Genomic DNA, 72,089 nt, shown 5'->3' on the forward strand with positions numbered 1-72,089 from the left:
GGAAACGAGTAAAAGCTATAGCCATTAAATATTATGGGACAATACTCGAAATTCGAAAATAGAAACTATAATTATATTTATATTGTTATTATTTATTCTATGTATACTTAAAGCTATGGCCAAGAATTATTATGAATTTTTTTAGAAGTTGGCTTATTTTATACATTTTATCGTATTATTTTTAATCACAAGAGGGGTTTTTGGGGTTAGTATTGACGAATAAGAGAGTAATCATATAATGAAAAGCATTATGTCAGAGTAAGACTAACTTGCCATTACTAGTAGCGAATAAGAGTTAATTGTCATTGTTAGTGACGAATAAGAATCAATTGCCATTGGTAGCGTCGAATAAAAGTTAAATTGTTATTGCTAGCGGCAAATAAATGGATTACAATTATGCTCTCTCCTACACCCCTCCCTAACGTGTTCCCATATTTCGCCAATACTAACGCCGAAAGCACCTTCTTGTGATTAAAAATAGGGATTTTTACATACCTAACACCCTTTTGATCAAATATTTGAAATAAACACCACTTTTAGAAAAAAAAAATCAAACTATTATAGAAAGACGCACTAATAGTTTAACAAATTAATTTTTATAAAAGAATATTTTTTTAATTTTGATTCTCTGTAATAATAGAATACATTTAAAAATAAGTTACCAAATAAATAAAGTTGTAAATTAATACATCCAATGATTTTTCCTCTTGGCAAACATGTACTCATAACGAAATTTTAACCGGATATGATTGATTGGTTGATCAACAAAATACCCATGAACCACATCTTAATCAACCGTTTTTCTCCATCAACTTAGGACGAATTCAAGACAAACATCCATAATATCTTTTTCCATAATTTCGTTGGCCATGTTGGATGTGAATGGGCTTACAGACATAACGTTGAAAATATCAAAGAATGTGATCAAATTAATTGATTATGAAAGAGCAAATCATGCTTGATCAATATGTTGGAGTGATTGCATCCACACAATTAGTTTGCATATAATTTATATTTAATATTATGCTTAAATATTAGTATTGTATTGTATTAATATCTCTCATTGTAATTGAGCAATCAGTGGTTTCATAATATATTCAAAACGTTAATATGGTATTAGAGTTCATATCCCCAACAAGAAAACTTTTAATCCTATTAGCTTGCAAACCGCCGTCCATCACCCCTAAATTTTCCGATCATCCCTATATTTTTTTTCCGGACACTATGATCCCAACATCTCTATCGAAATCCCTTAAAAAAGAAAAAAAAACACCTCTACTTACATCACCATTGTAGTGGGTAATTCAAACACAACTACTTCTCCATCTATATCAAATAGGTTTTGCAAAACCTATTATCCTATCACCGCTGCAACCATCATTTCTCCGGCTAACTCTACCTTTTATATTCTATCTTTTGTTTTATTCACCCTCCAAACAAAAAAAAACACATAAAATATATCTTATTTTGTTTCATCTCCATTTACATTTTCAACTTCATAAACTTCTTCTATTTCTTAAATACCATAATCACACACTTTTAATCAAGGTTGGACTTATCATGTGGGCGTCCATTTTGCGGGAGCATATCAAAGAATGTAATCAAATCAATTGATTATAAAAAAGCAAATCATGCTTGATCAATATTTTGGAGTGATTGTCTCAATATAATTAGCTTGCATATAATTTTTAATTAATAGTATCCATAAATATTAGTCATTGTAGGGTTAGGTTATAATAGGAAGTATAGTTTTTGTAAAAAGGATAAGAAGTGATTTTGTTCATTGATTTTGAACATGAAGGGTTGAGATTAGTTTAGGGGGAAATCAAGTGTGAACATAAGGGGAAGGGTATAAAAGGAATAACACATTTGTTGACTTAAGCTTTCCACATAAGACACATGTCAAATTCTCTCATCATTTTTAAACGTCCATAACTTTTTTATACAATGTTTTCATTGAAAAACAAATTTACCATAATAACGAGTGTCTTTTTATCTTTTATATGAGTACCATATTGTAATATAAAAATTAAAAAAAAATAGTGGGTTTTTTTACAAATTGTGTTTTACAAAATTGTGTTATACAATAGTATTTTTCATTTTGTTTTTTTTTTTCATTGTGTTTTTTCCATTGTGTCATACAATTGTGTTTTTATCATTGTGTTTTTTTTTTCATTATGTTTTTTTCCATTGTATTTTTCATAGCGTTTTCCATTTTGTTTTTTTGGACTTTTCTGGCAAGGTGGCGGCGGCGGGCGGTGGAGTGGTGGTGGTTGTAGGAGATGAGTGAAGATGCAATTGGGTTTTATGTAAGTGGGTTTTTGAAATTAATTTAAGTGGGTTTTGAGATTAAAGTAAGTGGGTTTTGAGATTAAAGTGTTAGACTAAAATACCCTTCTTCTTAGCCTTATTAGGAAAATCAAACTTCTTATTTGAACATAACCTAGTCATTGTATTATATTTTTTTATCTTCCATTGTAACTAAACAATCAGTGATTTTATAATATATTTAAAACGTTAATAGAAAATGCTCCCACTGAAAGGAAACTACAAATGAACTACTGTTTTAAGTAAGTTATGCAAATTTTAACGATAAATCTATTTGATGTTTGATATTTGATATTTTTCTCCAACAATTTGAAAATTATGAAAACTTATTATTTAATGTTTTGAAATGATATATTATTGAAGTGGATGCTGTGACGCTGTCCATAACGTTGGCAATACTTTATGATCTATTTCAGTAATGTAACTATTTAGCACATGATGCGATTTTAATATAATTTGGTTGACTAAAAATGTTTTACTTCACAAACAAGAAACTTCTTGGGATTATTATTCTGTAAACAACCATATTAGGAAAGTGAGTAGTCTTATAATACCGTCATTTAAAAAAAAGCAAAGTAATTAACGGTTAGAAAATGGAGAGGCTCATGTTACTGACTGTAATTTTCATGTTCACACTAAGGTCAAGCCATTGTCAATGCTCAAATGCAAGCACAGGCTTCCGAACAAACCTTAAAATTCTTTTCGATTTTGAAAGAGAATATAACTTTTTTAAAACTTTCATTTGATATGATTTCAATCTTTAAAAGGATGAATCATGGATTGATTAAATATGTTAATTATTTGAATCAATGAAGAATAAGTTTCGATTTATTAGTTCAAATAAATAGACCGGGTCGTATATATACAAAGTAAAAACCAATTCATTCACATGTCACGACAATGTGTTTAATATACGGGCGGAGTTTAGTTTAGACTAGGTGTAGTGGTGGGGGGTTGGGCACCGACTGCCAACTCAGCAGCCCAAGGCGCCAACCCCGCTACGCCGCCACCAACCAAGGACGCGCAGGGTTCTCTCTGTGCCAAGGCCTTAAACGAAAGGAGAGGGAGGAGAGTGAAGAGGAAGGCCACTTGCAAATCAACCAAATCACAACTTTTAGTTAAAAACCATTACACTCATGTTAACTAATGGATATTGACAATTTAACATGGCCTTTTAACATAACCAGTTAATCACTACACATAACCTTAACTCATATAGTAATTTTAACATAATTCATCTAGTAAAGCAAGTACGACACTTAAGCATGTGAAAACACTATGAATTGGCATGACTTGTTTTCTAAAAAATTAGAGTACAACTCAAATCAATCCATTTTAAATAAATCAAAATTATCACCTCTAGTATAAGAAATTGAAATCTTTTGAACAAGCCAAATTGAGCCATCTTTTTTGTAACCCATATCCTACTGAGATCTCCAATACTTGCCCTTTTCAAGCCCATTTTTGCAATTACGATAGTCTTGTAAAGCCTGCTCAATCTCGGCTTTCGTGTTCATCACGAAAGGCCCGTACTGAACCACTGGCTCGTTAATGGGCTGCCCTCCAATCAACACGAACCTCAATGGTTCCGGCCCATTGTTCCATACACTCAAACCATCCCCATGACTCAACACCAAAACATGGTGAGCCGATATTGGTGATGAACTCGTTGACCCGAACACACCTTCGCCTTCTAGCACATACACAAACGAGTTCCAAGATTCTGGGACACGTTGGTGCATTTGGGCTCCCGGGCTAAGAGTGAAATCAAGAAACATTGTGGGAGTTCGAGTGTAAACCGAGGAGTTGACCCCCATTGACTCTCCAGCAATGATGTTGACCTTGACTCCATTTTTTTCAACCCTTTTTATGTCCTCACTTAACAATTCTTGGTAATTCGGTTCGACCCTGCATTTAACAAACGGTTAGATTGTTAGTCGACGTTGTAGATGAATTTAGATTGACTAAGCGGGTTGTCTTTTTGGGTTAAACCTAGAAATCTGTCACACAAATAAACTTGAACACGACAAGTGTATTCGCAGGCTGACACAAGCACGACCTATTTACCTTGAAAAAAGTATTATTTAATTCTTTTACATAATTCAAAACTCTAAATTTGCATTTCCTTTTTCTAAATTTTTAGCCACCTATGTTTAAACTATGCTTGTTTATTTTTAAATTTCTAATTTTTGACATCAAAAGCACCCGTAAGTTATTACATAAAACATATTTTAATATGACAAAAAAAATAAATAAATAATTGGGTTAACGGGTCAACCAGGTTGACACAAACACAACTCGTTAAGCTAAAAATGTTGGCAGGTCTGTTTAGACTAAACCGAAACCCGCAAATTTTATGTAAGGTTCGTGTAACGTCAGAAATATACACTCACGGATAAAATGTTGTGTATTTATTAATTTTTTTGTAGAATGTGAAATGAAGTGTTCTTACATTTTGTCTTTGGAGGAAAGATTGACCCAGAGTTGCAACCCCTTTTGGGCTCCTGGGCCTGCAGGCATCTCTGAATGAATGATTCCTCTTCCTGCTGTCATCCACTGGACCATAAACATACCAATTTTAACACATTTTTATTATTATATATAGACTTAGGCTATTTTTATTGATTTAACACATTTATATATTGACTTTGGTTATTTTTATTAAAAATAAATTAGATCATTATTGAAATAGCATAGTTTTTGAAATTATATTTCATTAAAATATAATAGATAGATTATTATTGTAATAGCATAATGTTTGGGCAAAATGCAAATTCTTTGAGCAACTACCTGGACGTCACCAGCTCGGATGGTACCCTTATGCCCAGCAAAATCTTGATGGGTAACAGCTCCCTGAAAGAATACAAATAATTCATGTAAATCACTTTCGAAAAACACAAAATGTGACAAAATATATAAAATAAATAGTTAACAAATAATGGGTACCTCTAGCATGTATGTAACAGTCTCAAATCCTGAACAAAATATACAATTATTTGGTTATAATAAACATACAGTTAAGAGTTAAATAAAAAAATGCCATAAAGTAATGAATTGAATGCAGATTAAGAACAAAAGGATGATACCTCTATGGGGATGGTCGGGGAATCCGGCTGGTGGAGAAACTACACGACAAAATTTAAAATGTTAATAAAAATGCCAATTTTTTTAACAAAACAAAACTATCAAAATCTTTATTCATTACCCTCCAATCTAGAGAATATGTCAATGTCAAATTATTAAAACCACTTTAAGTTTGAGTATTTGCGATTTTTTTTTAAATAATATATTTTTTTAAAACCAAGAGATATAAATAGAATATATATAAATCTCTGTTACGAATTAGTCATAAGTTTTTTAAAAATTTAAATGAAGTGTGACTGTGTGAGGTACATCATGCAAAAACAAAATGAAAAGAAAAGCTTATTAAATAATAACCAAGTTTTATATTTGTTTCGCTTAAATCAACTTGAATAACAATAATAAAAACATAATATGAGTTTCGTATATAAATCATAAGTCACTTAATTTCAAAAGATAATATTTATAACATTGCATAATGATAGAGCCGTAATAAACATTAAAATCGTTAAAACAATATTGAAACTTAATTATTATTTAACAACTTGATTTTATATATAAAAAGAAAATTAACTATCAAGATAAAATCGCCATCACTTTGATGGGGACATAGGGTGGTAGGGGAGTTTTCCCTACCCAGGTCAGGGTTCAATTGAAAGGAAGAAAAACAACATTAAAAGTGTTATCAGAAAAAAAAAAAAAAAAAGAAAAATGATGGCCCATCTACGGCTAACCGTCGCCGTATTTATTAAAAAAAATTTGGCTCTCAAACTAGGGTTACCTAATTTACCGTTATACATGTGAACAGATCTGACAATTACATGGGCACCTAATAAAAAAATACACGATGTCTACTTAATGAATAAAATAACAAATGAAGTGTAACTACAAAAATCATAAAGATGTTGGCTTTGACTCTCACAACCTAAATTAAAAATCAAGTTTTTTTATTTTTCTACAAAACATCAAGCACAAATAATATCCTAATAGAATATTTGAAAGTTTATCTGAAGTACCGGAAAATTCATCTAACATAAGGAAAGGGTCCAGAGACTTCAATTCCGGCCTGCAACACAACCCACAAATTAATCAGCAACCGAATAATGCGAGCAAATCTAGCAATAAGCGATGATCACCTTCCGATGCTTCTTTCGAACAACTGCGCCATCGCCTTCGCTCTGGCTCTTGGCCAACACCTTCTTTGTCACCAATCTCGGTTTACTGAATCCCACGGCTTCCGATGCGGTCGACATGACAAATTTGCTGTTACGTAACACCGCGAGTTGTGGTTTGATAATGAGTTGTAATAGCAGATCTCAAAAATATCATGCGTTACGTTTTTCAGACTTAAATTGTGGGAATGATACGGGAGGTATGTCATATTTATAGGGTGTTTTAATTTGATGCCAATTAGGTGTCTGCCCACTGTGACCATCATCTAGATACTTTCCACATTGATGTTGATTCTTTTCACATCGAAAGCTTACGTCATTGTGATGTGTGGATATCGTGAGCAACGTGACTTTATAAAGTACATAATGTTTTTTTAACGGTGGCTTACAAAGTGCATGTTTGACTCTGTATTTTATTAGTTTGTCCTTGTGGCCTTTTTTTTAAACGGCCAACAGAGACTATATATATATATATATATATGTAAAATATATAATGAAAACCTATTTGAGTTGTGAAAACCCTATGTAACATTGGTTTTTTTGTTACATTTAATATATGTTGTTACATTTAATACAAAACATCGAAAATATAAAAAAAATGTTTTGCTATTTTTTTACTAATTTTTATATATGTTTTCAGGAAAAAGAAAATGTTTATATTTTTTATTAACTTTAATTGTGGACCAAAAGATTTAATCTTTAATTAAAAACATGTGGTTGAGAATGAGTTTCTAAAGTTTTCACAACTCAAGTGGGTTTTTATTCTAACCTAACCCTATATATATATAGGGGAAAGTTAACGTACAAATGAAATTAACGTGTTAAACACGTAATTACTCTATGATGTGATTACATAATTACTCTACTTGTATATATAATTACTCTACTTGATTCTCACATTTAGCACGTTAATTTCATTTGTGTGAGTGTGTGTATATATATATATATATATAAAGATACAAAGGTCTAAAAAAGACCAATATTAGAGCATTCCCAATCCATCCCCTAAAATTATGTGAGGAGGGTTTGTAAATTATAGGGTGAGGTTGTGAGTAGTTGTGAGTGTAAATTATAGAATGGAGAGGGAAAATGTAGTGATTTTTTGTAAATTTGGAGAAAAGGTAATGATTTTTTTGTAAATTATAGGGTGGAGAGAGAAAACTGTAATAAAAAGGTATAAAAAAATATTATTTAATTGAATAGGAGAGAGAAATATAATGTTTTTTAGTGTAATTATATGATATATATGGATAGGGAACGGGATGAGAATTTTCTTACACCTGAGAATAACACCTAAAAACACCACCTTATAAATATTCAAATATCAAAACGTCTCCAATTCTCCCAAGTTAGTGCCCTTCTTTTAGACCGGTTTTTTATCCATAGAAACGCTAGTGACTTGATGTCTTCAACAACCTCCCCCAGTATGGCCGGTCTCCCTACCACCTCATTTCTAGCCTTCTAAATTACCCACAATGTGGTGAGGTAAACCCCTTGGAACATCTTCTTTTTGTCACTATTGAAGCCCGAATACTTGTGCATCTCCAAGATATCTCGAACACTAAACTCATAGCAATTTGGTATATTACACGAAAGTGCAATTATTTGCCACACATCTTGTGCAAAACCGCAAGAAGTAAAAACATGCTCCACCGTTTCATCCACCTCCCCGCACAACGGACATAACACTGACCCACGTACAATATTCCTTTTTGCCAATTCAACTAACGAGGCCACACGTTCCAACCCCACCCGCCACGCGAGGACACATACCTTCTTTGGAACCCAATTGTTCCAATTGGAGTCCCAAGCCGTGTCCGGATAGCAGAATTCCCCCACGCATTTTTTAATCCTATTAATCGAAAAGTTGTTTGATCTGTCTAGGCCCCATATTAATCTGTCACTCCCGTCCCCAACGGTCGCCCGCTACAAAGGATCAGAAGCTGCCTAAACTCCTTAATTTTATCAGTCGAAACCAATTGCCTATCCAACTCCAAACCCCACGCAATTCCTTTTCATAAATTATCAATCTATCACCCAATTTGCACCCTTTCATGCGTTCAAGCTTAAACAATAAAGGAAACCGATCTTTGAGCGGGGACTCCCCGATCCAATTATTAACCCAAAACATTGCTTCTGGCCCACTAACGATCACCCACTTCATGTTGGACCATAAGTTAATACCCAACAAATCAAAGGAAATTGAAACATTACATATATTCCTCCACGCGCCTGCAATTGCCATTTTGACCGGAATGAAATTCCACGATCTCGCTATGAGGTGAATCGCCCACACCACTTTACGCCACAACCCATTTTTCTCTTGTTTAAATCTCCACCACCATTTTGCGAGCATAGCCAAGTTCGCGACCGAAAGCGAACCCAAACCAAGCCTGCCTTTCCCAACTGGGGCAATAACTTTGTCCCATACTACCCAATTTATTTTTGCTTTGTCTTCTGTTCCACACCAAAAAAACACTCTTCTTATACGCTCCAGCTTCTTCAATACCCCTTCCGGTGCACAAAATAACGAAAAATAATAAGTCGGAAGCGAATTTAACACCGATTTTATAACTGTTAGCCGAACCCAAACAAAAGGTTTTCCGCCTTCCATCTAGATAGTCATTTTTTAAATAGCTCAATTATCGGGTCCCAAGATTTAACAAGGTACATGTTCCCTCCAACATATAAACCAAGATGCCAGAATGGTAATCGCCCACCCTACATTGTAGGATTTTGGCCATCCCCGACAATTCCCCATCGTCCACCTTTGTTTGAAAAACCCGACATTTGCTTAGGTTTACTTTTAGGCCCGACACTGCATGAAAAAACCCTCAAAATTCTTCTTAAGTTTACCGCATTGGCCGTGTTCCACTCGCCCAAAAACACCGCATCATCCGCATACACAAAATGAGACAAAATTGGACCATTATGCCCCACCCTTATCCCGCGAAATAACCCCTTCGACCCTGCCTCTTTTAACATACCCGATAACCCCTCCATAGCTATTAGGAACAATAACGGTGACAACGGATCCCCTTGACGGATCCCTCTGGTGCATTGGAATTCGCGAGTCGGAGACCCGTTAACAAGAACCGAAGCTCGAGCCGAAATTATAATGGCATTTACCCACCTCCTCCACCGAGTTGGGAACCCCATCTGGATCATAATCGAGTCCAAGTATCCCCAATTAACCGAGTCATAAGCTTTATCAATATCCACTTGTTGAACAACATACCCTTCATCCCCGATTTGTTTAACCAAGCCACAACTTCATTTAAAATTAGTGGACCGTCTAGCATACTCCGATTTGCCAAAAACGCAGATTGTTCCACGGATATAAGCCCTCCGATTACTGATTTTAGCCTCCCGACCAAGACTTTTGACACCACTTTGTTAATAAACCCAATTAAACTTATCGGTCTAAAGTCCGCTAGGTCCACTGGATCTTTTTTCTTTGGGATTAGGCAATAAATGATGACATGCATCCCCAATTGAACGAGGAGCCCTTGAAGAATTCATCAAAAATTCTTATAAAGTCATATTGTAGATAGCCTCAGCACCTTTTTATAAATTTAAAATTATACCCGTCCGGGCCCTATCCCCCTCACAATCCCAAACCGCATTCTCTTTATTTCCTCTAACGAAAACAGTCGCGTCAACCCCTCCATGTCTCCCTCCCGAATTCTGGCTAAGTTCGGACGAATTATTTTGGGTCTATGCAATACCGGGTCAACAAATTTTCCAGCAAAGAACTCAAAAATAGCCTCTTTCAATAACAACGGGTGTGACCCATTCCCCATTTAATAATAACCCATGCATGCGGTTTCCACTTATATTAGAGTTGAAGACACTGTGGAAGAAACTTGAGTTTTTGTCCCCCTCCATTGCCCACTTGACTCGGGATTTTTGTTGGAGATCCCGAAGTTTAACCATGTTAAAACCTTCCACCACATTTTTACATTCTAGCTTGTATTCCACCTCTAAATCAGAAAGATTCCGCCTTTCTGCATCCGACTATTTCAATAATTTATATAACTTATTGGTAGGTAATATTTTATACTGAGAATATGGCTAAAGAAGTAACTTTCGGTCCCAAATGAACAACAGATTTGTATCCTAATCAGAATGCTCTATAATGTAAACGACATAAGTGATAATTACGAGTAAACGGAGTTACTTCTATGTTAAAGTGGGATGGTCCTTTACAATGAAAATGAAATTAAGTTCGTAATATTAATTTTCATATTGGTGATATGGATTGCTCTCTCTCGTGAGTTCTGGTTTGGATTCTTAGCAACGAAATCGCCATATTTATAATTAATACTTAAAACTTCATATAACTTTAAAATAGTTGTATTAGTCTAGATTGTATTTGTTGATGCGATAAGCAGGTAAAATATATTTGTAGTGAGCAAATTTTGTGGGTTAGGACTTAGGTATTGGGATGGTGACCGGCATGTATTTTATTTAGTTTTTATCGTATCAACTATTATTATGAATGTTAAGAGATAAAACACACAATACTTAGAAAGACTCTCGTATGTGAGAGGTTGTAGTGGAAAAGAGGAACCAAGATTGAAGGAAATGAGAATACTAAGTAAGCTAAAAATAAGCCCTTTAAACAATTCCCAACGTTTAAACAACATCTCACGATAGACAACAAAGCAATGCATATTGGTCAACACATTTATCTTGTGAAAGTAGCTGGTCTAGTGATATCAAGGAGTTAGATAAGGCTTTCTGTTATGAACTGGAACCAAGCCCAAATTAACCCAGTAAATATGGCCTAACAAATTAAAAAGTCTGGTGATAGAAAAGAACCGGACGAGAGCCAAAAGGGAATTAACGAAAATGATATGAGCATGTCTCCTCCTCCCACCATCTAACTAGGTAATCTAATTCTCCCATCCCTTCTTCTATGTTATTTGATTGGCTTTAGTGTGTAATTGTTCCATTAAATCAATATAATCACAGTTTCTTACTTCCTAATTTCATTATTATCGTTGTGTCAAAATGAGGCCAACATTTTCCCTTTCTAAAGAGTGGGAGTTTAATAAAAAAATGTTGTCTTCCAAAAAGAAATAGTTTTCTGCCAATTGCGAATTCAAGATGTGTTGATGGATTTTTCCAAAAGAAGCTCTCAAGACTTTGTGAAGTTCCCTAACTTTCACTGAATTCTTCCTTGATGTATCCTACACTAAGATTTGTGATCATGAATACTATGTGTGGCTACTGGCTTTGAAATCACAATATATTATTGACAATTCAACTCTGGCCTCCCATAAATTATTAATAAACCAATTAATGGAACTAGAAGACACACGTTGGATAAAATTATTAGAGCGTCTTTAGTAAGGATGACGACACGGAAACCCCCCACGCCCGTTGTGATCCTTGCAGGCCTAAGCCCAAGCAGGCAGCCCAGGTCAAGGAGCCTAACATGCTGAACGAATACGTGGATTATATGTAGGATGTAGATTTAGAAGGGAATAATATTGGGTCAGTAACTGGGACTCTAAATACTTACTGGGTTCATAAGTTCTGGGCTACCTGATGACGGGTTTCAGTAGAATTAAATTATTATTTTTTTTATGTTTCAAGAAATCATGGCATATGAATTTTTACAAATCGGCTAATTTCTCGATAAACTGATACTAAAGAATCGATCCAAAATATAACTAAAAGATTAATTAAAAGGATTGATCTTCAATAATTTGGTTGATAAATGATGGACATAGTGGTAAACCTTGCACATTGTCTTGATTTATCAATTCGCTCTCTCAGGAATTATTGTTTCATACTTCAAACTTCAAAGAAACTTATGTTACAACTTCAGCTATTATATAGCCATCATCCCCGGTTACTTTAGAAAAAAACTACACTATTTTTTAAATAGCCAACTAACCCACCCTTTTTACACTGTGTTTTTTAAATATATTTTAAGGATTAAATAGCTCAGTGAGCTCACACTTGCACGTCTTTTGTTCGCTTCTTAGTGAAGTTATTTGTTAGTTGCATATGAAAACTCCATCCAGTTCGTTCACATACATGTTCTCTTCATGCGCATCCCTCCTTTTGCTTATTAATATTTGCTCCAACAGATATGAACTTGAAGCATACATTCGCTAGCTCTATGGCTACTACGCACAACGTCATAACACCACAAATAATTCATTTTGACCGAAGGACTTCACGCACATGTGGAGTTCATAGCTTCTAGCCTTAAAGAAAAGAATATTCAATGTCAAGTATTAAAAATAATACTTTAAAAGACATAAGTTAGTACATGCTGGTTCTCATCTTTTTATGTGTGATATACACATATAATTTAAGTTATAATTTATATTGGATTTGGATAATGTATTTAAATGTTGATAGTACGTCTACGCAACTAGCTTTCATTACAGTGTTACAAATTGATGTGACCCATTGATGCCGGTCAAATGCTGCATTCCGATAGTCAGTGATCATTTGAGTTAAACCCTCGTTTATACTTTATCCCTTAATTTGAGTCCTTTAGGAATTTGAATTTTACTTTTAATTCATTTTTTGACTATATCATGGCAATCAAGTTATCTTTTACATCAACCTTGATGATAATCGATTATCATTTCAAATGGATGGTAGTATTGAGAAAACACATTGGCATGCATTCTACTATTCTTCCAAAAGACCATAACACAGATAACAATAATCTATTACACTAATGTTTCACAACTAAAAATATTCATAAGAAAACAATTATGGATACTTCTTAAATATCTCCAAATATCCATGCTAGTAGTATAAGAAAAAGGAATTAAACGTACATAAGCATACTAATGTAAGTTTATAAGAAAGATTAAGTAAACATTAGATCCCAGGGTTGTTTAGGTGGTGGGCTTAGTCAAGCAAGGGTCAATCAGGCTAAAAAATAAATGACCCGGATCGGCTTGAAACATTCTACCAAACTGAAAATGTGAGCTTGAACTTGACTATGATACAATTTCAATGCAATACCCAAATATAACGAGACAGACATTGATAATCTCAATCTCATATCTGATTGTAAAATCACATCACACGTATAAGGTATCCAATATATCCGTTAGTTTGTTAAAAGTTAGCCATTGGAATTTTCGAATACATTTTTGTCCTATTTTAGCTTTTATATAAATTTATTACCCAAAGTAATTAAAAACATAGAGCTAATTATAATTAGTGAATTAACAGATTATTCTGCAAACCCAAATGATATCCGAATAGCATGTGCTTTGGCTAAACATGTTTCGAATAATCGAGCCGGATTTCACCTAATATCCTACCCGCCCCATACTCACCAAACAGTTTAATTGGTTTGCGTGGCAATTTGGCATATATTTATTGGCAGGAATCATTTCTGTAATTCACTTATTATATTTATTTAAACCTGTAACAAGTCAATCATCTTTATCTATCTTTAAGCTTTCAACCCCACAGTTCAAAAATCAGTTTACAGATTCAAATCTTCCGTACGAAAATGGCGCGTTTGCGATCACTAATACTCCTGCTTTCAATCTCACTATCGCCGTTAATTGGACTGAGCCAGGTACTATTAATTTGCTCAATTTATAGTTTATTTTACTAATAAATGGTTGACTGTGAACAATTTCACAAAATTAGGTTACGTATATGTGATAATTGAATCTACAGATATGTGAGTCTGGACTCGGATATTGCGATTCGGAGTCGAAGATATTAATAGCTGGTGGCACAGTTGTAAATGCTGATCATCAGGAGGTTGCTGATGTATATATAGAGGATGGACTCATTGTTGATGTTAGACCTAATATTAAGGTAATTCAGAAGTTGACTTTTGTAGTTGGCTTGTTTATGAGTTTTTTACTATCTGATGAACTGTAACTAATTGTTTCTATGAGTTTCATGTCTGCAGGTTGCTGATGGAATTAGAGTTATTGATGCCACAGGAAAGTTTGTTATGCCAGGTAAAGTTTGTTCTTCAATAATGATTATTGAAACTTTTATTTCGTTATTGAAGAAACACTAACCGGACCCCGAACAGATTACGGGTAACCTGGGGGTTAGATAGATGTTTCCCACGAGGGGTTGGACCCGGCAAAGATGGTTCTTCTGATAACCTGCAAAACAGACACCGTGAGCTCGTCACTGAGAAGGGGGGGTTCCTCCTTGTGACCACCCTCCGGCGTGAGAATCAGACTCGATTGCTCTTTAAATATAAATGTATATTAAGAGATTGCTAGAGCAGATATCAGGTATAATATGTAATACGAGATAGTATATCATGATCTTATGATCATACCATTTGGGGTATTTATAGCCGAAGGTAGGTTTCCAAGGAGGTGTGGCCGGCTGAATAGTATTCCTGTTCTACCAACTGTGGCCTACGCACGTGTCATGCTGGTAGTTGGTGGGTAGGCAGCGGCTGACAGTGACCAGGCCTGTTGTGTACTATTCCTTTTCCACCAACTGCCGGCTATGCACGTGGTATGACAGGAGTTGGTGAGTAGGCAGCGGCTAATAGTGACATACAGTACAAGAGCATGCTGCTCGCCATACTGTTATCAATGAGCTGTCGTATCTTTGGTCAGATCTTTTGCCCATACCTCGTCAGGTACAGTACAAAAGATCTTTCAGTATCATACGGACTGGCTCATTTGGGCGGGAGTATTCCCCCTCCCGCCTTTGTGCGGGACTGTTCCCGGCTTGCTCATTCCTTCTTCAGGTGACTACTGAATTATTATGAGTTAAGCCTTGTGCGTGTAGCCATGCTGCGCGGGTAGCCTTCCCTGATGGCTGGTATCCGTAACTGCGGGAACAGGCGGAGTACTTGGAAACCATTGGGAGGCGTTTCCTGCGGGGACAGCTTGCGTACTGCGCGTAAGGACGTCACGTCTCTGAGCGTGGTGGGTCCTGCTGATCCAATTGGTTTCTGCGCAGACGTCCCTTTAGTTAAGTCTTGCGGGTTCAACCGCGCAGACGTCCGTTAAGGAGTCTTGCGGGTTCAACTGCGCAGACGTCCCTTTTCAAGGTGAGTCTTGCAGGTCCAACTGGGCTCTGCTGGGACCTACCTCTTCAAGTCCCCCCAGTCCAATGTTCTTCTCATGAATGTTTAATAAAGTGAGGTGAACTTTTGGACTTAAGCAAAGGGTTTTTGAAAAGGGTTTAGTTTTAAGGTTTTCCATGGGGATTCTTCCCGCGGAAGTCCTAATGTCACGCAGAATTTCCCACTGTTCTGCTTGATCTTTGGGTATGATGCGGGTAGGTCTGTAACCTCCTCGCAAGTCAGGAGCGTTGAGTATCTCTTGTGTAGATTCTCCATGAGGTTTTGGTAGTTTTGAACATAGTGATCAATTATGTTAAAACCACCAATTCCATCTTGAAGCTTCAAACAATCTAGTTCTCGACGTTCCCGCTATGCGGGGATGTTATTCCCGTTTGCGCAAGCATGGCCCAGAAGATCCTTCTTGGTTTCATTTCCCTGCGGAGTGCTAGGTATGTGAAGGGTTTTGCCTTGACACTGTACCCGCACTCGTCTTATAGTTACTTTACTCCCAAGGTATTCCTGGCGTCAATTCCCTGCAGGTGCTAGGTATGTGAAGGGTTTTGCCTTAACACTGTACCCGCACCCGTCTTATAGTTACTTGGTTGCCGAGGTATTCTTGGCTTCAATTCCCTGCGGGTGCTAAGTATGTGAAGGGTTTTGCCTTGACACTGTACCCGCACCCGTCTTATAGTTACTTGGTTGCCAAGGTAAGGGGTATTTTCCCGCTTACTTTTGAATCTTTAAGACGCGTTATAAACGTTACATGAATTGCGCATGCATATTTTAGTTTATTTTAGCAATTTTCCCAGTGCTTTGGATAAGTTAACCGTTCGACGCGCGGTTGTCAATAGGTTCGGTTTCTTCTTATGATTTGTGCGGTTAGGACCGGCACTTTCATTTAGTGGAATGACCAAAGTTTACCTATGACTGACCTGCGTGAAGGTTTGCCGTTTTTTGGGTTTATGCGGGTTTTGCCGCCTTCCCCACGCAACGACTTTCCTCGTAATTATGCGGTGAAGACCGGCATATCCGTGTGGAAAGTTTATAAGTATAAATGTAAAATCATCAGCGTCAATGTTCTAAGGAGAATCATTTCCATTAGAAGTGGCTCTGGGCCTTTACAAATTTGGAATTGATCTACATGTAACATTTGCGTAATTGAGCTCCGTTCCATGTTCTTGGGACGGGAGTGCCATCGAGCCTTTCGAGCCGGTATGCGCCCTTTCCCAGCACTTGTTTGATAACGTACGGACCTTCCCAGACAGGGGTCAGCTTTCCTGGGCGATCTTGGTTCGAAGCCTCGTTGTTACGCAATATGTAGTCTCTTACATTGAAGTTGCAGAGTTTTACCCGCGTGTTGTAGTACTTTTGCATTTGTCGTTTGTAGTTCTCCTCACGCATTGCGGCTAAGTCTCTGCGTTCCTCGGTTAGCATAAGGTCTAACCGTCTTTCCGCATTATTGTCCTCTGGTTGAATCATGACCCTTGGTGAGGGTAAACCAATTTCGACCGGGACCATGGCTTCAGTGCCATAAGTAAGGCTGAACGGGGTTTCTCCCGTACTTGCCTTTTTCATCGTTCTATGTGCCCAAAGTACGTGTGGAACTTCGTCCACCCAGCCGGATCTGTGTTCCAATAGTCTTCTCTTTATGCCGTCGACGATGCTCTTATTTGCTCTTTCCACCTCACCATTACCCTGCGGGTGCGCCACCGAGGTAAAGGTGTGGGTGATTTGAAGTTCTTTAAGCCACTGTTGTAGTTTCTTGTCAGCAAAGTTGGTACCGTTATCGCTTACCAAATTCTGTGGAAGCCCGAAACGACAAATGATAAATTCCCAAATGAATTTTTTGATATGTTTTGCGGTCGTTTGGGCTAAGGGTTTTGCCTCTATCCACTTGGTGAAGTAGTCGATGGCGACCACTAGAAACTGGACGTTCCCTGCTGCTGTGGGAAATGGGCCTGTCACGTCGATGGCCCACTTCTGAAATGGCCATGCAGAGGTGACTGGAACAAGTTCATTCTTCGGGCGATGCGTGTTGGGTGCGTAGAGCTGACAAGACCTGCACTTTCTGATGTACGCCAGTGCATCCGTATGCATCCCCGGCCAAAAGTATCCCGCGTTGTTTAGCTTAGCTACAACTGCGCGTGGACCTGCATGTATCCCACAGATGCCTTCGTGTACTTCCCTTAGGAGGTAGTTGGCATCTTGGTCGTCAACGCATCTGAGGAGGGGGCCAAGAAAGTTACGTCTGTAAAGGATGTCATCGATGAGTTGATAGTTCAGTGCTTTACAGCGTAGTTTTCTTGCCTTTGTTTTTGACTCTGGTAGTATGCCCGCCGCAAGGTAATTTATTATTGGTGTCATCCACGTTTCTGTGCCGGTTTGGATGACACAGACTTCCTTGTGTGGGACTGATGGTGCTCCAAGCAGTTCAATGCGGATGTCCTTTCCCAAGTGAGTGAAAGCTAATGACGCAAGCTTGCTTAACGCATCCGCAGATTTGTTTTCGCTACGCTTGACGTGTATGACTTTACAATCATTAAAATCGCGCATGAGGGTTTTTGCTTGAGCGAGGTACAGGGCCATTGTGTCGTTTACGGCCGTGTACGTCCCGTTTATCTGATTGGCAACTAACATGGAATCCACATGGGCTTCCAAGTTCTTTACTCCCATTTTTCGCGCAATCCTCAACCCGGCCAAGAATGCTTCATACTCAGCTTCGTTATTCGTACTTGGAAAGTCTAGTCGAATAGCATAAGTGTATTCTTGGCCTGCTGGGTTGGTAAGTTTTAACCCTGCGCCGGAGCCCTCGCTGCTGGCCGCTCCATCAGTGTAAAGTCGCCAGACTTCATCGATGTCTAGTGCTGGAGAGGGTTGAGCCTCGTCCTGGCACTCTTTCTCCCGCAATGCGGGGACTTCGGCAATAAAGTCGGCCAAGACCTGGCCTTTTATAGCTGGCCTTGGCTTGTATTTTATCGCGTATTCTCCCAATTCTATTGCCCATTTGGCTAGGCGTCCCGAAAGTTCGGGTTTGCCTAAAACGTTTGCAAGTTTGAAGTTGGTAAGAATAGTGATTGGGTGACCTTGGAAATATCGTCTTAGCCTGCGTGAAGCCTGTACAAGTGCTAAGACTAATTTTTCCAGGGTAGAGTACCGAGTTTCGACGTCTGTTAGGAGACGGCTAACATAGTAAATTGGTATCTGGATGCCTTTTCGCTCGACTAACAGGACGGCCCCGGTTGCTCTATCTGTGGCGGAGAGTTTTAGGATTAATTCCTCTCCCGCTTCTGGTGCTGTGAGCGTTGGGAGTTCGATCAAACGTGACCGAATTTCCTGAAAAGCTGCTTCCGCTTCTGGTGTCCAGCGGAAGTGCGTTTTCTTTAAACAGTTTCTCAGCGTCGACACGAATGGGAACGACCTATCCGCATGATTTGCCAAGAAGCGGTTAAGTGCAACTAGGCGTCCGTTCAGTGTCTGAGCTTGTTTGATGGTAGTAGGTGATTCCATTTTGATAATGGCTTCGACCTTTTCAGGGTTCGCTCTGAAGCCATCTTTTGTAACAATGACTCCTAAGAACTTCCCTTCTTCCATCCCAAAGGAACACTTGCTCGGGTTGAGCTTCATGTTTATCCTTCTGAGTGTGTTGAATGTTTCTTCGATGTCTTTCAACATCGCTTCTGGGTCAAGGCTTTTAATGACCAGGTCATCCATGTGTACTTCCAAGTTCCTCCCAATTTGGGCATGAAACTCTTTGTCCATCAGGCGTTGGTATGTGGACCCGGCATTCTTAAGTCCGAATGGCATCATTTGATAACAGAATGTGCCATCGGGCGTCCGAAATGCGGTTTTGTCCTGATCGTCAACGGCCATGTGGATTTGATGGTACCCTTTATACGCATCAAGGAAGCATTTAAGGCGAAACGGTGCTAACGAATCTACCTTAAGATCAATTTCGGGTAACGGGTAACAATCTTTGGGGCATGCTTTGTTCAAGTCTTTGAAATCTATGCACATGCGCCATTGCTTGTTAGACTTCGGTACCATAACGGGATTTGCAACCCAAGTTTGATATCTGCTAACGCGTACGATGCCCGCGTCAAGGAGTTCCTTGACTTGGGTTCTACACGCGTTAGCTTGTTCCGCCCCCATTACTCTACGCTTTTGTATGACTGGCGTAAAAGCCTGGTCACACTTGAGCTTATGTTCTGCTTTACTTCGAGGTACACCAGTCATGTCTGCTGGTTTCCATGCGAAGATGTCAGCGTTTTTTTGTAGTAAGCGTTTGAGTAATGTGCGCGTAGGATCAGTTATTGTTGGGCCAATGGTAACCGCCTGGTCGGGGTATTTGCCATTAAAAGCCCATTCTTCTGGTTCGGTGATGGTGGGTTTAGCCATCTTTGGTTTGGGTGTTGAGACAGATGCGATGCATACCTGGGGAATACCGGTGACCATCGCCACGCCCTCAGCTGTTGGCCATCCCATCATGCCGTGGACTGAAGATACTACGGCATTGAATCTTGCCATCCCGTCTCTCCCGAAGAGAATGTCGTAGGTGTGGTGTGGCTTCCTCATTACGACAAAGTCCACATCCTCTGTGCGGGAGTGTTTTCCGTCTGTGAGAGTGACGGGGAAAGATAGGATACCCAGAGGGATGTTTGTGCTGCCGTCGAACCCTTCCATCGAGGCGTAGACCGTTTCCAAGCGTTCCTTGTCTTCATCATTTAGCTTGTCAAAGAACTGCCTGTACATAACTGTTGACGAGGCACCGTTGTCAACAAGAGTGCGGGAAGTGATGTAGTGCCCCAGCTGGCTTTTGATGACGATAGGGCCTTCTTTGCTGGGTCCTCCTGGCACTCGCGGGAAGCGCACCTCAGCTTCTTTCCATGCGCATGGTTCTGTCGTCCGTCTTTTTCTTCCTCTGATGTTACCGCGAACCATGTGAATGCTGATGTCAACGGGCTTTCGTCCGTTGCTTTTGTATCGGTTGTCATTCTTCCCTCTATTCCTGATTGATGCCACCAGGTGTGTAAGTTTGCCCTCCTTGACGAATGTTTCGATAATATCCCTTAAAGATGAACACTTCTCAGTGGTGTGACCCTTTGTGCCGTGGAAGTCACAGTATTTACTTTGATCCGCGTCAGGTCGTTGTCGGACCGTTGGAGCTTTTGGCCATGGGAGTTTCTCAGTGGCAAATATCTCCGTGACGCTTTTCGTGAGAGGCGTCCACCTGGGGTGTCGGCTTGATGGGTGTGTATTACCCCTTCCGCCTACTAAGGAGCGAGAGCTGGATGAGGTGTCAAAGTTTACCCTTGACTGCCACATGCTTGGCTTCCTCCTTTTGTTTTGTCAGGCGGTCTGGACGTTTTCTCTGGTCCTCTGCGTGTAGAAGTTTGTAGTCTGGGGCATATTCCCACCCAGTTGCTTCTCCGTTTCGGCAAAGCGCTTGGCTGCCGTCATGATGGCATCCCATGTGGATGGCATGCCATCTTTACCCGTCAACGTACGGATAAGCTCTGGGTATTCGGCGCCCTGGATGAAAGCGGCGCGAACAAGGTCTTCGCTTATAACGCCCAGACTCAGCTTTTTCGAGTTAAAGCGAGTGATGAAGTCTAGTAAAGGTTCATCCTTATCTCTAACGCAGTTGAGGATCGTCCACTGTTCTTCAATATACTTCCTCTGTTGACTGAAGTGTTGGCTGAACTTGTGTTGGAAGTCCGCCCAATCATAGATGTGGTGGACCGGTAAACGGTCAAACCACGCTCTAGCCGCTCCAACCAGTGTCATCTGGAACATATAACACCACGTGGGTTCCGTCCAGTTGCTGACGGTTGCCCCCGCTATGAATCTGTTCAGGTGATCATCTGGGTCGGATATACCATCATAAGTGCCGATGTTGGGCATCTGCTTGGCACTTTTTGGGGCGATTGCTTCCGCAATGTCCCTTGCAAACTTGGATGTTCCCGCGTTTGCAACAGTTGGTCTGAAGGTTTTGGAGAAGTCACGTGGGTTTCCCCCCGCGTTCCTTTGTTTGAAGGTTTCTCCGAAATTCCTTCTCGTTTGGAAGTCCGTTTCCTTACGCTTCCCTTTCGCCCTAATGCGAGGGTTTGCGTCGGTATCGGATTCCTCCCGATCATCGTCCGAGGACTCGCACTCACTGCTCATGTTGAGCTGTTGTCGAGTGCTTCCAAATTCGTCAGCCTGTTGGACGGAACGCAAGCGTTCATCCAACTCAGCTTGGAATTCCTTCTGACGTGCCTCCGCCCACGCTTTAACTTGTTCAAGTGTTTGGCGGGGGAGTCTCGTCTGTTGTCCTTCCACCTGGGTATTACTGAATCCCAGGGGATGGTTTACTGCACTTACCCCAGCTTGGGTAACTGGGGTAGTGTTCGTAAAATTTACTGCACTTGCCCCAGCTTGGGTAACCGAGGTAGTGTTCGTAAATACTGTGTAGTCGCCGGTATTCCCCCCAGTAGCTGGGGTTGTGGTTACCGGGGTTTCTTTAACCATCTTTCCAGAAGTTTGAAAAAACTGAAAAGAAATGAAGTTCTAGCTTTTATGCACGGATGGCGCCAATGAAGAAACACTAACCGGACCCCGAACAGATTACGGGTAACCTGGGGGTTAGATAGATGTTTCCCACGAGGGGTTGGACCCGGCAAAGATGGTTCTTCTGATAACCTGCAAAACAGACACCGTGAGCTCGTCACTGAGAAGGGGGGGTTCCTCCTTGTGACCACCCTCCGGCGTGAGAATCAGACTCGATTGCTCTTTAAATATAAATGTATATTAAGAGATTGCTAGAGCAGATATCAGGTATAATATGTAATACGAGATAGTATATCATGATCTTATGATCATACCATTTGGGGTATTTATAGCCGAAGGTAGGTTTCCAAGGAGGTGTGGCCGGCTGAATAGTATTCCTGTTCTACCAACTGTGGCCTACGCACGTGCCATGCTGGTAGTTGGTGGGTAGGCAGCGGCTGACAGTGACCAGGCCTGCTGTGTACTATTCCTTTTCCACCAACTGCCGGCTATGCACGTGGTATGACAGGAGTTGGTGAGTAGGCAGCGGCTAATAGTGACATACAGTACAAGAGCATGCTGCTCGCCATACTGTTATCAATGAGCTGTCGTATCTTTGGTCAGATCTTTTGCCCATACCTCGTCAGGTACAGTACAAAAGATCTTTCAGTATCGTACGGACTGGCTCATTTGGGCGGGAGTATTCCCCCTCCCGCCTTTGTGCGGGACTGTTCCCGGCTTGCTCATTCCTTCTTCAGGTGACTACTGAATTATTATGAGTTAAGCCTTGTGCGTGTAGCCATGCTGCGCGGGTAGCCTTCCCTGATGGCTGGTATCCGTAACTGCGGGAACAGGCGGAGTACTTGGAAACCATTGGGAGGCGTTTCCTGCGGGGACAGCTTGCGTACTGCGCGTAAGGACGTCACGTCTCTGAGCGTGGTGGGTCCTGCTGATCCAATTGGTTTCTGCGCAGACGTCCCTTTAGTTAAGTCTTGCGGGTTCAACCGCGCAGACGTCCGTTAAGGAGTCTTACGGGTTCAACTGCGCAGACGTCCCTTTTCAAGGTGAGTCTTGCGGGTCCAACTGGGCTCTGCTGGGACCTACCTCTTCAGTTATATAATATCTTTTTCATTGAGTGCCATTGTTGGATGATTATATTATATTATGTTGTATTATAGTTAGTCCTGTAAATGAACTGAACGCTCGTTCGGCTGGAAGTTTGTTTATATTCGTTTAGTTGATAAATGAAGTGCACGACGCCGTTTTTTGTTCATTTAGGTAAGCGAATGAATAAAACACATGCCCTGTTCATTCATTTATGTTCGTGAACGTTCGTTTCATTTAAGTTTGTTTGTTAACATTCATTCATTTATGTTTTTTAAGTGCGTTCGTTTATATATCCATAATAATTTTTTTGGTCCCTTACAATTTATTCTAGTTTAATGAAATTAAAGTATCACCGGTTGGTGGTTACAGTTAGTGTACCCAACAGGTTAATGTTCACGTTAACTTTTATTTGGTGTTCAATCAATCATGTTTATTTATGTTTGTTTGTTTACGTTCATGAACCGTTCATTTGTATTGTTATCGACGAACATAAACGTACACAGACACACTCATTATCTTAATGAATGAACACGTACAAGAAAACTCCGTTTGTTTAGTTGTTCGTGGTCATTCGTTTATTCGGATAAAGTTAAACGAATGAACATGGACATGCATCGTTCATGTTTACTAGGTTTGTTTACAGGCCTAGTTGTAGTTGGATTTTGCTTATTGCAAACTATCGCATAATAATATTATTATGACATTACTCATTCTGGTTTATGATATTGCAGGAGGAATTGATCCTCACACACATTTGGCCATGGAATTCATGGGTACTGAAACTATTGACAGTTTTTTCAGTGGTCAAGCAGCTGCATTAGCTGGTGGGACAACAATGCATATTGATTTTGTTATTCCTGTTCATGGTAGCTTAACTAAAGGATATGAAGCATATGTTGAAAAAGCAAAGTTATCATGTATGGATTATGGGTTTCATATGGCCATCACTAAATGGGATGATGTTGTTTCTGAAGAGATGGAAATCATGGTTAAGGAAAAAGGTTTGTTTTTTCTTTTCATTTGTTATATCGGATAATGTATGCATACCCAACCAAGTTCCAAAGTTTTTGTTTTGGATTTGCTTATGCCAGATTTGGTAAAAACAATTTCAAAGAATAGTTAAATGGCAAAATGCCAATTTGAAGCGTTTGTCAAATCTACAGTTGTAAAATGACAAAGGTAACTGTGAATCTACTCAAATATTGAGTAGGGCTGTAAACGAGCCGAGGCAGGTTGGGCTTGGGCTCAAGCTCGAGCCTAAACATGCCAGCTTGGCTCGTTTATTTTATCAAGCTGAAAAGTTGCACTCACTCTGCTTGTAAACAGCTTGAGCCAGCTTGTTAATTTTTTTTACACATATCGATATATAAAAGGCAGATAACTTTTTAACATACAAAAATGCCCCTGAGCCGCGAGCTTTTAGAACAACCCTAGTTTTGAGTAGTTCAGGGGCATTTTTGTCAAATTTACAGCTCTAGATGTGCCAGAAGCTTTAATTTTAAAGGGCATTATGTCATTTAGCAGTTTTTCTGCAATTTCTTTTTGCCAAAATCGGCATGAACTAAGTGAAAGTGATACTTGGGTGGTCTCTAAAATTGCTTTTATAGCTAGATTGACTTAATGCAAACCATTAAGTTTTTCTTGGCGTACGTATACAATATCGCCCCTGCATGTTACTAATACTAAATACTTAAGTATTTATTTACGTCACAACCTACAGGCATAAACTCGTTTAAGTTTTTCATGGCTTACAAGGGATCTCTTATGATCCGTGATGAGCTTTTAATAGAAGGCCTTAAAAAATGCAAATCTCTCGGTGCATTAGCAATGGTTCATGCAGAAAACGGAGATGCGGTTTTTGAAGGACAAAATAGAATGATTGAACTCGGTATTACTGGTCCAGAAGGACACGCTTTATCAAGACCTCCAATGGTAAGCTATTAATTATATATTTCTTTAAGTCATTAACATAAATTAATATTATATTATGCAAATAAATATATTCTTGCAGCTAGAAGGCGAGGCGACAGCTCGTGCAATTCGTTTGGCTGCTTTTGTGAACACACCGTTGTACGTTGTTCATGTTATGAGTATTGATGCCATGGAAGAAATAGCTAGGGCTCACAAATCAGGTTTGGGGATTAAAAGTTAAAACTCTAAAAATCTTGAACTTAAGTAAAAACACAGTTGACATTTATCTTTTATTTTCTATTTTTTTTAATTACAGGGCAAAAAGTTATCGGAGAGCCTGTGGTTTCTGGTTTAGTTCTTGATGAGTCTGTTCTATGGGATCCTGATTTTATCACAGCAGCAAAGTAATTGACTATCTTTATTGTTTATGTAATATTTTACTTCTAATAACTGATTTTTCGTTAGGTTTGTTATGAGCCCCCCAATAAGAGCATCAGGGCATGGTAAAGCACTTCAAGCAGCATTATCAACTGGGATTTTAAAGGTTTATTCACATAAATTGCTTGATGTTTATATTTATATGTGCATGTTTTTCCTGCTCTAGAGTGCCCTTTATTAGAGTTGGCAATTTTGACCCCTCCACAAATGAATGGGTTGTGTTTTTATTTTTTATTTTGTATTTATTTTTACTTTTTTTTTAATCTCAAATGGGTCAAACTGAGTCGAAACAAAATGTACGTACATTTTCTAACTCGCTATATTCAAAGACTTTGATTATTATGGTGATAATATCAATTGGAACGGCTCCAATTTGGGTCAACAAAAGGCAAAACTGGTTTGAGTTGGAACCAGTTTGAAGAAAGTTAAAGTTCTGGTGTGGCCAGTTTCAACCCATAGGATTACATCCCGGTTTCAACCCTACGGTTTGGGTTGAACCTAGAGTTGTAAACAATCCTATCTGCTTGTGAGTCACTCAAGACCGGCTCGTTATAGGCTCGAATCTGCCCGAGCTTAATTGAGCTCGAGCTTAAAAATAAGCTTGTTTAATAAACAAGCCCGAGCCGGAGCATCACTTATCGAGCTCGAGCTAGCTCGCATCCTGAGCCTATACAATTTGTATAGTTTTTATTTAAAATATTAAATTTATTTTTAGATAATAATAATAAAGTTATGATTAAAATAACTAAGTAATATATATTATGTTATAAAAATTATATAAAATTATTTTGAATATATATAAAATTTAATTAATAGATAAACGAGCCAAGACCGAGCCGGACTCGAGATTGAAAAACTACACACGAACCGAGCTTGCGCTTTTGAAATAGAGCTCGAAACGAGCTGAGCTCGAGGTCTCTGTATGTTAAATGACCTGAGCTTGAGTTCTCTGTAAGTTAACACGTTGAGCTCGAGCCTAGTTGAGCTCGGGCTGGGCTTAGATCATTTACACCCCTAGTTGGAACTGGGATTTAGTATTTTGTACACTTCTAGTTACATCCATACACATCTTGACTGGCTACCTGACACGCCCGAAAGGAAAACATATGTTGTAATTTCGAACATGTTTCTTGATGGTTAATCATGTGTTCTGTTTTCCAGCTTGTAGGAACAGATCACTGCACTTTCAATTCTACACAGAAGTCTTTTGGAGTCGAAGATTTCCGAAAAATACCGAACGGGGTCAATGGTATAAACACATGTTTTAGAACCTTCTTATACCAAATGGGTATTTTACAATTTTGTTTATATTTACACAGGGCTTGAAGAAAGGATGCATCTTGTTTGGGACACAATGGTGGTATGATAAGATCTACTTTGTAGTTTGGAAAGTGTAATACTTTTTGAGTTCAATATCCAAATTAATTGGTATTCTAATAATTCAATTTGCTGATTTCAGGAATCTGGTCAATTATCTGTAACTGACTATGTTCGTGTAACAAGTACAGAATGGTAACACGAGTTGATACTTGATAGTCACCCGAACCAAATCAAAAGCTGCCCGTTCTGACCTGTTATTCTGAAGAATTTTTTTCTTTTTTTCAGTGCCAAGTTGTTCAATATATATCCAAGAAAAGGTGCTATACGGGCGGGATCCGATGCGGATATAATTATATTCAATCCAAATTCAACCTTTCACATTAGTGCCAAATCTCATCATTCTAAATCAGACACGAATGTATATGAAGGAAGATGTGGGAAGGTAATTCGTTTGGTCTTTTTCTAATTACCAACTCTACATGTTATATTATTAAGTTTATATGTAATTGTTTGTTCTAAAAGATTGCCTTATTGTGCATTCAGGGTAAGGTTGAGGTAACAATTGCTGGTGGAAAAATTGTATGGGAAAATGAAGAATTAATGGTGGTTCCGGGGTCTGGCAAGTATATATCAATGCCTCCTTTTAATTATCTTTATCATGGTATTGATAAAGCAGATGAAAACTATCTTACATCCCTTAAAGCTCCGGTTAATCGAGTCAAGCCGTCTCTATAAGTTGCAAGGAAAAGATATACACTTCGATTATTTGAGGTCAACTTGACCACATGTAAACAAATTAAAACTAGATAGACGTTTTTAAACATCACACTGTGAAAACATATTGTTGGTTCCATTCTTATGAGATAGCGAGAGTATCTATCGCACATCTTGAAAGCGGCTAGAGTTGACTTCAAAGTCGTCATGTTCATCTTTCTGAACGTGCGATGCTTGCGGTTGCCTCATACATAATAAGTGCCTTTTCGAATATTTAGTGAACTTGATTTGTATGTAAGTTCTCTCTGTATTAATTCAGCCATGCTAGTTGTTGACTTTCGGCCATTATTTTTTCGGACCAAAGATAAGGAAATCTCCATCCACTAATTGATCAAAACACAAAATAATTTAGTCTTCTTTGGAATATTTTGTTAATGTTATCTTTAGACTTATTGATTGATTTGAGCTTAAATCATAAATTTATAAAATATGTTAGTCATAGAAGAATTTCTCAAAAAAAAAAAAAGTTGGACCGACAAATTTGGTTTCAAATAGGGCTGTAAACGAACCGAACGAACACGAACAAGGCCTTGTTCATGTTCGTTCGTTAAGAAAATAATGTGTTCACAAACGGTTTACGAACACTTACCGAATGAGATTTTATGTTCGTATTCGTTTATTAAGGAAATTAATGTGTTCACGAACGGTTCACGAACACAAACGAACACAAATAAAATCGGCAGAGCCTAGAGATTAAGACCGATGTATTCATCAATGTGAATAATGAAAGCCTGTAAACGAGTCGAATGAACACGAACAAGGGCATGCTCGTGTTCGTTCATTTAACTTTAAAAGAACACGAACACTTGATCGAACAAATATTTATGTTCATGTTCGTTTATTTAAAAAGGGACATTTGTGTTCGTTTGTTTAAAATCTAAAACAACATAACTGAACAAAGATAAACGAACATACATGAACAAATGTAAATGAACACAAACAAACTTAAAATAACTTAAATGAACACAAATTAACAAATATAAAACCTTTAAACAGATCATATCTAGATATTATTTAATTGTTTTTTATTAATACATAAACGAACATGAATAAACAGACATAAACGAACGCTCATTAACATAAATGAACGAACGAAACATGTGTTCATGTTCGTTCGTTTAATTAAACGAACACAAATTTTTTGTTCATGTTCGTTCGTTTATTAGATAAACGAACATAAACGAACTTCCCGCCGAACGGTTCACGAATAGTTCACCGAACGTTCGGTTCGTTTACAGGCCTAGTTTCAAAGCTAAGTTTAGTAATCTGGTTGCAAGAAGACTGGAAAACGCTTTGGTTCTCTAATTAATTATAACCCAAGATCTTATGGTCATTAAGTCTTATCCCACCACCAATATACCATTAGACTAGAATTCCTTTCAGATTTATAAATGTACATTGCACGATTGTTTTTTCTTTTACTTGTATGTACTTGTGCATTGATTTGTTTTTAAGGAATATATTTATTTACAAATCAAAATCAATGCATCACTTTTTTCACACTTCTGTCTTGTTCTATGGATTCACATACGAACCAATCATAATTAATTGTAGTTGTCTCTATCTGTTGGTTTATTTGAAAGGCAATAAATGATTGGCATTCAAAAAGTAATGAAGGATGGTAGAAGATGTGACATTGTTCTCCTATATTCGTATTTTGTTTTGTTCCTTTGACTTTTTTGTAATCTTATCTTAGTCAGCCACCCGCTAATCTTAGTTTTTAATTAATATAATACTCGTTGTAAAAAAAAAAGTTATCGATAATTTCTATATAAGGCGATAAGATGATATCTTAAGCAGTTACATATCCAGAGCCTTAACACAAATAGACACCTCACAAGTTCCATAAAGATTACTTCTCAGTAGGATATCTTTCAAATTCATTAAAATTTGATGTGCCGATACCCATTATGGTAGGATATTCGTGTGAGATTTTCTTAGATTTAGCGTATGTGATACATGTTCCTTAAATTTCTGGGGGACATTGATACGAATATGCGATCGAGTTCATGCTTCATGTAAGAATTAGGCACACAAATGGTACAAGTACTATATGACTAGACCATAATTTTTATCTTAAATTTTTGTTAACAGACTCTTTAAGAGTTCACTCAAATGTATCACAAAAGGTCCTTGAAATGAACGGAAGTTAAACTTCTATGTATATAAATGTAAAACGACTTGTAAACTCTTGATATTAGGAAAAAAAAGTACATGTAGAAGGAGAAGATATCAGATTATCATGATAAAGCTTAAAAGATATTAGAAAAATTCGAGAAAGTCACATTTAAACAACAGTTTGTCATTGTCTTTTTATTGAATTAACCTTTACGAAAAAAAAAATTAGTAACAAAATAAAGCATATAAAGTTAGCCTAAGCTACATATATATGCACATCATCACATCGTATGAGATACATGTATGTAAGCTACACACACTGCACACACATATATATAAGGAAAAGTTAACATACAAACTAAAAAGTTGTGCTAAACGTGCAAAGTGAAGAAAAAGACGGTGGCAAATTCATAATTATTCATAAGCCACTATGTGAGTCGCATCTTTCTCTTGTTGAAGAAACATCTTCAAATTCCTTGTACTGAATCCATCTATGCTTTGTTAATTTGCACCAATGCTCGCTTTTGATTGAACTGAATCTCTCATCTTGAATCTGAAATCAATTAGCATCAACAATTGAATGTAAATCGAATATGAATAGATCTTCAATTTATGAACATTGATATAGAAATCAATTCCGGCTTCAATCAAAATGATTTTGACTTTTTGTTGACCTATGGCTATCAGATCTTCATAAATTTAAACCAATCTTCACGAATTGATAATGAGATCATGAATATATACAATCAAATCATGATTTCAAATTTGATGATATTAATTTCCTTCTATTAGTTAGAAACTTCGGACCACTGAATAAATATATTACTCTAGTTATAAAACAATTACACTATTTAGAAAACTAATTACTCTACTTTAAAAAATAATTACTCTAGTTAAAATATAATTAAACTACACAAAAGAAAAAAAAAACCCTACTGCAAAGTAATTCCTTTTCTCATACGCATAATTACTCTACTTATAAGGCTAATTACATTTTGTAAATAGGTTAATTAATTTTGTTATCATGGTTGTTTTATAACTAGAATAATTATTGTGTATAAATAGAGTAATTATTCATATGTGTGTAATTATATGTTTCGACTATAAAATTAAAAATTACATAATTACTCTAATTAAGAAACTAATTACTCTACTCCTGAAATCTAAAGACACAATGTATGGTTACATAATCACTCTAATTATAAAAACAATTACTCTACTTATATTTGGTGCTATAATAATTTTCTACTTATATAATTTTATTATTGTACATGTAATTTATATTACTCTACATGTAATATAAAATTCCTCTACTGGAAATTGACTGAACGAGGTTCAAGCCCTGTAAACTCACATCCAACGATTTCTCGATAAAAACAACAAATCAAACAATTAGGAAATTCAATTAGCTTTTATTGATGTATTTCTTCAATTCCCAGGCTCCAATTGAGCAACGCAAAATTCAATTGATACGATTGCCGAAAATTAAATACATACTAATCCTTTAATCTCATGCTTCAAATGAACATGTTTAATTGATCAAGGACGTTTAATTGGACGTTCAATTGAAATTGTAACATAATTACAGTTATACCACCGTGAGTTTTTCGGATTGTATTTGGTTCGTACGTTTAGTATGAGTTTTTTTTATTTGTATTTGATTCAACCCCTATATATGTTTGTTTATTTATTTATTTATTTGTATATTACGGTTTGCTTTTGTTTTCTCCGGCCAGTTCATTACGGCTTGAAAATTTTAAACCAATAGACCGAAAGTAAACAATAAAAACCGATTGTAAAACTAAACCATGAATCGCTTTGGTCGGTTTTAGGTTTCAAATAATGAAAGTTATTAAAATAGCCATGTACTCGGGCTTGAGGGCTTAAATTGGGCTGCTCCCAAAAATTTCAGAAAAGTAATAAAAGGAGATTCGGTACATGATTTCGATAAAACGAATTAAAAAGCGAATGTGGATTGGGCTTTACTAACATCTGTTAAAGCTTTTACTTTTGACGGGCAACAAAGAAAAGAAGATAGAGAGGTGTTTGAATTATTATAGTTTTTTCGTTTCGTAAGGTTTATTATTTTTCATTTTTCTGTTTCGTATTTGCTTTGATTAATTTAGCCACTATGTCTGACTAAACCACTTTAGTTTCAATACTATTGTTTGTTTCTTTGATACATTTTTGTGAAACCGTTATGTGATACAACTTTTGAAGTGAGATCAAGAGAAAACTCATCTTAAAGAGAGAACTAGAAAACTCCTAACATCATTGATTTTATTAGATCAAAGGCTAAAAAAAGGGGGAAGGGGAAAAATAAAAGCTGATGGGTTTTTTTAATGAGGGAGGGTAATATTGGAATTAAGAAAATACAAGCATTTCTTTTTTCCCTCTTATCACTCACTCACATCAATTCACTTATTCCCAGATCTAGGGTTTCAATTTTTCGTCAATCGATTGTCTGGTTCATCCAAATTGATTGCAAAATCAAGCATGAATCTAAAGAACACGAACAGGTAAGCGATCGTAACTGTAGATTTCCCGTATTTTCTGTGTCAATTGGGGTTATTATACACCAATCGAGCACAAATCAGAGGCTATCGCGTTTGATAGACTCTGTTTTTGTTTAGTTTGTTTAATCGAATAATGATATAGCGTAGTTGAACATTAATTTGTAGATTGATGCACATATTGACCGGTTCATATATTTTGCATATATGTATTACTGGTGTACTAAATGTATATACAGTTTTGATGCGTTACATACATGTAGTTATGATGTTTGCGTATATGCTATATGCATTACATAATATACATTTCCAATTGTCATTCAATTCAAACATTATTAGTGTCAATTAGGTGTTGGTCATTCGATAATCTAGCGCGTCCAGTTAATCGCGAAATTAAGCAGGAAATTTATGAACAAATAATAGGTACATACTCGTAATCGTTCAATTCATACATTACAAGTGTCAATTGTATGCACTACTGCTCTGTTTTTTTTTTTTTTTTTTTTTTTTTGTGAAACTTACGAGCATATATGAAGTATCATATATTGATATCAATTTAGGTCCCTTATATGATAAGAGGAATATTATATATATGTTGTTCATAAATGATGTATTTTACTGCATATTTAAAGCTATATTGCATATATAAAGTGTTGAACGTAGTATTAGAGTGTTAACAGATATTAATTTGTACACTGATTAAGCTATGACGATGCGTGCATTGATGTCAGTTTGTGTATTTTACATTATTTGTCAAGTACTACATATATGCAGGCATAATTGACGCATCACTTAAAATATTAAATACATATAGAGTTGGTTATATTACATATTTGCAACACTTATTTATTATACGCATACGTAGTCAGTTGTATTATATGTATACATTGCTTATCTATTCAATGCATATGCAACACTTGTTTATTATGTACATGCACAGTATGTTGTGTTACATATATGCATAAGTTATTCTATTACGCATATGCAACACATATCAATTACATACATATAAAGTCTGTTGTATTACATACACTCAACACTTGTCTAATACATGCATATGAAGTCTTTTGTATGAAATATTTGCAGCACTTGTGTATTACATATATATGCAATATGTTGTATTACATATACGTAGCGGTCATCTATTACATACATATATATTCTGTTGTGTTGCATATATGCAGCACTTATAATTGATACATTAGTTATCTATCTGGTGCATATATAGTCGTTGTTATATTATACGTATGCAACACTTAACTATTATAAGCATATATGAAGAAGCGTGGATCGACTCACTGGTAGACGATCTACTTTCCTCGGGTGTGATTATACTATTTCACCGATGGTTTTCTTGGATCTGTGTTCTTCCACCTACAAAATGAACAGCACCGTCAACTTACTCCTCAGAAAGGGACAGAGGGGTCCTCTTTGGGGTAACCCTCCGGTGTGAGAATAAGTATTTGTGGGAGAAGATAATAATATCTGAGTAAGGAAATCTGAAGAGTATTGCTTAATAGCTGAATACTCTGAAATTGGATGTGATTGTATGTTGTTACTGACTGTAACTGTCTGTGATTGAATGTAGTTGAATATGATTGAATGTGAATGAATGTCTCTCCTTGTGGAGTTGATGCTGTATTTATAGTGCTAGGCTTTCCACTGATTGGGCTCAGCCTTGTTGGCCTCCTCCAATTGCTCTGCGCCACGTGTCCTCTGGGACACCTGGTGCTTTCTCATTGGTTATAATCACGTGGTAGCACATGGGTTATGCTGAGTTGTCCACCTTTCATTTGGCAGCTATCAACATCAGCATATTCTTATTCCTTAAAAAGATACCTTCTGGAAGGTTGTCTGACGTGCACAATCAAGGTTGCCCTAATCCTGATTTGGATAAGGGCGAGGTTGATTATGTGCATGTATGATATGCGCCTATCCTGAGGATGCGCGAGGTCTTCTCTTTATTCTCACGCGCAGATGTTTCATGCGCAGATGTGATATGCACAAGCATGTGATATGCGCCACGCGCGGATGCGCCACGCGCAGATGTGATGTGCGTGAGCATATGTGATGCGTGAGCATATGTGATGCGTGAGCATATGTGGTGCCTGGGCATATGATGCCTGAGCATGTGTGGTGCCTGGGCATATGATGCCTGAGCGTATGTGATATGCGCCATGCGCATAGGTTTTGGCTTTGTGCCTTCGTAATGTCTTGATTTCAAGCCTCTTGTCTATATCTTGTGGGTTGACCCGCCTTGCTCGGTGTTGAGGCGGGTACATACCTCTTCAAGCCCCCACAGTCTAATGTGTGTCTTGTCTCGCGCGAGCGAGGCAAGATAGATGTTAGACTTAACAGTTTGCTCTTTTAGTAGGGGTTTGTCTTTTTCTTCTTATTACTCGTCATTGCGCGAAATTCTATCCTTTTGGTTGAAAACGAATCGTCTATGTACGTGATGGAGACGTGTCAGACCTTTCGTGTGCTCGAGGTGCTACAGTTGCCTTTCGTGTCCCCTCACAGAGTGTCAGGAACACGTGTCGCGCTCGCATTGGTCCGTTCCTGCAAGTGGTGGCGCGTGAACTCTGGCAATAGCTGTATTATTTCTTTTCGTGTCCCCTCACACAGTGTGATTGACACGTGTCGCGCTTCCGTTGGCTTACCCCTGCGAGTGGGGGCGCGTGAAGTCCGATCAGCACCCATTTTTCTCTCTCCTGGGCCTATAAAAGCCAGCCCTTAGAGTTTTTTATCCTTCATCTTCTTCTTTATTATTCAGAGCTTTTCTTTCTTTGTCTTCTGATTACCTTTGTTCTGCTTCCCAAATATCTGTTATTCAGAAGCAATCTTTGTTCGTTGTCACAGTTGTATGTCTGATAGCTCAGACAACACAATCTCCCCCATCCATTGCCGTAGAAAATCGTTAGTAATGTCTACATTGAAGAAGACCGGCAAGGGGAAGAAGGCTGCTGAGGTCTCATCGGAGGAGGTAGGGAGGACCAAGGCTGTGAAGAGGTGGAATGAAATCCCCTGCAAATTGAGGCAGGCTGATCTTGACAGCCTTATCGCCTCTCAGGGGTTTCTCCCTGTGTTGGCTGCATGTTGCCTTGGGCCGGGCAAACGGCGGCGGACCCGCCCACCGGCTATATATCCCTTTATAGCCATTTTTTCACCCACTGCAACCTTCGTCTCCCGATGACAAGGTTTGTGGGTGCACTGCTTAAATTTTATGGGATTCATATATCCCAAGTCCATCCGTTTGGACTTGTGCGCATGACTCACTTTGAGTTCATGTGCAAATCCCAGCGCGAGGAGCCCACCCCTCGGCGCTTTCAATTTTTTTATAAGCCCAAGATCCAAGATTCTTGGTTCTCCTTCATTCCTCGCAGTCAGAAGGTGAAGTGCTCCACTGTTTCATTCAAGAGCCTTCATGACTGGTCTGAGAGGTTTTTTTATATCAGGGCTGGCGTGATCCCCATCCGTATGACCATGCGCGCGATCACTTCTGCGCCTGCGGATGTGGGTGTCCTCAAGAACCCAACTGGCGCCTGGGTTAATAAGTTGACCGCTGAACCATCCCCCGCCAAGAACATTTGTGAGGAGGCGCTGGTGGGGGTTGGTATGAGCAAGAGGTGGGCGGACAGCGCGCTTGAGCCCGTTATCCAAGTCGACGGCTTGTGTAAGTTTATCTCATTGCTTTTTTTTCTGCGCGAATATAATTCTTTTTGCTGATATCATTTGACTTGTTTTGTGCAGTCACCAAGGAGTATATCCACGCCGCATATGATGAGCATATGGAGGGTGGCTCCGTCGCGCTCGGCGCTGGGGAGGTTGGTTTCCCTGATCGCTTTGATGACATGTTCATCCCTGTTGATCTGGGATTTGTCTTCGACAGCGATGCGCCTGGTAAGCCTTTGTAGTTATGCATTTTCCCTTATAATAACAAATTTTGCTAACACTTCTGTTGCGTGTACTGTAGATGCGCTCGAAAACTACGAGCTGGAGCTCGCGGAAGAGGAGGAGGAGGAGGAGGAGGAGGAGGAGGAGGCGCCCCAACTAAAGCGTAAAGCTAAGGGGAAAACTGGCGCAGGGGCCAGTAAGAAACAGAAAAAAGATGTTGCCCCTGTTGTTCAGGATCCTCCTACTCAGGCGGGGGGATTTGGGAAAACCCAGGAGTTTACCACCAAGGTTTCCTTGGCTTCCCTGCCTCAAAAAGTGGGCAGACCTCCTGTCCACTTGAGGTATGGTGGCGCTACCTCCTCCATTCGCGCGGCGGAAAAGGGAAGCGGTGTTGCGCCTTCGACAGGTATACTTTGCTTATCCTTTGCTTATCTTTTATGGTTCTATGAGCGCGATTCTGATAGAATTACTAATGAATCTTTGCTCACTCAAATGTTTGTAGAGCCGGCGACAGCGCAACAAGATGTCGTGTCTGCGCCGGAGGTCGCTTCGAAGTCCCCTGTTTTACCCTCAAAGAAGGGTAGAATGGACTTCATGGCGATGTTTGCTTCGCGAACGGAGTTGCGCCAAGGTACGTATTGCGCTCTTTTTTCCTGACTTTCTTTTAGACCAAGTCATGAACCATTTCTTTTTGTTGATTTTTTCATAGAAGCTGTAGCTGGCGTACAAGCTGCTGGCGGCACTCCTGGTGCCGGTGCCAGCGCCGTTGGCTCTGCTCCTGCTCCTGCAAGCGATGAATCTCCCCTCATCGGGATTACTAAGGAGCAGGAGGCCGTTTTGCGCGCCGACCTGGCGGCGTCGAGACCTCCCTCACCTCCTCCTGCGCACAGCCCTCCTCGCGAGACCGATTTTGATTCTAGGTCGCAGGAGAAGAGGCCTATTTCAGAGGAGGATGAGGAGTTTGAAGTTGAAGACTCCGATGGCGCCCGCGCCAGCCCTGCAGCGCCACGTTGTTTCGCGGCGGAGCCTTCTCGTGGGGCTGGCGCTGACTTTTCTGCTTCATCCCCGCAGGTATAGGTTATTTTTTGTTCCGCTACGCGGACTTCCATCTTAGTGTTTTGATAACTTAGATAATTACTTTGCTTTTGCAGGAAGCCGATCACATTTACCGCCCGAGATGGAATATAACTGAAGACAGCACCTTTCAGTCCATGGGTGTGTGTGCGGAATTCTGGGCTCATGCTGTGCCTCCATCTGAAAGGAGGTTCCAGGAGGACCGCGCTCGCGACGACCTGCTCAACGATCATATGTTTGCTGGGTCGGCCTTCTTTGCTGCCTCCCAAGAGCTTCGCTCTGATTACGTAAAAGTACGTGATGCTCTTGCGGAAGCCAAGCAAGAGGCTAAGGTGTCTGCTTGGCATCTTTCTGATGCTCGCGAGAGAGCTGAGAAGCTCCAAGCAGAGCTCAGTGAGAACAGAGCGAGTGCCAACAGCGCCTTTGTGAAGCGCGGTCATGAGCTTCAGGCTGCGCGGGAAAAGCTGCAGGCGGCGGAGGCGGACGCGGCCAAGTACGCGCGCAGAGCGCGCGACTTGGAGCTGGAGGCGGAGGCGCGTGACCAAGCTCTTGTCCAGTCTATCACTGAAAAATCATCACTGGAGAGTGAGGTTGCGTGCCTGAAGAGGGAGTTGGTGGCCGCGCAGGCCGATAAAGATGAAGCCTTGGCGACGGCAGCGTCTAGCCAGGAAGCACTTGATGCTGCGCGGGCGGAAAAAGAAGAAACCTTGGCGGCAGCAGCGTCCGACAAAGAGGAGCTGAGAAAGACTAAGGAAACTGTTGAGTTATTAAACTCTCAGGTTCCTGCCCTCGAGACGTCTGTTGCTGGCCTCGCGCAGGATCGCCACTGGCTAATCTCACAGGGCATGACTCGTTGCGCTTTCGCGATGAAATATTCAGACGAGTTTCAGGCCCTTGTGATGGATTGCAACGCTGCCGCACGCTTGGTGGGTCGAGCTGAAGGGTTTAAGGATGGCTATGAATATGGGATGCTGAAGAAGAACCCATCCGAATACCCTTATCAGAGCGACGTTGCCTGCGCGGACATGGCCGCGATGGGGGAGAAGTATTTGAATACTCCCATTCCCATCCTTGGGCAGGTATTTTAACTTTAATGAGATTACTTTGATTTATTTTCCAAGTATTTTTTCTCATATTTTTCCTTATGATTTGCAGATATCCGCGCTTGCTGACCAGCCCGATCTTGGTGCGCTAAAGAATTTACTTGACGAGTGCGAAGGGGCTGGCGGCGGCGATGATGGCGCGGGGAATACCGCTCCTGCTAGCGGCTCTGGCGTGGCCAAAGGATCCGCTCCTGACACTGTTGTGCTAGAAGACTCCATACAAGATGAACAACTTGACTATGGTCAGTTTGGAGATGATGAGGAGCAGGCTGCGCCAGATGCTGAGGGCGATGATGAGGATGATGAAGAGGCTGATGTCGACGTGGAGACTTGAGAAGCCCTTCATGTTTTTTTTTTATTTGTAGTTTGTATCTCATCTTGTAAACTTGTAAATTTCAATGCTTTGGAATGAAATTTTGTTTTTCCCTTCTTCGCATCTTGCGCATTCCCATTCATCTCTTTATATAAGATATGCTTGCACGTTGGAATAAGAACAAGGTTGTAAGGAATTTATTATACTTAACCCTTGTCATATTGTAAGTGATTTTGCCATATCTTGATTATGTTGACACGTGTCTTGGCGCTTTCATTATTCCTCTTTTGCGCGACGTTATCGCGCGTTTATGGAATTATGAGTTTTTTAGCCTTTACGCGTCAATGTGTTACTCAGATATCCATTACCATTTTATGCGCGACTTTGACCTGAGACCTTAACAACTATGTTTTGGCATTTGCTTTGCCTTAGTTGTGTTTAGGTATTTTATGGTCAGGCTGCGCAGCATGCAGGATGGATGTTGTGAGTTATTTGAGCTAAGGCTCACATTATTGGGCTAAGGCCCTGAGCTAAGGCTCATAATTTTTGGGCTAAGGCCCTGACGTTTTAGAGTTAAGACTCGTTAACGCGTTTGCGCATGTATGTTTTACTTCGTTTTATTTTGTTTTGATGTCAATACAGTGTTGTCATATTGCTCAAAATTAATAAAGGGAAGTGTGAAACATGTATGCAAAAGGTAATAGAATTTGGGCTAAGGCCCTGACGTTTTAGAGTTAAGACTCGTTAACGCGTTTGAGCTTGAAGCTCGCGCATGTATGTTTTACTTCGTTTTTATTTCGTTTTGATGTCAATACAATGTTGTCATATTGCTCAAAACTAATAAAGGGAAGTGTGAAACATGTATGCAAAAGGTAATGGAATCCACATTAAGAGAAGATAGCGCGTATCATTATTCATAATGGCTTAAAAAGCCTTGATTACAAACTTGACAATTTTTACATGAAACATTTTCTAAGCTGTGCCGCGTTCCATGCGCGCGGGATCTTCTTTCCATTCAAATCTTTTAAGGCGTATGCGCCTTTTCCCAATTCTTCCGAGACTTGATAAGGTCCCTCCCAATTGGGGGACATTTTTCCCGGGAGTATCGCGCGGCTTGCTTCATTGTTTCGAAGGACAAAATCATTTTTCTTGAAGTGGTATTCTTTCACGCGCTGGTTGTAATATTTTTCCAGCTTTTTCTTGTACTTGGCTTCACTGATGATAGCCGCCTCTCTGCGCCCTTCAAGTAAGTTGAGATCCAACCTCCTTTCGCGCTCGTTATCAATTTTGTTCATCATGAGCACTCTATGGGATGGGCATCCAATTTCTGCTGGAATCATTGCCTCTGTTCCATAGGTTAGGCTGAACGGGGATTCGCCATTGCTGGTTTTGCTTAATGTTCTGTGTGCCCACAGGACATTAGGTAGCTCTTCGACCCAAGAATGGGATTCTCCCTCCAACCTTTTCTTCAGCCCATTTAACAAGCTTTGGTTCGCGCGTTCCACTTGTCCATTCCCCTGAGGGTGATAAACTGAAGTGAAAATTTGGTTGATGCGCAATTCCTTGAGCCAGCTGGATATCTTCTTGTCAGTGAATTGCTTGCCATTATTGCTCACAATTTCCATGGGCAAGCCAAAACGGCATATGATGTGGCTCCAGATAAACTGCTTCATCGCCTCGGCTGTGATTTTTGCTAGTGGCTTGGCTTCGACCCATTTTGTGAAATAGTCTACTACCACTACCAAAAATTTTACTCGCCCAGGCGCTTGCGGTAGGGGACCCACAATATCGATTGCCCATTTATGGAAAGGCCATGCGGAGGTCACCGGAATCAAGTTGTTCTTTGGCCGCATGGTGTTTGGCGCATAGCTCTGACATGCTTTGCATTTTTGGATCTCTTTTAAAGCGTCCAAGTACATGCCTGGCCAATAGTAGCCTGCGCTCATTGCCTTGGCAACCACCATGCGCGGGCCAGCATGAATTCCACAGATTCCTTCGTGTATCTCTCTGATCACATAGCTTGCTTCCTCATCATCTAGGCATTTCATGAGCGGGACAAGATAAGAGCGTCGATATAATGTACCGTCAAGCAGTTCATAGTTCTGCGCCTTGTGTCTTATCTTCCTCGCTTGTGCGCGATCATCTGGTACCTTTCCCTCCTTCAAGAATTCCATTATTGGAGTTATCCATGATGAAGGGGTTGTATGAGTTACCAGGACAGACTTCGCTACCACCGACGGGTTGCTCATTACTTCTACCCTGACATCTTTGCCAAAGTGATCAAAACTGGTTGATGCCATCTTACTCAGCGCGTCTGCAGATTTGTTTTCACTGCGCGGAATATGAATGATTCTGAAGCTGTCAAATTGCTCGATGAGCTTTTTCGCCTGCTCTAGATATAGAGGTATGGTGTTCTCCTTGGCATCATAAAGGCCATTGACCTGTGCTGCTACCAAGTAAGAATCAACATGGGCCTCTAGCTTTTTAACTCCGAATTTTTGCGCGATGCGCAGGCCAGCCAACAGGGCTTCATACTCAGCCTCATTATTGGTGCTCTTGAAGTCCAACCTGATGGCGTAAGTATATTCATGATTCTCTGGATCCACCAGCTTGAGACCTGCGCCTGACCCTTCGTTGTTTGAAGCTCCGTCAGTGAATAATCTCCAAACATTTTCTTCATCATTGGCTCGCGGAGGGTCTACCTCGCGCTGAGCCTCTTCAACTCTTCCTTCGGGGACTTCTGCGATGAAATCAGCCAAGACTTGTCCCTTTATTGTTGGACAGGGTTTATAGGCGATCGTGTGCTCACCTAATTCCAGCGCCCACTTTGTCAGCCTTCCTGAGAGCGCGGGACGCCGCAAGACTTGCTGGATGTTGTAACCAGTCAGAACTTCAATGGGATGACCATTGAAATATCTATGAAGCTTGCGCGACGCGTGTGTTAGTGATAAAACTAACTTTTCCATGATGGAGTAGCGCGTCTCAGGATCTGTCAGCACCCGACTCACATAGTATATTGGCGTTTGGATTCCCTTGCGATCCACCAACAATACTGCGCCGATGGCGCGCTCTCCTGCTGATAGATACAATGTCAAAGTTTCACCAGGAAGTGGAGCTGTGAGCGCGGGCAGATTTATCAAACATTCTTTAATCTCACTGAAAGCTTGTTCGGCCTCAGGAGTCCATTTGAACTGGCTTTTCTTTAAGCAGTTTCTCAATGTATTGACAAATGGGGTAGATTTGGTTGCATGGTTCGCTAGGAACCTGTTGATTGAGACCAATCTACCATTCAGCTTCTGTACTTCTTTCATGGTGGATGGCGAGGGCATGTCAAGGATGGTCTCCACCTTCTCAGGGTTCACCTTGAAACCATCCTTGGTGACCATTACACCTAGAAATTTTCCCTCTAGTACGCCGAAAGTGCATTTGCTCGGATTGAGCTTCATGTTAACTTCCTTTAGACGCCCAAGGGTTTCCTCGATGTCTTTGAGCATTTGTTTCTCCTCCCTGCTCTTGATCACCAAATCATCCACATAGACTTTTAGGTTTCTTCCGATTTGCTCGCTGAAAACGGCATCCATAAGTCTCTGGTAGGTGGCGCCCGCATTCTTCAAACCAAAAGGCATTTTTGTGTAACAAAAAACACCCTTGTCGGTTCTGAATGCGGTCTTGTCCTCGTCTTGTGGTGCCATTTGAATCTGGTGATAGCCCTTGTAGGCATCCAGAAAACATTTTAGCTTGAATGGCGCCACGGAGTCCACCTTTGCATCGATGTTTGGTAGGGGGTAACAATCCTTTGGGCACGCTTTGTTGAGGTCCTTGAAGTCAATGCACATCCTCCACGACCCGTTACTTTTCTTTACCATCACAGGATTGGCTACCCACGTCTGGTATCGTATCGGGCGGATGATGTTTGCGCGCAGTAGATCCTCAACCTGCTCATTCATGGCCCTCGCTTTCTCATCCCCCATGACTCTCTTCTTTTGAGCAATTGGCTCTACAGACTTGAAGGTGTTGAGAGAATGCTGTGCCAGGTCTCGCGGAACCCCAGTCATATCAGAGTGTTGCCACGCGAAGACCGACATATATGCTGTGAGCAATCTTTTCATTCTCACCCTCGTGTCGTCTGATATCGTTGCGCCAATTGTGATCTTCTGCTCCGGGAATTTTGGGTTGAGAATCCATTCCTCTGGCGCGTTGTCTGCCATTGGAAGTTTCATTCTCCCCTCCCGCGGAGTACTTGTCACTGCACACAAATGATCCCGGTATACAAAAGTTACACCTGTTGGTGTTGGGAACCCCAACGCGCCGTGCGCTGGCGACGGTATGGCGTTGAATTGGGCAATCGTTCCCCTACCCAAGATCATATTGTGGCAAGAAGTGGTAGGCAAGACCAAGAAGTTAACAACTTCGGCTCGCTTGTGTTTCTCATCCCCCATAGTTAGCTCAAATTGTATTTGACCTAGGGGATGAATGATTTCATTTGAAACACCAGAGATTGGTGCATTCACAATTTCAAGCCTTGCTTGGTCTGCCGGATCCAGTTTTCTGAAACATTGCTCATACATGATGTCCGATTCGCTGCCAGTGTCCACCAGGACTTTTGACACTTCGTAATGAGCAATGTGTGTAGTGATGATAAGAGGACTGCTGATAGAAGGGCCTCCCCTGATTCTTGGGAAGATTACTTGTTGCTCGCGCCAATCTCCTTGGATTTGCGCGCTTCTCTTTCTTGATGTTTGCCCTTGCCTTCCTCCCTCGGCTACACAGATTCTTTTGTACTTTTTGCTGGCTGATGCTCCTGATTGTTCATTTTCTGGTCTTGAGTTTTTCACCAGGTGAGCCAGCTTGCCTGATTTCACGTCCTTTTCAATTGCATCCTTCAAGTGGTGGCATGCATCAGTGTTGTGCCCTGTGGACTTGTGAAATTCACAGTACTTGCCACTGTCTGATGGTCCCTTGTAATGTAGTGGCTTGGGGCTTTTGAACTGGACATTCTCAGTGCTTAACACCTGTGAAGGCGTTTTAGTAAGGGGAGTCCATATTCTTGGCAGAGGTCTGTTAGGATCTCTGCCGCCCTCCCTCTTATCACCCTCCCCGCGATTACGAACATCTTTTTGGGGCTGGGGTGAGCTTGGTTGCGCCTGCTTTTCTGCGGAAGAAAAACTGGTTGGTTGCAACCTGGACCATACAGAGTTCTGCTTGCCCCTCTTTTCTTTGCTGCGCGGTGACTCAGCTTGATGCGCTCTTTCTCTTGCCCTATCTTGGGCAATTTGTTTTTCATTCCTCGTGAAAACTCACGATACTTCCATTAACTTGGCCCACGTGGTGGGCATGCCATCTCTGCTTACGAGAGCTCGGCGGAGTTGATCACTGCGCGCGCCTTGTATAAAGGCCACGCGCAGGAGTTGCTCAGTTATACCTCCGATTGCCAGAGACTCCTGATTGAAACGTGTGATGTAGTCTTCAATCGTTTCATCATTCCTGCGCACGCAGTGCATGATGTCATCAGGGTCGCGCGTGTGTCTGCGCTGCTGTACGAAGTGGGCTTGGAACTTTTCCAATAGTTCCTCGAACCCATCGATTTGCCCAGTCGGCAAGCTCTCGAACCAGACACGCGCCGCGCCCGTGAGGCAGCGAGCAAACATGTGACACCATGTTGGCATCGTCCAGCTCTCTAGGTTTCCCGTGTTGTAAAAACCTTGCAAGAAATCGTCTGGATCTGTTGTGCCGTCATATTTACCCAAACCACTTGGCATCTTGGTTTTGTGCTGGATGGGAGCCTTCGCGATGCGCTCAGTGAACTTTGAATGTTTCACCAAGATGGCTGGTCTATACGGTGTGGTTACGTCCACTTGCCCTCTAACTGGTGGGCTGTACGGCATGTGCAGATCCAGATCGGCTCTGGCTCCAGGCGCCATGTTCACAGGCGCGCGGAGCTGTGAGCCTCCTGCATGAGTATCTCGCGTCTTCCTCATGCTGTGCACTTCTTCATCACTGAACTCAGTGTGTGCAGTGTGAACAGAATGTCCTTCTTCCGGCGCGCGCGCCCTTTTTGTTCCATGAACAGTTTGCTTATCAAACGCTTGCCTTTGTGTTAAGTCGGCTAACTTTTTCTGTTTGACCATCTCATTATATTTGTCCATTAGACGTCGTTGCTCGTTTATGAGCCATTCTTTGGGGTCATTAGTTTCATCTTCTGGACCCATTGGTCCTTTTTGTTTCGCGCCGGCAAGATTTTGTAACGTAAGATCGTCTGGAGGAGTTTCAGTCTGGCCATGAGGAGTTGTGATGGAAGGACGGTTACTGGTGGCACGCGTAGAATCACGCGGCGCCCTCAGAAACTGTTGTCCCTCATTAACATCCTCACGTTCAATATCCTCCAGAACTTGATCAACGTTACGAACGCCAGAAACCATGGTGAAAATTGGTTTTTTATAGAGATCTGATGAGATCTTGTTGCCGTTGTAACAGCGGATGGCGCCAATGAAGAAGCGTGGATCGACTCACTGGTAGACGATCTACTTTCCTCGGGTGTGATTATACTATTTCACCGATGTTTTTCTTGGATCTGTGTTCTTCCACCTACAAAATGAACAGCACCGTCAACTTACCCCTCAGAAAGGGACAGAGGGGTCCTCTTTGGGGTAACCCTCCGGTGTGAGAATAAGTATTTGTGGGAGAAGATAATAATATCTGAGTAAGGAAATCTGAAGAGTATTGCTTAATAGCTGAATACTCTGAAATTGGATGTGATTGTATGTTGTTACTGACTGTAACTGTCTGTGATTGAATGTAGTTGAATATGATTGAATGTGAATGAATGTCTCTCCTTGTGGAGTTGATGCTGTATTTATAGTGCTAGGGTTTCCACTGATTGGGCTCAGCCTTGTTGGCCTCCTCCAATTGCTCTGCGCCACGTGTCCTCTGGGACACCTGGTGCTTTCTCATTGGTTATAATCACGTGGTAGCACATGGGTTATGCTGAGTTGTCCACCTTTCATTTGGCAGCTATCAACATCAGCATATTCTTATTCCTAAAAAAGATACCTTCTGGAAGGTTGTCTGACGTGCACAATCAAGGTTGCCCTAATCCTGATTTGGATAAGGGCGAGGTTGATTATGTGCATGTATGATATGCGCCTATCCTGAGGATGCGCGAGGTCTTCTCTTTATTCTCACGCGCAGATGTTTCATGCGCAGATGTGATATGCACAAGCATGTGATATGCGCCACGCGCGGATGCGCCACGCGCAGATGTGATGTGCGTGAGCATATGTGATGCGTGAGCATATGTGGTGCCTGGGCATATGATGCCTGAGCATGTGTGGTGCCTGGGCATATGATGCCTGAGCGTATGTGATATGCGCCATGCGCATAGGTTTTGGCTTTGTGCCTTCGTAATGTCTTGATTTCAAGCCTCTTGTCTATATCTTGTGGGTTGACCCGCCTTGCTCGGTGTTGAGGCGGGTACATACCTCTTCAATATATAGTATTTTGTATTACGGGGTGGGATCAAGAGATAACTAATCTTAAATAGAATACCAGAGAACTCCATTAAGAACTGTTGATTTTACTTGATCAATGGATGGAAATAAAGGAAGGGGAAAAAGGAAATAAAGGGGTTTTTTTTATGAAGATGGGTAAAATCGTCTCTTAACTTCTTCTTATTCCCACCCCTACACCCTAACTCATGTCTGTTCATCTTTTATTCTTAAATTAAGTAATATAGGGCTTCAATCCATCCAGATCTGCTGCAAAATCGAGCACAAATCAGAAGAACAATAAACGGGTAAACATTTTAATCTTCAATATCACATATTAACTTATTGATTAGGCGTATTATACACCCAATCGAGCAAAACACAGGCGATCACGTTCAATAGGCTATGTGTTCGTTTTATTTAATTGAATTACAATATAGTGTCGATGAATAATAGTTTGTTTACTGACTACAAGTGAAAGCTATGAACAATGAACATATTTATTAGTTCATGTACTTTGCATGAATTACCAAGTATTACATATATGTATCGCTGTTGTACTACATATATATGTGGTACTGGTGTATTACATATATGTAGTGATGTTGTAAATACATGTATATGAAAAGTTGACATATTACACATATGCAGTATTGCATATTTCTAACTACACATATGTAGTGTTAAACGTAGTAATGCTAATGTAATTATATAGGTTTGGTTATATTGCATATGTGTAAATGAAGTCATTTTAGTTATATTGCGTATTTAGTTGTCCAATTTTGGTGATTAATTGATTAACATTGGCTTGATTTACTATTTGATTTGTATACCCTCCAACTGTTTGATGAAATGTCCAAATGAACTTGTTTTTGCTAATTACATGTTTGATCGATTATTTTTTGTACAGAATTCTTGTTTGAGACTCAACTTATTCTTCAGGGTAAAACACCTTGAAAAAAAAATCTTATTATGGTTGTAGTTGTATATTTCAGTTTTTAGTATTGAATCATAATTCGTGTAGAACTTGTTCGTCACTAATTTCACGAGAATATGCAGCAGTATATGGCAGAGCAGATGATAGCAATGCATCACCGGAACTCAAGCCACCTATATCCTCATAAGTTGCAGGTTTTCTTATTATACAATTCTCCCTTTTTTAACAATTTTAGACGTTCGATAGATATGTTGTTCCCTCAGTTTGATTCTGTAAAATACCATCTAAATTGCGATACGTGCATTGAAATCAAACATAGTGACAATTAATTTTAATATGCGCATCCTTGAGAAGTAGATAAAACAAACAAACACCTCAACAGATAGTATTAATATATAAATGTTGCTCTTAACCATGTAATTTTGTCCGACCCTATAGCACTAATGTATTACATATATGTTACTATTGTATCACATACAAATAATTACTATTTGATTTAGTTTGTAATTATGTTATGAAAAATTTAAAGCAAAGATAAAAAGAAACCATGGCGCTGGAATATATATATATATATATATGTAGTAATATTGTATAACATATGTTCAGTACTATTATATTACTATGTTACATATATGTAGTAGTATTGCATATATGTATTACTATTTTATCACATGTGTGTAGCAATACAAATATACAATGTGTGCAGCACTACAACACATATGTATTGTTGAATAAAGTAAGGGTAGTGAACCATGCTAGCATGTTGTATTACGTATGTGCAGTTTTATTATATGCTAGATTGCATATATGCAATGATTATCTATTACATGTATATGAGGTGTATCGTATTACATATATGCAGTGTTATTGTTTGTTGTCTCACATGCATGAATTGCTTAGCTACTACATCATATTAACTAAGTTGTATTGCATATGTGCAGTGTTATTGTATGTTATATTGCATATATGCAGCACCATTGTATTGTATTGTGTATATGCATTAGTACTTTATTAGATGTTAATACTAACTGTTTGCTTTAATTTGTAACCAGGCTATGAAGATCGGACATCAAGGAAAGTACAAAGAAAAAGAAAAGGCAGTCTTGAGAAAAAAAAAGAGTTAATAATACTAAAGGATAGCCTAGAATACAATCTTGTTTGTCTTTGTGTCAACTATTTGTTCGTGTTTCTTCATATTCAAATTATAACCTTAATTCAAGCTTATTTGTATGTATTGCATATGTGCAATGTATATTTTACTTATATTTTTATAAATTGTATCTCCTTATCTGCTTGTTGGTGCTATCTTACACTCAAATTGTAACCCCAACACAAGCTTATTTATTTGTATTACATATATGTAATATATATCATACTTACATTTTTGCAGTGAATTTTATGTTTTTAGGCAGTTTAGAGACCGCTAAAACAGATGTCGTTGAACTGAAGATAGGTTGTAGCCCGCCGATAAACACTATGACAATACCAAACGGAACTGCCCAAGATAAGAAACCAAAATGAATAAAACCATGCCGCCATTAAAGAACCACCATAATTTAATAATCATAAAAATTTCATTAAAATGCAGCATAAACCAACTTCAAATTTATATGAATTCTGGAAATTTTATGCATATCCAGCAAACATAACACATCCTCAAAACAAATTAAACTAAACTTGTTTAATTACACTAGCAATTTTAACCGTGCATTGCGACGCCTACGCTAGCCAATTTTACACAAGTTTTCTACAAAATTCAAACTACAAGGTTATTCAATTCCTAATATCACCACTAATCTTCCCTGACTTGGATGCGGAACACACTTTAGAGTATCGGCACAACATAGCATTATTTATGTGTGTTTGCAACATGACACGTATTTCCTCACCTGCACATGCCACTAATTGTAAGAGTGACCATAAAACTAAAAGTCCAACTGTACATGTCATTAGTTCAATCATATAGTCAGCAGCTAGGCTTGCTGCAACCTGAATAAGAGATTTACTTACCTCTTTTATTGGAGTGATTCCTAACAAATCAACGAGTTGTCAGAGAACATGTTGACGGGGCCTACACGTAGCGTGTACGATTATATACTCAACTGTATATCAAATATGCTAGAAAATATGTACTGTATATATATTAATCTCATGTTAATTTATATTCATGTAACACCATATTACATATATATAGTGTACAAAAATAAGATGCTTATCTTATTATTCGACACCATAAATTTGCAAAGATATGAGTAGAATTTCTAGAACTTGAAGCAATATTAGCATAGGAGCTCGATTAGTCATTCTAAATAAACAAATCATATTTAGTTTATATTACATATACGCAATGCGTAACATCATATTACATATATGTAGCATGCAATGAAGATGTTACCTTGTTCGTCAATACATACAGATTGCAATAGAATACAATTAGATTTGCTAGAACTTGAATCAACATCAACAGATGAACTGGGGTAGGCACTCTAATAAAACAAACTAGGGATTTTTCATCAAATAACACCTGTTTTTAACCTAGAATCGCGTAAATCTGGAATCACACTATCAATTTACCAGGTAAATGAATGAAAAAACTTCAATTACCATATTTCACGATTGTAATCAAAGCTAAAGAGTCGATCTTCAACAATACATGCATGTAACGATGAATAGAGAGAATCAATCTTCAATATCTATCGTCAATTAGGTTAGAATCGATGATTATGGTTAAGAATTGATCTTCAATGGTTGCTACAGGGGAGATGGGGAAGACAAGACAGAGGGGTTCTCACGATGTATCAGATGTAATTGGGAAGCATATTTACAAAAATAACTCTATAATTAGGAGTTCTCTAGTTCCCTCCCTAAAAAGAAGTTTTCTCTTGATCTTTCCCATATATATATATATATATATGGGCTAAGTATAAAATGAAAATCCACTTGAGTTGTGAAAACTCTAGAAACTCATTTTCAACCACATGTTTTTAATTAATGTTTAAATCTTGTGGTCCACAATTAAAGTGAATAAAAAATATAAATATAAATATAACTTTTTCTCTCTCCTGAAAACATATATAAAAATTAGTAAAAAATAGCAAAATATTTTTTTTTTGATTTTTCGATGTTTTGTATTAAATGTTACAACATATATTACATGTAACAAAAAAGAAAACGATGTTACATAGGGTTTTCGCGGGTTTTCACAACTCAAGTGGGTTTTCATTTTAACCTTACCCCATATATATATATATATATATATACATATATATATATATATAGGCAAAGTATATAATGAAAACCCACTTGAGTTGTGAAAACTCGCGAAAACCCTATGTAACATCGGTTTTTTTTGTTACATGTAATATATGTTGTAACATTTAATACAAAACATCGAAACATTAAAAAAAATTATTTTGCTATTTTTTAACATATTTTTACTAATTTTTTTATATGTTTTTAGGAGAGAGAAAAAGTTATATTTATGTTAACATTTGTTATTAACTTTATTTGTGGACCACAAGATTTAATCTTTAATTAAAAACATGTGGTTGAGAATGGGTTTCTAGAGTTTTCACAACTCAAATGGGTTTTTATTTTAACCTAACCCTACACACACACACACACACACACACACATAGGGGAAGGATATTTTGAGAACCATGTTGAGTTTTAAGAACTTAAGAACTTCAATTCTAGGCCACACATTTAATTAAATGGGTTGGAATATGTGGTTGAGATTAAATCTAGCAAAAAAGTCAAAGTAGAAGAGAGAATAAATATGTAAGTGGTTACACTAACTTTTACGTCCGTTACACATGTGTAAAAAGTCGACTCGGTGCGTAAAAAATTGTGTAATTTTTTAAAGTGTATGTAACTTACATATATTACGCATGTGTAAAAAAAATTCGAAAAAAAAATCGTTACACTGAGTTCTTTCGAGTTCTTAAAACTCAAAGGGGTTCTTAATTGAAATCTCCCCTATATACATATACACATACACATACACACACACACACACACATATATAGGGGCAGAGCTTGCTTCGGGGCGAATCGGGCCGCGACCCCACCATATTTTTCGTTTAGTAGTGTGTTTTTACCGAAAAAATCCCCAAAAAATTATATTTATTAAGTCTGGCCTAGCCATGTTATTTGAGTCCGGCCCATCCGTATTATTTGAGTCTGGGCCAGCTAAGAAAGGCTAAAAAAATAAAACCCAATTATAAAGGAATGATTTTTTGAACAATTTATTAGCAAGCCCAATTAAACATATAACCGAACCTTGATTGATAATCGAACAAGAGCAGAGGAGCCAGAGTGCTAGACGATTTGCAGAAATCAATTTGCAACTTTGAGTTTTTCACTTTTGAGGAGGGCAGGAGGCAAAGTTTTGAGTTGAGGAAGTGAGGAGCCAACTAAAATTTGCAATAGAAAGGGAAAGGGGTTAAAAAGTTCTTGTTGGTTCCCAAAAGCATCTTTCAATCATTTGTTTCTTTGTTTTTTTTTTCAATTCATAGGTTATTTTTTATAGGTTAAATATTTGTTGTTACTATGTTAGGCTAATTTGTTAAATATTTGTTGTGGTTATGTGCTAGGTTAAATCATGGTAAAGTCCAAAAGTGATTGATGTTGATGAGATTTATCTTCTTGTTGAGAAGTACTATCCCGAAGATTTCACGGAGCAAGAGAGAATTCAATTACGAGTTCAATTGAATTCTTTTAATTTTCATATGCCAAATAATCCCAAGTTAAGTGGTGCATCATCTATTGTTGATCTATGCAAAAGTCTTGCGGAAACTCAATTACGTGATGAATATTATTTGCTTGATAGAGTGGTTCGGCTAATCTTGACACTTCCGGTTTCTACAAATAACAGAGAAGGGATTTTCAGCAATGAAAATATTCAAGAATCGTCTTCCCAATAAGATGTCCGATGATTATCACGCGAATAACTTGGTGATTTACATCGAAAAAGAACTTGCTGAAAGTTTTGATTCAACATCCGTAATTGATGAGTTCAAAGAGCTTAAAAGTCGCCAGGCTGAGTTGTGATTCTTTTCAGGTACTCATTCTTCTACTTGCATCTTGTTTTTGTTTGTTCAAAATATTGATTTCTTTTGTGTAAGAACGATCTTTGAATTATTGAATTTAAATTTAAATTATTGAATTGGTATTTGAGTTGAATGATTGAATATAGTTTTTTTATTGTTTGACCCGACCCAAAACGGATTGCCGACCGGAAACATAGAAGCAGGGGGGAAATTTTTTTTTGTCTCTCGTGAATTTCGGCCCATTCATACTATATGCTCAAGATCCGCCACTGTGTGTGTGTGTGTGTATATATATATCTTAGACCGGGATCTTTTTCGGAAACATATTAGCTCGTTAATAAAATTTTCCATTTTGTTAATTATTCTAATAAAGTTCTTCAAGTTTTAAACTCTAACCAGTTTTTAATAACTAAAAGGAACAAATAACATTTTACATTTGTCTAATCTAAACTCGTTATAGAATCACACAATCTAAACGACGTTTGTGTTTGTTTTTAACCCATACTTATATCGTCGCAACCCGCATGCTAAAATACGAGTGACACGAGCTTAGACTAGTGGAATTGGCTTTAATCAACGAACTACATTAGATGGAGTGGATATCCAAACGACGTGAAATCTAGTATTAAAATAAACAGTTTAAACAAATAGGCATTGCACCATAATTGTTGATGATCGTAAACCGAATCAAATCAAGAATTTGCCTTAGTGTTGTAATTAGTTTTTGAATATCTAAATTCACTCTACAATTTAATTAATGTTTTTATTTCAATTTTATTAGTAGTTAGTTTGTTTGCGTTGATCTTAAGTTTATTTAATTCAAAATCTCGCGTTTTAATTTATTTAAGGAATAATCGCACATACATTTAGACGCTTTTGGTAATGATATAGTTAATTTGTCAACATGATCTTACTTCCATTCATACTAGGGTTATATAACTAGTAAGTCAGTAGGTTTTTTATTGTTTTATTGGCTAGATTTGATACCCATCATGATAGCAATATCACCGGTAACGGGTATGAAAATTGAAATGAAAATTAAAACGGATAGTTCAACGATCGATTTCGGATACAGATACACCACCGAAATAAATTGTTGGGCTACGATCTTGAACCGAAGATACAGATACACCACTACGGTTAGAGGATCGGGTCTAAGAACACCACTCGAGATGCCAAAATCGAGATAGCATAGACAAAATCAATTTAACTCTCACACACAAGAGATAAATTAATCAAACTCATTTTTAAACATAAAACTCATCTGCCATTTTCATTCATGCATACGATTACATAAAGGAAATAATGTAAACATGGGTGTAGATCATGAGGTACCCATTACTAGGCCTGTAAACGATCCGATCGATCACGAACATGGGCATGCTTGTGTTCGTTTGTTTAACTTTAGACGAACACGAACCGAACTCGAACACTTAAACGAACATAAAATATATGTTCGTGTTCGTTTGTTTAAAATGTGGGCCTGTTCGTGTTCGTTCATTTAAAACCTCAACGAACAGTTCGTAAACGTAAACGAACACTTAAACGAACATAAACAAGCACTTATACGAACATAAACGAACATATATGAACACTAAATGAACATATATGAATACTAAATGAACACTAAATGAACACAAACGAACACAAAAGAACAATCATTAACAGCAGTCATTAACAACATCTGATCATCCAAAAATTACATCCAAATTGTTTTTTATGAGTACATGAAAAGAATCCATCAAAATTCTATCAAAAAGTTCATCATTCCAACAAAAAAAATCAACCGTTCATCCTTGTTTCATCCAAAACGTGTTATCCAAAGTCTTCCATGCTAACCTATAATAAAAAGAGATATATGCTATTAGTGGTCCTAATGTACATATTATATTTACGAAACCAATAACACAATAATTTTATACTTCACCGTATTTTTCATTCAAGCATGATGTATGCAATATCGCCATTTTCCTACAGTTAGCAATGAAAAATATGTTAGTTGTTGAATAGTAATGAGATTATAATTGAAAGAATAAGCAAATCACCTTGGTTTTCTTTTTATGTAATCCATAATAATGACGATACCAATCAGCTCCACAAACAAGTGTATCTGCGCTAAAAGCTAATTCAGAAGCAACAGTTGTTATTGGAACGGATAAGATATCAGCTGCCATTTTAGACAAAATTCTATACTTATGCCTATTCTCCTTCCACCATTTTAATGCATCAAAATTTGTATCAGCCTCACACAAGTATATTCCTTCATCCAAATAAGTGGCTAACTCTGACTTCGCGCGTTCAACAGTATTAACACTTCTAATATGTTGGGCGAACTTAGCACTACCTGTGTTCATACTAAATCGAGAAATAGTGAAGCTAGAGCTGTTAGAAGTACTAGCTCTGATCCCGGTTCCATTGTTGGATTGAACAGTATTGGATTCTTTATGCGCCTCAACATATTCTTCAAACAAATCCTCTAAAGCATCACGAACAAGTTGAGCTTCTACTTCCCACAAACCTTCAGAATATATTATCTTGAAAGAAAAATTAATTAACTCCATTTTATATCTAGGGTCCAAAATAGCACCAAAAGAAATCAACAGATTAGAAGAATCCCAATACTTATCAAATTTTCCTTTCATCTTAAGGGCCATTGAGTTCATGCAATCACCCTCCTTTAAAGCTACTTTATCCAATGCTTTCTTTATAACATATAACTCGCTGAGAAATAAATTAGAAGTTGGATACTCGGAACCTACAATATTAAAGAATAATTAAAATAAAATATCTAGATTAAATATTGATTAACAATCACATCAGTCATTATATTGACATGTTAAAAAAAATGATGATATTATCTGTAATTGAGAACGCTTACTTGAAATTATTTTGGTAGCCTCATTGAAGAGTGAAAGGAACGAGCACACACTTTCGACTTTATCCCAATCATCACTACTTGGCAATGTCTTGTATGTAATTTCTTGGTCAGCATAATTAACAAAAACTTTTTTAAATTCCAAGGCCGTGGATAACATAGCATAAGTTGCATTCCACCGAGTAGTAACATCCAAGATAAGATGCTTTTTTTTAGTTGCAATTGTTTGGTGAGCTCAGTAAAGAGATGCAATCGTCCCGGAGAGGCACCCACATGTTTCACGCTCTCACGAACTTTGTGAATTATATGCTGAATTTCTGATAGACCGTCTTGAACTAACAAGTTGAGAATGTGCGCACAACAACGAACATGGAACAATTTCCCATCGAGAGGAAGTTTCTTTTGAAGATTTAAAATTTTCAACAACATTCGAGCTACCACATCATTAGTCTTGGCATTGTCAACAGTCAACGTAGCCACCTTCATCTCAATATTCCAATCTTTTAAACATTTAAATAAGCAATCATAGATGTTTACTCCGGTATACGGCGGAGGCACATCTACAAAATTAATATGTATTTGTGAAGCTCAAAATCCGAGTCTACAAAATGGCATGTAACTACCATGTAATGTATATTCTGAAAAGATGTCCACATGTCAGTTGTGATACTCACACGCTTGGCATTGTTCAACAATTTTTGAATTCTTTTCTTTCGAAGATTGTAACTAGAAATACAATCTTGTCGAGATGCTGCACGTGAGATCTTTTCAAATTCTGGATTAGCTTCCTTCGTCAACACGTTAAACAACTCATACTCAACAAAATTAAATGGTAGTTCATGCACCATAACCATATGGGATGATATCTCCCGTATCTTAGCATTGCTAAATTTCCAGTTTTGGACCATTGATGAAGAACCCGATGCATTTCCAGAAGATGCATTTAACCTTAACTGTCCTTTAACATCAGCTTTAAATTTCGGGCAATTATTGTCCATGTGTTTAATTAACAGTGTAGTGGAGCTATCCTTAAGCACCTTCAGTTTCTCATTACAATGCATACATTGAAGGAGTTTAGTTCCATCAGCAGCAGTTATTTTACGAAAATGATCCCAAGCGCGTGATGTCAACTTTGTTTTCCGTTTAGTGTAATGCACTTCATCTTTATCATTGTTTCCTTCCTCTTCTACCACGTTATTTTCTTCAGTGTCATTCGCCTTCTCATCTTCATCATTAACTATTATGACATCATCGCTACTAGGCGCCTTTTCCGACATTGGAGTATCCGCACTTGCTTGAAATTCTATATCATTTGAACCAAGTCTAGACATCACTCAAGTCTCAATTGATAACCTAAAACATAAAAAAAATATAACAAAGTCAGATTATGATTCAAATAAGCATAGTTCTTTTAATATACAAAGTCATTTATACTTCCAAAATACTATAGAATGAATTAACAGTTTAGGACAGGAACAAGATACTAGTCGTCTTACCAGTCATCGGTTAAATCATGTGACAACTTAAATAGTTTAAACATTTTAAAGTTGCAAATTAAAACAAAATATATAGTATTTTGTCTATTAATATGTGTGTTTGCAAAGTAAGTATCAAAATAAATCAGATATTAAAACCTATTGCAGCATTTAGACGAAACCTAATGTAGCATTTAGATGATGCATTTTATGACAGTGAGCATGTTCGTGTTCGCATTAGGAAGAATATTCTCATCTAGTTTGTGAGATAAATGTCAAAAACTTACATTATGGCGTCGGATCTGGAGAATCGGATGTGCGAGAGTGGATCCGAATCTGGAGAATCAGTTGAGATACATGTAGAGAATCGGAGAATCGGCGCATCAACTGGAGAATCGGATTGGAATTTTTGAGTCGTGGCTTGTGTTTGTGAGAGAAAGGTGGAGAGCAGAAGCCAAAAGCAGCGCAAGTAGGAAATTAGGTTTACTGCCTTACTGGTTTAGATTTACTCTATTAGGGTTATTTAGATATTATAAAGATACACACATTTAAGTAATATAACTTATATTTATAAAATGCAAATATGTAAAGGTTTAATGTTATGCATTGATGCTATAATTTATATTTCATATTTTTTTATTGCATATGTTATAAACGAGCATAAACGAACATAAATGAACAATTAAATGAACATAAACGAACATTCATGAACATAAATGAACGAATGAAAGGTGTGTTCATGTTCGTTCGTTTAATTAAACGAACACAACTTTTTGTTTATATTCGTTCGTTTAATAAATAAACGAACATAAACGAACTTCCCGCCGAACGGTTCACGAATATTTCACGAACGTTCGGTTCGTTTACAGGCCTACCCATTACTACACTTTAAGGAAAACTAAATAACTGTAAAAGAAAACAATTCAAAAGAAATAAAATAAAATAAAATAAAAACAAACGTGGGCTGCTAATATGCACGAAAATCGGGTTGTCTTTCAAGTGGGGTGCGTTTTAACCCATAGACCTGACCCGTCAACTTCCGTATTTGGATCTGGCTTGTTGTCAACGGCTACTAAATTTAAATTCTCCTCCTCATGGCTATCATCCTACCCTCATTTGAAAAAGTTTGTCCTCAAACTTGGGTGATTGCTTTCTGGTTCGTGAACAGTGTCTATGCCAATATCTTTTGTTTTTTTTAAACCTAAGTTGCAAGCATTTATTAGTCCCTGTGAGAGCTTCTGAAGGCATGTTAGCACATTTGTTGAGAGCCATGGTGCAACGATTAGTTGTGTTAGTGTAGACCAAAGGAAGTAAGGTTATATTTTTCTCATCTTTGATAAACGAATATGTATTACTATACTCGTCATGAACAACCTGGCGATCAAATAACCATGGCCTCCCTAGTAATATGTGGCATGCGTCCATTGGTAGAACATCGCACCACACTTCATCCTTGTATTCCTTTCCAACAGTGAATGGAACTAAAACTTGGTTCGTGATATGTATTCCTTTTCCTTGGTTGAGCCACTGGATATAGTAAGGTGATGGATGAGGGTTCGTTGAAAGATTTAGCTTTGAGACCATGGTTTGAGACACCACATTAGTACAACTTCCTCCATCGATTACGATTGAACAAATCTTATCACGAACCGTACAACGGGTGCGAAAAATGGCCTCTCGCTGAGGGTTTTCGCCATAACTGACAACCCCATTTAGGAGTCTTCGTACCACTAAATAGTCACCTTCATCTGGACCCAATTCTACTACTTCTTCGGTGTGTGGTTGGGTTGGTTCGTCATCAAACTTGGGTCCGGTTAAGGCTTCAAACTTGGTTATAGTAATGAATTGTTTGTTCGGGCATTCAGATGCAAAATGTCCCAACCCTTGACAGCGAAAACAACGTCTTGAGTGCTTTGATGTAGCATTTGAACCCTCTAACGAGTCAATCGTCTTCGGCGGATTCGAAACAGTGGGTTTAAAAGAGGGAGGGTTTGGCGTAAGTACTGCGGCTTTAGTTAAAGTCTTGGACACTTCTAACTTGCCACGAGCCTTCTGTTGAGCCACGACTTTGTGTGCCATGAGGGTAAGTTCAGCCAATGTTGAGTACGATTGCCACTTGATCACATTAGCAATTCTTGGTTCTATTGCTCCTAGGTATCTCACGAGGGTTTGCGGGTCATCTGGATTCAAATCACACTTCATAAGAAGGTGCTCAAACTCTTGGGAAAGCTCTTCAATGGTTCTTGTACCTTGTTTGAGATTATGCAGCTTAGAGAAGCTCTCTTGGAGGTAATACACCGGCATGAATTTGGCTTTGAGCAACCTCTTCATTTTATGCCATGAACGAATCTTACTCTTACCTAATTTCTCCCATTGTGAACTAACATTAGCCCACCATGTTGAGGCGTATTTCCGCAGCTTCAAAGCGACCAACTTTACCCGTTTTTCCTCAGGTGTTTGCTTGTAGTCGAACACCCGTTCAACCGTGCGTAACCACTCGATAAACTCGTCTGGATCCAAGCGTCCATCGTACTCAGGGATGTCGACTTTTATGTCACTGTTGTAATTAGTGTCTCGGTGACGGCGACCACATGGGTTGTAGTCGCCGTCTCGGGACTGGAAATCATCATCCTCGTCTTCTTGTTGATAATGAGGGGGGGGGGGTTCGTTCCCTACCCCGCTGATGTTGCAAGGCTAGGGTCGAAATTGGTCTTGCAGTTCTCGGAGTTGTTGTTCAACGGACCTGTTTTCGTATGCCATGTTTTGCAAACAATAAACTGATAAAACTGGGAAACGATTGTGATTTTGGGACTGAATTTTAAGGGTACTCAAGAGCGATTTAGGCTCTGATACTAAATGATAGCAATATCATTGGTAACGGGTATGAAAATTGAAATGAAAATTAAAACGGATAGTTCAACGATCGATTTCGGATACAGATACACCACCGAATAAATCGTTGGGCTACGATCTTGAACCAAAGATACATATACACCACTACGGTTAGAGATGCCAAAATCGAGCTAGCATAGACAAAATCAATTTAACTCTCACACACAAGAGATAAATTAATCAAACTCATTTTTAAATATAAAACTCATCTGCCATTTTCATTCATGCATATGATTACATAAAGGAAATAATGTAAACATGGGTGTAGATCATGGGGTACCTATTACTACACTTTAGGGAAAACTAAATAACTGCAAAAGAAAACAATTCAAAAGAAATAAAATAAAATAAAAACAAACGTGGGCAGCTAATATGCATGAAAATCGAGTTGTCTTTCAAGTGGGGTGCGTTTTAACCCATGGACCTGACCCGTCAACTTCTGTAATCGGATCTGGCTTGTTGTCAACGGCTACTAAATTTAAATCCTCCTCCTCATGGCTATCACATCACTTAGTCAACCTAAACTAATCAATGACCCATTTACCCACTAACCTGTCACCCGTGAACAACACAACGGTGTGGAGACATACTCTAGAACCTTCTCTCAGAGCTTAACGATTAGCAGGGAACTAGAGTACATCTTACAATTTTGTTCATTTTTTCACAACTCTTGATTGAGGAAAGGATGCTTCTTGTGCGAGAGAGAATGGTGAGATAATTATATTAATTAACTTCTTTTGCTTGTGTATAGGGTCGACTTGTCGTTTCTTAAATTATGGGTCAAAATGGCAAAAATATATCTAAAATATGAGACGTGTTAAACTAGTTGATGGTCCCATTACGACCAAACCAAAAGTTACTCGCTTTGATATGTAATCCGACCTTCTCTTTTGCCACCTCCTTTATGTGTACTTATTCAACAAGTTTGATAGTGTTTTGAAGAGGTACGATGGATCTGAAAAAGACGGGCTTGACACGACAAAAATAAATATGTGTTAGACTATTAGGTACTAATTAAATCCTTTATGGTAAAGTACAAATTTGAAAAATCTAAGTCTCAAAATAGTTTAATATGCTAATCGTGTGTCAGACTCTTAGGTACTAAATAAAATTATCTCATAATATTTAAATACGCTAATCACGTGTTAGGTGGATCTAAAACACAAATTTAAATATGCTAATTCCACAATTGCACATGCACCTAACCAACTTCACGTTGATATCCCCAAGCGTACGTATTTTCATGACTTATATTTTTTACAAAGGAAAAACCTTTAAACACTTTGGGAAAGGAAAATCTTGGGTTCAAGTTCCACATACAATAAGGATTAAAAGAAATTTGCAGTTAAACATTCACATGTGTTAATTAATGAGTTAGTTAAAGTTAAATGAACCGAAACTATGTCATAACAAGTAACTAACTGTATTTAAATTTCACATTTTACAAATAAATCATAATAATATTACAAATTATAAAAGTCGTTCGTGCACCACTCCATCGACCCATGCATTACGACATAGGGGTTTTTATATGGACCAACACCAACATATCCACCAAAACTTAGAAGTGAATTTAAGACTATGTATCATTGGTAGGGTTTTGTATGAGAAGTTGGAATGTCACAAACAAAGAAGAGGATTCTAATACAGTAATACTATCTGAAGAAACACTAGGTGAACCCGCGGGCAGATTATAGATAATCTGGGGGTTAAGTAATGTTTCCCACGAGAATGAGGTCTAGCAGAGAAGGTTGTTCTTCAGGGGACCTGCAAAACAGACACCGTAAGCTCGTCACTGAGAAGGGGGGGTTCCTCCTTGTGACCACCCTCCGGCGTGAGAATCAGACTAGATTGCTCTGAATATAAGTGTATATTAAGAGATTGCTAGATAAGATTGAGATATCAGATGATGTCCTTACCATTCCAAGGTGTTGGAGTATTTATAGCCGAAGGTAGGTTTCCAAGCAGGTACAGCCGGCTGAATAGTATTCCTGTTCTACCAACAGTGGACTACGCACAGGCCATGCTGGTTGGTGGATAGGTTACGGCCAACAGTAATAAGGTCGGCTGTATAATGTTCCTTTACTGCCGGCTACGCACTGTTCCACCAACTGTAGGCTGCGCACGTCCCATCGTAAGGGTTGGTGAGTAGGCAGCGGCTAATAGTGACAAACAGTACTAGAGGGTGCTCCTCCTCGTATTGTTGTCGGTGAGCTGTCACCCTGTGATTAGTTCATGGGCTGCTCTGGTCAAACTGTCTGTTCCGCCCATACCTTAGTAGGTATAGTACGAAAGACCTTCCAGAAGCATACGGACTGGCTCATTCAGGCGGGAGTGTTCCCGCCTTGCTCATTCCTTCATGTGACTACTGAAGTAACGAATGCCTTGTGCGTGTAGCCTTGCTGTTAGTGCGGGTAGCCTTCCCTGATGGCTTGTATCCGCAGCTGCGGGAACAGGCGGGGTACTTCACCATTGGGAGGCTTTCCCTGCGGGTACAGCTGGCGTACTGCGCGTAAGGTTCTTTGAGCATGGTGGGTCCTGCTGGAGCAGTTGGTCATTGCGCAGACGTCCCTGTTCAAGGTGAGTCTTGCGGGTCCAACTGGGCTCTGCTGGGACCTACCTCTTCAAGTCCCCCCAGTCCAATGTTCTTCTCATGAATTATTAATAAGTGAGGTGAACTTTTGGACTTAGCAAGGGGTTTTGAAAAGGGTTTAGTTTTTCGGTTTTCCGTGGTGATTCATCCCGCGGTTTTCCTGATGTCACGCAGAAATTCCCGACTTTTCTGCTTGATCTTTGGGTGTGAAGCGGGTAGGTTTGTAACCTCCTCGCACGTCAGGAGCGTTGAGTCCCACTTGTGTGGATTCTCCATGGGGTCTTGGTGGTTTTCGACATAGTGATCAATTATGCTAAAACCACCAATTCCATCTTGGAGTTTCAAACAATATAGTTCTCGACGTTCCCGTCGTGCGGGAATGTTATTCACGTTTCCGCAAGCATGGCCCAGAAGATCCTTCTTGGTTTAAATTCCCTGCAGAGTGCTAAGTACGTGAAGGGTTTTGCCTTGACACTGTACCCGCACTCGTCTTACGGTTACTTTACTTCCAAGGTATTCCTGGCGTCAATTCCCTGCGGGTGCTAAGTATGTGAAGGGTTTTGCCTTGACACTGTACCCGCATCCGTCTGACGGTTACTTGGTTGCCAAGTTATTCTTGGCTTCAATTCCCTGCAGGTGCTCGGTATGTGAAGGGTTTTGCCTTAACACTGTACCCGCATCCGTCTTACGGTTACTTGGTTGCCAAGGTAAGGGGTATTTTCCCGCTCACTTTTGAATCTTTTTGAATTTTGAATTTTGAAATTCGAAGAGTTGGTGAAAGGATAAGAACAGTCCAAACCTCTGAAACTTCGTGCGACGGTTTCTTCTGACTGTGTCAGGACGTGCAGGAAGTTATGGTGACGTGACAGTACAAGGTCATTCCAGACGCTTTTTCAGGCGCGTGGGCGCGATTTTTCGGGCGCGTGGCCGCGAAATTAATGGTATGCGTCCTGTCAACAGCTGTTGCCAGCTTGCTTTTTGCCACGTGTCATAGTTTCATTGCACCTTCGTTTTCTCTCTCTTCCGCATTAATTTCATCGCATTAATTGCGATTAGTATATAAAGGGGGAGAGGGTTCTTTGTAATCCACACTTTCACTCTTCTCTTCATCCTCTTTGCGATTTCCGGCGAATACTAACCTTTTCAGGCAAGCATTCTCCCGAAATCGTTTTCTTCTTCTTTTACAAGATGTCTCGTGATCTCGAATCTACGGCTGATGATAAGAGTACTGCTGGCGAGTGCCAGTGTGCTCTACCTGGCGACCTGTATCGGTACGTCGTCAGGAAGTTCATGCTCGAGTCTCTCGAGCCTGAGTTTCCTGAACCCCACCAGACGGTGTACGATGCCCCCAGAGGCAAGATCGGGGTTTATGCTGCATTCTTTGTTTATGGGAATCTTAGGTTCCCATTGACAAAGTTTGTTTACCGTGTCCTTGAGAGGCACGGTGTTCATTTGACCGAGTTGCACCCCATGGCGATCGCTAAGATTCGCCACTTTGAGTGGGTGTGCCGGATACTTGGCATTGAGCCCTACGTTGACCGCCTGATGACCTTCTACACTTGGAGGTGCATCCAGGGGTGGTACACGTTGACAACCCGGATTAAGGGTTTAAAGATCTGCGCGACCGAGCGCAGTCTTCGCTCGTGGAAGCGGGAGTTCTTTTTCATATCCGCTCGCGCCATCCCCATTGCCATGAAATTCAAGAACGGGCAAGCACTTCCCAGCCTTCACGCCTCCAGCTACCAGGAGGCGGAATGGTTTGCGAAGATATCTCGGGTCCAATCTCCGGTTTACCGGTTTGCGGAGTCCGGGATGGTGATGCTGGGGATGAGCCGGGTGTGGAAGGAGGCTGATGCGCGCAAGATTCCGATCTTCCTTGAATACGGTTCGAACTCTGTTCCTTACGGTATGCCTTTTTCCCTTTTGTTGATTTTGAATTTCTTCTAACTTCTTTCCTGTTTATTTCAGAGGGGAACGACTTGCAGTCGCTCCTGAACCCGCGTGAGGCTGACGGTCCCGCACGGATGGGTACTCGCGCTCTAGATGAGAACGAGTTGCCCATCCTAGAACAAACGGCGGATCGGTTCGTGGAGGTCTATCCGCTAGGCCATGAGATCCTTAGCGCCCGTCGGCCAGGTAAGGCGCTCTTCGACCCTCGACCCCTCAATGTTGAAACCTCTGCTGGAATTCCTCTAATCGTATGTTCTGATGAGGAATCCGCAGATGGTCCTCCGTTGGTGCGGAAGAAGAAGGCTGCCGGCGGGAAGGGGAAGGAGAAGGTGGCCTCCACAGCCGATCCAGCGCCTCGGTCTGACTCGGAGACCGAGAGCGAAGAGGTGGCGGGGAATCCCGGTGGTGACAAGATCACCATTCCGGAGGCTGTGACAACTGTCACCGAAGAGCCCAGGATGACAACGGTGACCGGCGCGAAGAGGCCGGCTCCATCGGGTTCATCCCCGCCCGTCCGTACTTTCAGGCTCAAGAAAACCCGTAAGTACAAATTTCCTTTAGCTTTTATCTTCATAGCTTAATATCTTTTAACACTTTTCTTTGTGCAGGCGTGGATGTTGACGTATTCCAGGGTGGAGCGCAGAGGAGTACCTCCCCGCCAATGACGGTAGGCCCGGTCAGCCTACCTGAGGCGACGACCCAGGCGGCTGCGCCTGCGCCTGCTTCCACTGGTTCAGTTGCTCACTCCGTTGAGCCGACTGTTCCAGTTGTGATGACGTCACCGCCGGCTGTGAGTGCTATTTTTACAGCATCTTTCACCGAGCCGGCGGTAACTTTTGCTGCGGATTCTGCGGCGGCGACCGCTGCGGCTGCTACCATGCCCCCGCCATCGACAACGACGGCCGATCCATCAGGTACGCATGGGGCTTCTCGCCAATCTCTGCCACCTTCCCATCTGCCTGACCTCTTGGATGGATTTCCGTTGGGTTCAGGTGATGGGTTCGGCGGCTATCGGCCTGTAATTGACCCTACAGGTGCGTAGGGTTCTTTTGGCCCATTTTTTATATATATTTTCTTTATCATCTTTTCCTAACTGCTTTTTGTTTTTTGCAGTGTCGGATTCCAATGAAGTGTATGTTCCACGATGGAACATTCGCCGAGGAACAACCCTTCGTACCCCTGTGGAGTGCGTGGAATGGGCTCGCCACGCTGCTCCCAGTGGTGCGTTGGGGGAAGCCATGGCTAGCTACCAGGAGGGTAGGCTAACCAATGAGCTTCGGGTTCTCCTGGCCCGGATGCAGCCGCGTGTCGAGCTGCTTTGTCGTGAAAACGACAAGTTAAAAGCAGCTCGCCTTAAAGAAGTGGCTCAGGCGCGGGCTGTCCGGGAGGAGAACCAAAGGCTTTCCACCGTAGCTGCGGAAAAGGAGAAGGCCTTCAAGGCCCTCGAGGTTGAAGTTCAGGCACGACTCGAGGCCCGTTCCAAGGCTGCCCAAGCTGTTAATGAACAGCTTCGACTGGCTAAGGAAACTGCGAGGAACGCAACCGAGAGGGCCACCAAGGCTGAAGCTGTTGCTAAGCCTCTACGCGTGGAGAATGAAGAACTTAAAGCCAAATTAGAGGCTCTCCAGCAGGCTCATGATGCCTTGGCGATGGAAGACGCCAAAAAGCTCCAAGAAATCCTGGACCAGAGGGGGGTGCTTGACCATGCTGAGCGTAAGCTGAAGGGCGTCGAAGAGGCTGCGGCTAAAGAAGTGTTGCTTGCCAACCTCAACAAGAGTGAAGCCGATCGCGCCCGTAACGAAGCTCAAGCTGCCTTCCAAGAAGCCCTGGTTGCCAAGGAATGGCTTCTTCGAGAAGCGTTGTCTCAGGTAAGTCTAGCTTCATGTCTTCACGCTTTTCCTTATAAATAGAAAAGGTTCTAATACTTGTATTTTTTCTTTGTAGGTTGTGCATCGGGTCTTCTCAGAGACGTCTTATGACGATGCTATGAGCGCAGCCCTCAACGCTTCTCATGAGGATGGGGAAAAGGCCGGCTTCCTGCTTGGTCTAGGGTTCGTTGAGAAAGGCATCCCGCCTTCCAACTTCCCTTTGTACGACGTGGATACTGAAGCTATTTACGACCAAGCAGTGAACCAGTATGCCGCCTTCCCGCATCCTGTGGTGGAGAAGGTGAACGAAGTCGCTGCTGCTGATGATGGGCTAGCTATTCTTAAAGCCTTCCTTGAACCACCACGCTCTACTGATGGAGCGGGTCCAAGTGGAAGTGGTCCTGAAGCCTGATTCTGAAGATCCCTTTCCACCATTAGCGTAGATTTTTGCTTTTGTATAGCCATCTTTGTAACGTTTGAATTTGATGAAATAAAGATTGTGTTTGTTCTTTGCCTTGTTTATTTTACGCATGTTTTGATCTAACTTAGTAATTTCTTTAGTACTTAGATAAGTTAACTTTTGAACGTGGTAAATTATAAGTTTGTTTCGCTTCCTCTTTCATGATTGTGCGGGTATGACCGTCACTTACACTTAGTAGGATGGCTTAACTTTACTTATATCTGACCTGCGTGGAAGTTTTCCTCATCTTTTCCGAGGATAAGTTAACCTTTGAACGTGGTAGATAGTAGGTGTGAAGTTTTGCTTCCTCTTTTGTGATTGTGCGGGTAGGACTGTCACTTGCACTTAGTAGGATGGCTTAACTTTACCCATATCTAACCTGCGTGTAGGTTTTCCTCATCCTTTTTTGAAATTTCTAAGTGTTCAGAATAAGTTAACCTTTGAACGTGGTAGATGATAGGTTGAAGTTTTGCTTCCCTGTTCGTGATTGTGCGGGTAAGACCGTCACTTGCACTTACAAGGATCGCTAAACTTTACTTACATCTGACCTGCGTGTAGGTTTTCCTTATTTTTAGCGTTGTGTTTATGCGGGTTTTGCCGCCTTCCACACGTAACGACTTACTTCTTCCCCCATTTATGCGGTGAATACCGGCACCAGTGTGGGAAGTTCATAAGTATAAAGGTAAGGCTATCAACACATTGTGAAAGGAGAATCATTTCCATTAGAAGTGGCTCTAGGCCTTTTCTTTACAAGTTTGGAATTGATCTACATATAACATTTGCGTAATTGAGCTCCGTTCCATGTTCTTGGGATGGGAGTGCCATCGAGCCTTTCGAGCCGGTATGCGCCCTTTCCCAGGACTTCTTTGATAGTGTATGGCCCTTCCCAGACCGGGGCCAGCTTTCCTGGGCGTTCTTGGTTCGAAGCCTCGTTGTTACGCAGTATGTAGTCTCCTACATTGAAGTTGCAGAGTTTTACCCGCGTGTTGTAGTACTTTTGCATTTGTCGCTTGTAGTTCTCTTCACGCACTGCGGCTAAGTCTCTGCGTTCCTCGGTTAGCATAAGGTCCAACCGTCTTTCCGCATCATTGTCTTCTGGCTGAATCAAGACCCTTGGTGAGGGTAAACCAATTTCGACCGGGACCATGGCTTCAGTGCCATAAGTGAGACTGAACGGGGTTTCTCCCGTACTGGCCTTCTTCAACGTTCTGTTTGCCCAAAGGACGTGCGGAAGCTCGTCCACCCAGCCGGATCTGTGTTCCAAGAGTCTTTTCTTTATGCCTTCGACGATGCTCTTATTTGCTATTTCCACCTCACCATTACCTTGCGGGTGTGCCACAGAGGTAAAGGTGTGGGTGATTTGAAGTTCTTTCAGCCACTGCTGTAGCTTCTTGTCAGCAAAGTTGGTGCCGTTATCGCTCACCAAATTCTGTGGAAGTCCAAAACGACAAATAATAAATTCCCAAATAAATTTTTTGATATGTTTCGCGGTTGTTTGGGCTAAAGGTTTTGCTTCTATCCACTTGGTGAAGTAGTCGATGGCTACCACTAGGAACTGAACATTTCCTGCTGCTGTAGGAAATGGGCCTGTCACATCGATGGCCCACTTCTGAAATGGCCATGAAGAAGTGACTGGAACAAGTTCATTCTTCGGGCGGTGCGTGTTGGGTGCGTAAAGCTGGCAAGACCTGCATTTTCTGATGTATGCCAGTGCATCCGTATGCATCCCCGGCCAAAAGTATCCCGCGTTGTTTAGCTTGGCTACAACAGCGCGGGGACCTGCGTGTACTCCACAGATGCCTTCGTGTACTTCCCTTAGGAGGTAGTCAGCATCTTGGTTGTCCACGCATCTTAAGAGTGGGCCAAGAAAGTTACGTCTGTAAAGGATGTCATCGATGAGTTGACAATTCAGTGCTTTACAGCGTAGTTTTCTTGCCTGTGTTTTGGACTCCGGTAGTGTACCTGCCACAAGGTATTTTATTATTGGTGTCATCCACGTTTCCGTGCTGGTTTGGATGACACAAATTTCCTTATGCGGGACCGATGGTGTCTCGAGGAGTTCAATGCGGATATCCTTTCCTAAGTGGGTGAAGGCTAATGATGCAAGCTTGCTTAACGCATCCGCAGATTTGTTTTCACTTCGCTTGACGTGTATGACTTTGCAGTCGTTGAAATCGCGCATAAGGGATTTTGCTTGTGCGAGGTACAGGGCCATTGTGTCGTTCACGGCCGTATACGTTCCGTTGATTTGATTGGCTACTAACATGGAATCCACGTGGGCTTCCAAGTTTTTCACTCCCATCTTACGCGCAATTCTCAGCCCAGCCAGGAATGCCTCATACTCGGCTTCGTTATTCGTACTTGGAAAATCCAATCGAATAGCGTAAGTGTATTCTTGGCCCGCTGGGTTGGTTAGCTTTAGCCCTGCGCCTGAACCCTCGTTATTGGCTGCCCCATCAGTGTGGAGTCGCCAGACATCATTGATGTCTTGTGCTGGAGAGGGTTGAGCCTCTTCCTGGCACTCTTTTTCCCTCGATGCAGGCACTTCTGCAATAAAGTCGGCCAGAACCTGGCCTTTTATGGCTGGTCTTGGCTTATACTTTATCGCGTATTCCCCCAACTCAATTGCCCATTTGGCTAGGCGTCCCGATAACTCGGGTTTGCCTAGAACGTTTGCAAGTTTGAAGTTGGAGAGAATGGTGATTGGGTGACCCTGGAAATATCGTCTTAACCTGCGTGAAGCGTGTATAAGTGCTAAGACTAATTTTTCGAGGGTAGAGTACCGGGTTTCTACGTCTGTTAGGATACGGCTGACGTAATAGATTGGCATCTGGATGCCTTTTCGTTCTACTAGCAGGACTGCCCCGGTTGCTCTATCAGTTGCGGAAAGGTATAGGATTAACTCCTCTCCCGCTTTTGGTGCTGTCAGCGTTGGGAGTTCGATCAAGCGTGACCGAATCTCCTGAAAAGCTGCTTCCGCTTCTGGTGTCCAGCGGAAGTGCGTTTTCTTTAAACAGTTTCTCAATGTTGACACGAATGGAAACGACTTATCCGCGTGGTTTGCCAAAAAGCGATTAAGTGCCACTAGTCGTCCATTCAGTGTCTGAGCCTGTTTGATGGTAGTAGGTGATTCCATTTTGATAATGGCTTCGACCTTTTCAGGGCTCGCTCTGAAGCCATCTTTAGTGACGATGACCCCCAAGAACTTCCCTTCTTCCATTCCAAAGGCACACTTGCTCGGGTTGAGCTTCATGTTTATCTTCCTGAGCGTGTTGAAAGTTTCTTCGATGTCTTTCAACATCGCTTCTGGGTCAGGGCTTTTGATGACCAAGTCATCCATGTAGACTTCCAAGTTCCTCCCAATTTGGGAATGAAACTCTTTGTCCATCAGGCGTTGGTATGTGGACCCGGCATTCTTAAGTCCGAATGGCATCATTTGATAACAAAATGTGCCATCGGGCGTCCGAAAAGCGGTTTTGTCCTGATCATCAACGGCCATGTGGATTTGATGGTACCCCTTATACGCATCTAGGAAGCATTTAAGGCGGAATGGTGCCAACGAATCCACCTTAAGATCAATTTCAGGTAACGGATAACAATCTTTGGGGCATGCTTTGTTCAAATCCTTAAAATCTATGCACATGCGCCATTGTTTGTCATTCTTCGGTACCATAACGGGATTTGCAACCCAAGTTTGATATCTACTAACGCGTAAGATTCCTGCGTCAAGGAGTTCCTTGACTTGGGTTCTACACGCGTTAGTTTGTTCTGGCCCCATTACTCTGCGCTTTTGTACGACCGGCGTAACAGCCGGATCGCATTTTAGCTTATGCTCTGCCTTACTTCGGGGTACACCAGTCATGTCAGCTGGTGTCCACGCGAAGATGTCAGCGTTCTTTTGTAATAAGCGCTTAAGTAAGGTGCGTGTGGGATCAACAATTGTTGGGCCAATGGTTACGGCCTGGTCAGGGTACTTGCCGTTGAAGGCCCATCTTTCTGGTTCGGTGATGGTTGGTTTAGCCATCTTTGGTTTGGGTTTAGATGAGACAGATGCGATGCATACCTGGGGAATGCCGGTGATCATCGCTACACCCTCAGCTGTTGGCCATCCCATCATGCCGTGGACTGAGGATACCACGGCGTTGAATCTTGCCATCCCGTCTCTCCCGAAGAGAATGTCGTACGTGTGGTGTGGCTTCCTCATCACGACAAAGTCCACATCTTCTGTGCGGGAGTGTTTTCCATCTGTAAGAGTGACGGGGAAAGATAGGATACCCAGGGGGTGTTTGTGCTGCCATCAAACCCTTCCATCGAGGCGCAGATCGTTTCCAGGCGTTCCTTGTCTTCGTCATCTAGCTTGTCGAAGAACTGCCTGTACATCACCGTTGACGAGGCGCCGTTGTCAGCAAGAGTGCGAGAAGTGATGTAGTGCCCCAACTGGCTTTTGATGACGATAGGGCTTTCTTTGCTGGGTCCTCCTGGCACTCGTGGGAAGCGCACCTCAGCTTCCTTCCACGCACATAGTTCCGGCGTTCGCCTTTTTCTTCCTCTGATGTTGCCATGAACCATGTTGATGCTGATGTCAACGGGCTTTCGTCCGTTGCCTCGGTACCGGTTGTCGTTCCGTCCTCCCTTCTTGATTGATGCCACCAGGTGTGCCAGTCTTCCATCCTTGACGAATGCTTCAACAATATCCTTCAAGGATGTACACTCTTCCGTACCATGACCTTTTGTCCCGTGGAAGTCACAGGATTTGCTCTGATCCGCATTAGGTCGGTGCTGGATCACTGGAGCTTTTGGCCACGGTAGCTTTTCAATGGCAAAAATCTCCGTGACGCTTTTGGTGAGTGGCGTCCACCGGTGCTTTTGGCTTGAAGGGTGTGTGTGATTTCTTCTGCCAACAAGAGGGTGAGAGCTGAATGAGGTGTCAAAGTTTACCCTTGACTGCCAGATACCTAGCTTCCTCTTTTTGTTCTGCCGGGCGATCCGGACATTGTTCTCCCTTGTCCTCTGCGTGTAGAGGTGTGTACACTGGGGAAGATCCCTTCCCAGTTGCTTATTCGTCTCGGCAAAGCGCTTGGCCGCCGTCATGATGGCATCCCATGTTGATGGCATGCCATCCTTACCCGTCAATGTGCGGATAAGCTCCGGGTATTCAGCGCCTTGGATGAAAGCGGCGCGAACAAGATCTTCACTTACGTTGCCGAGACTTAGCTTTTTGGAGTTAAAGCGGGTGATGAAGTCTAATAAAGATTCATCCTCCTCTCTAACGCAGTTGAGGATCGTCCACTGTTCTTCAGTGTATTTCCTCTGTTGGCTGAAGTGCTGGCTGAACTTGTTCTGAAAGTCCGCCCAGTCATATATGTGGTGGACCGGTAAACGGTCGAACCATGCCCTGGCCGCTCCAACCAGAGTCATCTGGAACATATAACACCACGTGGGTTCCGTCCAGTTACTGACGGTTGCCCCCGCAATGAATCTGTTCAAGTGGTCGTCTGGGTCGGATAGACCATCATAAGTGCCAATGTTGGACATTTGCTTGGCACTTCTCGGGGCGATTGCTTCCACAATGTCCCTTGCGAACTTTGACTTTCCTGCATTTGTAGCAGTTGGCCTAAAGGTTTTTGAGAAGTCACGCGGGTTTCTCTCCGCATTTGTTGGTTTAAAAGCTTCCCCAAAATTCCTTTTTGGCTGGAAGTCCGTTTCCTTACGCTTCCCTTTCGCCTTATGGCGAGGGTTTGCGTCGGTATCGGATTCTTCTCTCTCCTCGTCTGAGTACTCGCACTCG

At 40.4% G+C, this 72,089-nt stretch overlaps 1 protein-coding gene and 2 pseudogenes across 2 annotated transcripts; 1 reads left to right on the forward strand and 2 right to left on the reverse strand.

Annotated features, from left to right (window-relative positions):
* Window positions 1–3,752: 3,752 nt before the first annotated feature.
* LOC143537042 (pirin-like protein) lies at window positions 3,753–6,738 on the reverse strand (annotated as a pseudogene). Its single transcript, XR_013135979.1, has 7 exons — window positions 6,546–6,738; window positions 6,426–6,475; window positions 5,415–5,453; window positions 5,275–5,303; window positions 5,119–5,181; window positions 4,781–4,884; window positions 3,753–4,236 (listed from the first exon to the last, which is right to left on the reverse strand). The product of XR_013135979.1 is annotated as a pirin-like protein (transcript).
* Window positions 6,739–14,010: 7,272 nt separating this feature from the next.
* Window positions 14,011–27,709, forward strand: LOC143537043 (dihydropyrimidinase-like). The gene is made up of 13 exons (XM_077030905.1): window positions 14,011–14,151; window positions 14,256–14,399; window positions 14,497–14,548; window positions 23,991–24,260; window positions 24,980–25,191; window positions 25,271–25,391; window positions 25,487–25,574; window positions 25,636–25,714; window positions 26,770–26,857; window positions 26,928–26,968; window positions 27,068–27,120; window positions 27,214–27,370; window positions 27,472–27,709. The coding sequence occupies exons 1-13, from the start codon at window positions 14,083–14,085 to the stop codon at window positions 27,661–27,663; spliced, it is 1,566 nt and encodes a 521-aa protein (XP_076887020.1). The 5' UTR covers window positions 14,011–14,082; the 3' UTR covers window positions 27,664–27,709.
* A 26,414-nt stretch (window positions 27,710–54,123) lies between these two features.
* On the reverse strand, window positions 54,124–56,394 carry LOC143537058 (zinc finger BED domain-containing protein RICESLEEPER 1-like; annotated as a pseudogene).
* Between the last annotated feature and the right edge of the window lie 15,695 nt (window positions 56,395–72,089).

This window comes from Bidens hawaiensis, unplaced genomic scaffold (genome assembly GCF_021521415.1).
Source record: "Bidens hawaiensis isolate Kalapana, Puna unplaced genomic scaffold, B.hawaiensis_p1.1 tig00011078_1, whole genome shotgun sequence".
NCBI classification, from domain to species: Eukaryota; Viridiplantae; Streptophyta; class Magnoliopsida; order Asterales; family Asteraceae; genus Bidens; species Bidens hawaiensis.

Excerpts from the sequence above, each read along its gene's own strand:
- LOC143537043 (XM_077030905.1), top strand. The coding sequence starts at position 14,083 with ATGGCGCGTTTGCGATCACTAATACTCCTGCTTTCAATCTCACTATCG. Across the intron at positions 14,400-14,496 it reads ATGTTAGACCTAATATTAAG|GTTGCTGATGGAATTAGAGT; the intron begins GTAATTCAGAAG and ends TCATGTCTGCAG. Across the intron at positions 27,371-27,471 it reads ATGAAGGAAGATGTGGGAAG|GGTAAGGTTGAGGTAACAAT; the intron begins GTAATTCGTTTG and ends TTGTGCATTCAG.